This window comes from Aegilops tauschii, chromosome 4 (assembly GCF_002575655.3).
Source record: "Aegilops tauschii subsp. strangulata cultivar AL8/78 chromosome 4, Aet v6.0, whole genome shotgun sequence".
Taxonomy (NCBI): domain Eukaryota; kingdom Viridiplantae; phylum Streptophyta; class Magnoliopsida; order Poales; family Poaceae; genus Aegilops; species Aegilops tauschii.
In genome coordinates this window covers 270,127,730-270,199,818 of record NC_053038.3, presented here as the reverse complement: position 1 = coordinate 270,199,818, position 72,089 = coordinate 270,127,730, and positions in this window count along the sequence as shown.

Sequence of the window (72,089 nt, the reverse complement as noted above, 5' to 3'; positions counted from 1 at the left end):
GTTCTACTTTCCTCGCCGGAGACCGCACCTTCTCGTCACGGGTCTTAACCCCGCCCCCGTACATGGAGATCGCAGATGGAGGACGTCGGTCGCCACCGTAGAATAGGTTTAGGGTCGGGTTTCTTTTATTTTTCTGTCCTATAAAAGTTCGAAATGTAATGAAAATCTGGCGTGTTTGCATTAATCTCGGCTGGTGTATATGAACTTTCACAATAATATAGTATATTGTAGGAGTACTAGCAAGATGCCCGTGCGTTACACGGAAGATCAAGATCTTGTGGGAGAAAAGGATGAACGAGGGAAGGCCTTATCTGCAAATGCACATTCACGCATTTCACATTTTTCTACATCTACGGGAACCTACGAAAGGGTTAACGTAAATTGCCTCTCTCTCACCTCCCCTGATTTTCATAGTGGTAGGCCCCTCCCTCCCCCCAATCTACAATCAACAGCTCACACGTTTCACATTATGTTAATTACGTAACTGGGCCTACGTAGGTGTAGCATTACTCGTCCTAAAAAACCCAACTACGCCAACCTCCCAACATATCGCGCCGAAAAAGACCCGGCCGCGCTGTTTTAGTCGGGATTACCGGATTACTAGTAGTAGTATCGATGGATCACGCGAAGCAACAAGTTTTTTTAGGGGGCGAAGCACCTAGTTTAGAAGGAAAAAAGGCGGTACACTCACAGCACCCCTGTTGCGGTCGCATTGCACCCCACACACGTTCGGTCCTGCACACGGCTCATGCAAACGGAACGCGCTTCGACTTGCCTCTTCGCTAACACGTGGGACTGCACTTGGAGAAACCGACCATGCGCCAAACTCCCCCGCCCAGCGCGCGAAAATCCTCCCCCCCACCCAAAAATTCCCCCCAAATCCTAGATTCAACCGCCCTTCGGCCAACTAGCCAATAATATTCCCCAAACCCCCCTCCCCCCGTCCCCCTCCACTCCATTCGCTCCGCCAAAGCTGCCCTCCCCGCCACGCCGATACGTCAGCGCCGCGGTTCATTGAGGGGACGCACGACGATCCACTCGCTCCCACCGTACGCTATCGGAGACTGCCGTCCTCTAGCCGCGCCGCCACCGCTGGCGACGTTCTTGTGGAGGCGCATGGCAGTCAGCGCCGCCACCGCTGGCGACGTTCGTGTGGAGACGCATAGAGGTCAGCTTCTCCCAGGGTACGCGCATTCTAGACTGAGGCCCCGTGCATGTCGGTGTAGCGCTGAATGTTAGCTGATAGACGCAATTAATCTCACTGTTTGCCGAAGTAGTTTACAATCAATATGCTCTGCTTAAGAAGCTTCCTTGCCCTGTTCTGCACTCAATCTGCTTAGCAGAGATGGCATGCCAAGGCCGATTAGTTGCTAAAATATCCTGCCATATATTTATTGTGACATAGATTGACATGGTCTAGTAGCCAATCTTTTAGGTGAAATAGCTCTACACCGTTTTATACTCGTTCTTTGTTGCTGCGATGGCCTTCGATAGTTCGATGGCTGTGTGCTCGGCCTCATTGACTGCTGAAACAGCCTGCCATAATTTAGCACTCAAATTTGTTTGCTGAATTAGCTTTACATATATTTCGTTACTTAGATCTGCTCGTCCAAATATCTTGCCATAGCTTTAGACATCGACCTAGGTATTTTCTTCTGGACTTGATAAAAAAGCATATATGTTTTTCCTGTAATATCTAGTAGAAGAACTAATTTGTATGTCTAACAGATGGACAGGACTTGGATAACTTCTGCTCGAAGATTCTCCGCTGCATATATCGAGGGGGTTGAAAACTTCATGAACTTTATCAGAGCTGAGTACGGTGGTCCGAAATCAGATGTGCTCTGCCCATGTAGCAGTTGTATGAATTCAGTTACAAGACCCCAGTCAACTATGCAAAATCATCTACACTTGTATGGGATGTCGGTCACATATACTAGGTGGCTTCATCATGGTGAAGCTGTGAACGTCAATGTTATTGACTACGTGGAAGCAGCAGATCACCATCTTGATCTGCCTGATGCTCAGGTGGAAGTGGAGGAGGAAGAAGTGGTGGCGGAGCCAGTGAGTTTGACCAACATTGAAACAATGCTACGAAATGCTCGTGCATTCCGTGAACTTTCACCTGCAGAAGAAAAACGGTGGGCCCGCATGTTGGAACAATGCAACGTGGCTGTCACCCTAGGAAATAAGCTGTCAGTATTCTCAGCTATGGTCACCTTTCTTCAGGTTAAGACATCTGAGCGGATGACCAACAAATCATTCGATGCGATGTTGGCTACTTTCCGCAAAGCTTTCCCAGATGCGTCTGAGCTGCCACACACCTACAGCAAAATGAAGAATTTCCTTCGTGCAGCTGGAATTGGATATGATATGATCCATGTTTGTAAGATAATTGTGTTCTGTTCCGGAAGGATTATGCCAACTTAAGTGAATGCCCGAAATGCAAATCATCAAGATGGAAAGATGGCGATGCTGTGAAGAGGATTCCTCGTAATGTTCTGAGACATTTTCCAATTACACCAAGATTGCAGAGGTTGTTTCATGATGCTGAAACAAGAGAGGATGTACTGTGGCATTCTAGGAACCAGGATTTCAGAGATCAGAATGTAATGAGCCATCCATATCATGGTAGTGAGTGGAAAAGCTTCAATCAGAAGCACGAAACGTGTGTTGCTGACCCGAGAAACATTAGACTTGGCTTAGCTTCAGATGGATTTAACCCATTTGGCCACCAGAGTGCCACATATAGCATGTGGCCAGTGCTTGTTATCCCTTACAACATGCCTCCAAATGTCTGCACCAAAGAATCAAACTACATGATGGCCTTGCTCATCCCAGGTCCAAAAAGTCCTGGAAAGGATTTTGATTTGTTCATGGAGCCTCTTGTGGAGGAACTTCAACAGCTATGGAGGGGTGTTCTCACTCGAGACCTATATAGCAGCCCACCAGCTGATTTCTTTCTGCGTGCTGTTATAATTTGGTGCATCCATGATTATCCGGCTTTGGGCACTATGTCAGGGCGAATCACACATGGTTACAATGCATGTGTTCGCTGTGACAGGAATCCGCTGTCATACGCAATACTTAGCATGATCTGTTACATTGGACACCGCCGTTTCCTTGCCAAGGACAAGCCGCATCCTAGAAAATACCGAAGACATGTGTTTAATGCAAAGCATGAAAACCATGATGCGCCAAAGAGGCTCACCGCCGATGAGTTGCAAGTGGAATTAGAGAAGGTCAGGCATATTACACCAGGAAACCATCCTGATAATGGTAGCGGGAAAAGGAAGTGTGGCAGGGCAGAAGAGAGATTATTATTTACCCGCAGGTCCACTTTGTGGGACTTGAAGTATTGGAAAGATTTGGATCTGCGGCATAATCTTGATGTGATGCACATCGAGAAAAATATATGTGACAGCATTATCGGCACACTTCTCAATATTGAAGGCAAGACGAAAGATACCTTAAAATCTAGGATTGATTTGACACACCTGGGTATCAGAAAGGATTTGCAGGTGCAAGATGAAGGTAAACCACGGGATATGGCACTACCTATGTATGTCTTGGACAAGGTAAAAAGAAAAGAATTCTGCAAGGTCCTGTCACGTGTGAGATTCCCACATGGATTTGCTTCCAACCCTGAAAGGAGAGTCAGTGCAAATGGAGAGAAGGTACAACGGTTCAAAACTCATGACTGCCATATCCTACTTCAAAGGGTTTTACCTGTTATCCTTGGAGGATTGGGCCGTGGGCCGCCCTGACTTATACAGAGCAGTTGCAGAGTTGGGACAATTCTTCAGGGAACTCTGCAGTAGAAATATCAGGATAGATGCTTTGGAGCGTCTTAGAGACAAGATACCAACTATCCTATGCGACCTTGAGAAGATATATCCTCCAGCCTTCTTTGATGTGATGGTGCATTTGGCTGTTCATCTACCTGATGAGGCACTACTTAGAGGTCCAATACAGTATGGCTGGATGTACCCTATTGAAAGGCGGCTAGGCACGTTCAAGGGCTATGTTAGGAACAGAGCTAGACCCGAGGGTTCCATTGCAGAGGCCTACATTGCTACAGAAGCGTTGACATTCTGCTCAAAATACATTGAAACAGCTGATCAGCTTAGCAAAGACGTGGATGAAGACAATCCCGGGCTCAATGTTTTCGATTATTCTGTTCGAGTTACAGGGAAGAGTCGACGAGAGGACAAACCTAAAGATTTGGAAAAAATTGTTTGGTATGTGTTGAATAACTGTCCTGAGATACTACCTTATATCAAGTAAGTGCTAAGTACTACAGCTTATACATCATAATCTACTAAACTTGCAGCACATTCTTATATATTTAGATGTTTGACGCGATCACTATGTTGTGCAGCATCTACAAAAAGGAGTTACTGCCGCGAAATCCAAGAAACATTGACAAACTGGTTATGGCAGGATTTGCGAAATGGTTCAAGAGCCATTTAAGCTTTTGAATTGCACTGTCAGTTTTTTTAATATATTCAGTACATAAGATGATCAGCTTGTCTACTTTCTAACCATAGGTTAAGAAGATGCGGGAGGATGGGCAGGCAATTGATGATGCCCTTTACTCACTAGCAATGGGTCCTGATACTCGGGTAAGACATTATGAATCTTGCGTTGTTGGAGATGTGCGCTACAACACCCTTGCACGAGACGAAGGCAGGAAGACACAAAACAGTGCCATCATGATCACGGATACGTATGACAAAGAGATAACTGAAATGTATGCTAACATAACAGACATTGTTCAGTTGCAGTATATCTCCAGTTTCGAGGATCATCGGTGTGCAGTTCTGTTGTGCTGTCGTTGGTATAACCTGTTTTCCAGGATCGCAAAACCCAGAGCTGATGATTATTTCAAATCCATCAATGTCAAGGCGGCGTACCAGACCAACGAGCCTTTTATTTTGGCAAATCAAGCAACACAGATATTTTTCTTGGAAGACACATTTGCACGTAGCGATGACTGGAGAGTAGTGCAAAGGTTTGAGCAGAGGAATTCGTTTAATGAAGTTGCACAACAAGATGATGCTTACACTGCTCCTGATGTAGAAGATAACACAGATGTTCCTAATATCTTTGAGAACCATCACGTCAATGACGCCGGCGAAAAGATTGCCTGTCGTGTTGTGGACATACAAGAGTTGATCAAGAAGAAGCCAACGTTCGAGGACGTTGAGGACGAAGAAGAACATGACACCATGGGGAATTACGATTCAGACTGATACACATGGCGAAGATGTTGACGCTGCTGCTGCGGATGATGATTACATTGCTTTTGTCGTATTTGCCTGTCAGAAGACGTTTTTTATCTACTATGTGAAATTGTTTTTGCTATGACAACTGAAACCTGATGAACATGTTGTTTAGTATTTTCCTGTGAGAACATCACTTGTTATGTATGCTGATTTGCGTTTGGTGATTGTATGAGGACTAAAACATGATGACATTGTTGTTTAGTTGTACTCATATTTAGCTGTGAAACTTGAATTTGATGACATAGTTTGCTGTTGGACTGCAATTTGCTCGACGTCTTCGAATGAGAACAAAGCTGACCCGACAGGTCCTCTACTAATTTATTTATTTATTACCAAAAGGGCCTCTGCTATTTATTTATGAGCAAAAGGGGATACCCCCTGATTTCCGTTAATAGAAATCATTAGATGTTCACAACACTACGCCCAGCCTGCTACACAGGTTTCATTCATTACTAGTTTTAGCAAAGTGCTCATGTCATAGCCACTGAATACATCACGAGTGCTACATACACTTCAAATAAAGAGACAGTCATCCTACAGAGCACATCGATTTTGCCCATTATCTTCACAAGCTCTTTCATCTCCTCATTGCTGTCAAGGTCGTTAAGCAGCTGTTGCTTGGCCATGATCAGAGGAACTGCATCTTTAACCTTATGCTCTGCATCTTCCTCTTCTGCCGTTCCTTAAGTTACTTGTCCAACACCCCAACCTGCTGCTATTGGGATTCCTCGGCTAACCAAATAATCAGCGTAGTTGCACCCCCCACATCAGCAACTTCCCAGAAATACAAATCACATGAATCTTCCCTTTTCTACACGAATCAAATTGGAAGATCATCAACCAAATTAATAAAAAATCAGCAACTGAAAGCACTAGAACAACACTTAAACATATTATTACCCCATGATTCGGGCATTTGTAGAAGACTCGGCCAAGGTTGAGGATTGTGGTTGAGACCCGACGAATGACTCTGCGTGATTTGCAGCAGTGGCACCACACCAACGGCAGCGGGTTGCGATGAGCAACCGGCTGCGGTGCGCATGCCCGTGGGGGTGTGATGAGACCCACAGGCGATGGTACGGGTGGCGACTTGGCACATATTTGGTTGTTGCCTGCTGAAGAGCAGGTGGACGAGCAGCCAGCGGACATGGTTGCTGCGGCCAGAGCTTCTGATGCTAGGAAGAGTAAGTAGAGAAGAGGAGAAGCGAACGTTGGATATGTCAGTTTCATTACTTGTAGAGTAGCATAGCACCATATATAGTCATAGTCTAGGTTTGGATTCGAACCAGCTACAGGAGCACGTCTCTCTTTTTTCTAAAACTCAGCAACGTCTCTTTACTGGTACACTAGCTTGTTCTGCACGCCTTCTCAAGTCTTTGATTCATCCACCTAACATCTGGCACCCACCAGAAGGGTCTCTGTTTTCGCGAAAAAAGTGCCCCCCGCTGACAGGTCGGACCCACCAGCTATATTCGCACGCAAGGAAGTGCCTCCTTATTATGCACAAAAAATGAATACTCCCCCCGCCAGCTGGAACCGAGCATCGTGGGGGGCTGACTTGTGGGCCTACCAAGTTGACGGGGACGGAGGGCTTTGTCAACTTAGTCAATATGAACGATTCTAGCTCTAGTTACCGTACGATGTTCATCCAATGCCAGTAGTGCTTCTTCAACCTCTGGTCTTCTTGCTCCAGCCGCCCAAACCAGCATCGGTCGTGCCGCGTGCTCCTGCCTCCTGTGGCCGGCTGTGATGCCGCGGAGGCCTCACCGTCCCTACTACTCCCACCGCTCACCAGGCCATCCCTCTACTCACCCACACCCCTGTTATATTGCGGCGACGGCGGCCTCACACCGCAGCCGAACCAGTTAACCCTCGTACTCCTCTCCGCCTAGGCATCCACTGCCGCGTCTTCCCCAGCTCTGCGTCATCCCCTTCTTAGGCCTCGCCGTCATCCACCGCCTTGGTGCTCTCGGCGCGGCGTGGTCAATGTGGTCAACGACCGACTTCTATCAGAAGAGTACTGTACGTGGAGAGGCTGACAGCTGGGTCCATGGCCGCAGCTGGGTCCACGGCCATAGCCCAGTCTTTTTGTGATTTTCCAAGTAAGTTGCTTTGTCAGGCCTGTTGGGCTGCAAATCTTTCAAGACGAGGAGAGCTTCATTCGACTGGCCGAGAAAATGGCCTATCAGTAATGAGAAATGGGTTGTACATTTTTAAAACACATCAAACCGGGAATTAGTTTCAAATTTCTTTTTTTCATTTAGAGATTTTAAATTGCATTAATTTTTATGCGTGGACAATTTGTTGGATTTTATATTGATATACATTTATTTTTAAAATCAGTTTGAATGTGACTCGAAATTTTGGGATTAAAAACAGTTCGGACCGCACCGAAATATGCAAAATTTCGTATAATTTTTTAACCATGGCCACAATATGGGCTGTAATGCTAACAAAAAGAATATGGGTTCCAAAAAAACCTTAAGAATTAGCAAATGGGATGTAAATTATTAGAAATAATGGCAGATGGGCTGTATGCTGTTTTCCACAGATTTGAGGCTTTCCTAAAAGAAGGTTGACGCACAAGCAGTGACTGTTGGATGTCCATCCAACGGCCGTCGTGCTTCTTCAATCTCTGCTCTTCCTGCTCCAGCCGCTCAAACAAGCGCCGGCGGGACTGCCTGCTCCCTCCTCCCCGCGGCCGGCTGTGCTGCCGCGCAGGCCTCACCGCCCCACCGTACTCCCATCGCTGGCCTAGCCATCCCTCTACTCACCCACACCTGCTGTTATTCTCCAGCGACGGCAGACGAACCAGTAAACCCTCGTACAGTCGTACTCCCCTCCGCATGGGAAACAACTCCCGAGTCTTCCCTGCCTCCATGTCGTTCCCTTCCAAGGCCTCGCCGTCGTCCACCGCCCTGGTGCTCTCGGCGCGGCGTGGTCAACGTGGTCAAGGAACGACTTCCATCGGAAGAGTACTGTACATGGAGAGGCTGACAGCTGGGTCCACAGCAGCCGCAAGGAAGTGCCTCCTTATTACGCGAAAAATAATTATTCCTCCACATAACAGCAGGGACCCACCGGACGGGCCACCGTATTTGGCGAAAAAAACGTTTCCCCTCTAACGGCTGGGACCCACCGGACGGGCCAACGTTTTTCGCGAAAAAAACGTTCCCCCCGCTGTCAGCTCGGACCCACCGGAGGTGCCTCCTTATTGCGCACAAAAAATGAATACTCCCCCTGCTAGTTGGGACCCACCTTGGTGGGAAGCCGACTTGTGGGCCTACTAAGTTGACGGGGACGGAGTGCTTCGTCAACTTAGTCAATATGAATGATTCTAGCTCCAGTGACCGTACGATGTCCATCCAACGGCCGTAGTGCTTCTTCAACCTCTAGTCTTGTTGCTGCAGCCGCCCAAAGCAGCGTCGATCGTGCCGCATGCTCCTACCTCCGGTGGCCGGCTGTGCTGCCGCGGAGGCCTCACCGCCCCCTACTATTCCCACCGCTGGCCAGGCCATCCCTCTACTCACACACACCCCCTATTATTCTGCAGCGACGGCAGCCTCATACCGCAGCGAACCAGTGAACCCTCGTACTCCTCTACGTGTGGGCATCCACTGCCGCGTCTTCCCCGGCTCTGCGTCGTCCCCTTCCTAGGCCTCGCCGTCGTCCACCGTCCGGGTGCTCTCGGCACGGCGTGGTCAACGTGGTCAAGGAACGGCTTCCATCGGACGTTGACTATACGTGGAGAGGCTAACAGTTGGGTCCACGGCCGCAGCTAGGAAGTGCCTCCTTATTACGCGCAAAATAATTATTCCTCCACCTGACAGCGGGGACCCATTGGACGGGCCACCGTATTTCACGAAAAAAACGCTGACTGCTGGGACCCACCAGCTACATCTTCACACGCACGGAAGTGCGTCCGGGCGAAAAAACGATTCGCCCCCCTGACTGCTGGGACCCACCAGCTAAATCTTCGCAGGCAAGGAAGTGCCTGACAGTCGGGACACACCTGGTCAAAGCGTATGTAGCATTGTCATTCTGGTCGCGAACGTGTACGTACATACTGGTCGATGTAGAGGCGCACACGTGTCATAGTAGAGGCGCGCACGTAGCATGTACACGTACGTACAGCGGCCAGTGTGCAAGAAAGAAAATACGGCCACGTACGTACATACGGGCAGGGTCTCGAACGCCTACTCGTGCATACGTATGGCCAGGGCTCGTGTACATGGCTGGGTCGAAACGGAGAAACATCGTCGTCGTCGTGTTCATCGGGAGGGCTTGGACGGAAAAGCCGATGGAAACGAGGCCTGGCGTACCGCAGAACGGAGGAAACGGCCTTGTGTTCGACCGGCCACGTTCGAAACGGGATCCTGTTCATCGGGAGGGGTCTGGCATACCGCAAAACGGAGGGAACGGACCTCCTGCGGTCGAAACAGGGGTCCTGTTGATCAGGATGGGTGTGGTGTACCGCAAAACGGAGGAAACGGACTTGTGTTGGAGCGCTACGGTCGAAACGGGGGTCCTGTTCATCGGGAGGGGTGTGGCGTACCGCAAAACGGGACTCCACAGGATACTGTTCATCTCCACCGTCGACCCCCTCCAACCTCCACGGCCTACTGTTCATCCACCATCGACATCCTCCAGCCTCCACCTGCGACTGTTCATCCACGGGCTCCTGTTCATCCAGCCTCCACCGCGCGCTACTCCACCAGCTACTGTTCAACCAGCCCTCTCCACGGGCTCATGTTCAACCACCCCTCCACGGGCTACTGTTCATCCAGCCCTCCACCGTCTACTGTTCATCCTGCCCTCCACGGGGTGGTCTTGTTCATCCTGCCCTCCACGGGGTCCTGTTCATCCAGCCCCAACCGGCTCGAACGATTGGGGTCCTGTTCATCCACCCCCACCGGGAACTGTTCATCCAAACCCCCCAGCAACGCTCACTGTTCATCGAGAGGCAACGCCACGGGGTCCTGTTCACCCACCCCCACCAGGAACTATTCATCCAAACCCCCAGCAACGCTCATTGTTCATCCAGAGGCAGCATCGATCGTCTTCAGTTAGCAGCAGTAGCGAAGGAATCGCTCGATCGGGTTTAGTTAACAGCCATCGATCGATCGCTCGGGTTCAGTAACGCGTAGCCTGCAGTGCAATCGCTCGGGTTCAGTTAGAGCCCAACGCCTCGCTCGGGTTCAGTTAGAGCCCAACGCCTCGCACACACGCGCGTACGTACGAGAGAAACGCGCATCGCTCGGCCCCCGACCACCTACCATAACCGGGACTCCCCGATATTTTCCGCGCCCTCGCTTCTACCACGGTTTTTTCTGTCATGGACGGCCCAAAGAATGTCATGCAGCTGCGTCTCCGGCCCGCCCAGGACGAAAAGCCCATTTTCTGTCATGATTTTTTGTCATAGAAGTCGGACCCCACCACATCTATGATGATACCGGGTTTTGTCACAATTATCGTCATAGAAGTGTCATAAGTATGACAGAAAAGATTTTCGTTCGGCCCAAAATGTCACAGATGTGTCTTTTTTGTAGTGAGGTAAATGATAAAAACAGAATTTTTTTGATATGGAATGCTACTTGGCATAATTTTCAATGTATTTCTCTTAATTGTGGTATGAATGTTCAAATCCGAAAAATTCAAGATAAATGTTTAATATTGACATAAAAATAATAATACTTCAAGCATACTAACTAAGAAATTATGTCTTCTCAAAATAATATGGCCAAAGAAAGTTATCCCTACAAAATCATAAGTATGACAAAAAAGTATTTAATCATGCACAACCCTGATGACAAGCCAAGCAATTGTTTCGTACTTTTGATGTTCTCAAACTTTTTCAATCTTCACGCAATACATGAGTGTGAGCCATGGACATAGCACTATATGTTGAATAGGATGGTTGTTGTGGAGAAGACAAAAAAGGAGAAGATAGTCTCACATCAACTAGGCGTATCAACGGGCTATGGAGATGCCCATCAATAGATATCAACGTGAGTGAGTAGGGATTGCCATGCAACGGATGCACTAGACCTACCAGTATATGAAAGCTCAACAAAAGAAACTAAGTGGGTGTGCATCCAACTCGCTTGCTCATGAAGACCTAGGGCATTTTGAGGAAGCCCATCATTGGAATATACAAGCCAAGTTCTTATAATGAAAATTTCCCACTAGTATATGAAAGTGACAACATAAGAGACTCTCTATCATGAAGATCATGGTGCTACTTTGAAGCACAAGTGTGGTAAAAGGATAGTAGCATTGTCCCTTCTCTCTTTTTCTCTCATTTTTTCTTTTTTTTCTTTGGCATTCTCCTTTTTATGGCCTTTTCTTTATTTAGTCCGGAGTATCATCCCGACTTATGGGGGAATCATAGTCTCCATTCTTTCCTCACTTGGGACAATGCTCTAATAATGATCATCATCACACTTTTATTTACTTACAACTCAAGAATTACAACTCAATACTTAGAACAACAATATGACTCTATGTGAATGCCTCCGGCAGAGTACCAGGATATGCAATGAATCAAGAGTGACATGTATGAAAGAATTATGAACGGTGGCTTTGCCACAAATACGATGTCAACTACATGATCATGCAAAGCAATATGACAATGATGGAGCATGTCATGGCAAACGGAACGGTGGTAAGTTGCATGGCAATATATCTCGGAATGGCTATGGAAATGCCATGATAGGTAGGTATGGTGGCTGTTTTGAGGAAGGTATATGGTGGGTGTATGATACCGGCGAAAAGTGCGCGGTATTAGAAAGGCTAGCAATGGTGGAAGGATGAGAGTGCGTATAATCCATGGACTCAACATTAGTCATAAAGAACTCATATACTTGTTGCAAAAATCTACAAGTTATCAAAGAAAAGTATTAGGCGCATGCTCCTAGGGGGATATATTGGTAGGAAAAGACCATCGCTCGTCCCCGACCGCCACTCATAAGGAAGACAATCAATAAATAAATCATGCCCCGACTTCATCACATAACGGTTCACCATACGTGCATGCTACGGGAATCACAAACTTTAACACAAGTATTTCTCAAATTCACAACTACTCAACTAGCATGACTCTAATATCACCATCTTCATATCTCAAAACAAATTATCAAGCATCAAACTTCTCATAGTATTCAGCACACTCATAAGAATTTTTTTTACTAATCTAGAATGCCTATCATAATTAAAGAAAATTACCACGCTGTTTTGTAGGACTCTCAAAATAATCTAAGTGAAGCATGAGAGAACAATAGTTTCTATAAAACACATCCACCACCCTGCTCTAAAAGATATAAGTGAAGCACTAGAGCAAAAACTATATAGCTCAAAAGATATAAGTGAAGCACATAGAGTATTCTAACAAATTCCGAATCAAGTGTGTCTCTCTCAAAAGGTGTGTACAGAAAGGATGATTGTGGTAAACTAAAAAGCAAAGACTCAAATCATACAAGACGCTCCAAGCAAAACACATATAATGTGGTGAATAAAAATATAGCTTCAAGTAAATTTACCGATGGATGAGGACGAAAGAGGGGATGCCTTCCGGGCCATCCCAAAGCTTTGGCTTTTTGGTGTCCTTAGATTATCTTGGGGTGCCATGGTCATCCCCAAGCTTAGGCTCTTTCCACTCCTTGTTCCATAATTCATCAAATCTTTTACCCAAAACGTGAAAACTTCACAACACAAAACTTAGCAGAAAATCTCGTGAGCTCCGTTAGCGAAAGAAAGCAAAACACCACTTCAAGGTACTGTAATGAACTCATTCTTTATTTATATTGGTGTTAAACCTACTGTATTACAACATCTCTATGGTTTATAAACTCTTTTATTAGACATAGATTCATCAAAATAAGCAAACAACACACGAAAAACAGAATCTGTCAAAAACAGAACAGTCTGTAGTAATCTGTAACTAACGCAAAGTTCTGGAACTTAGAAACATCCACCAAAACTGGAAGACCTAGAAAATTTGTTTATTGATCTACTGCAATTGGAATCAGTATTTTATCACGTTCTGGTGGTTTTTAACAATTGTTTTCGTGAACAGAAAGTTTCTGGAATTTTCAGCAAGATCAAATAACTATCATCCAAGAAGATCCTATAGGTTTAACTTGGCACAAACACTAATTAAAACATAAAAACAAATCTAACCAGAGGCTAGATCAAATATTTATTCCTAAACAGAAGCAAAAATCAAAAACTAAAATAAAATTGGGTTGCCTCCCAACAAGCGCTATCGTTTAACGCCCCTAGCTAGGCATTAATAATTTTGATGATGCTCACATGAAAGACAAGAATTCAAGTGCAAAGAGAGCATCATGAGACATGGGACAAACACATCTAAGTCTAACATACTTCCTATGCATAGGCATCTTGTAGGCAAACAAATTATCATAGCAAGCAAACACTAGCATATGCAAGGAAGTGGAAAGAAACAATAGCAATCTCAACATAACGAGAGGTAATTTAGTAACATGAAAATTTCTACAACCATATTTTCCTCTCTCATAATAATTACATGTAGGATCATAAGCAAATTCTACAATATAGCTATCACATAACATATTCTCAACACGATCCACATGCATGCGAAGTTGACACTCTTCCAAAATAGTGGGATTAACATTAACTAAAGTCATGACCTCTCCAAACCCACTTTTATCGAAAATTTCATAAGATTGAACATTCTCCAAATATGTGGGACCTAAAGTTGACACTCTTCCAAACCCACTTTCAATAATATTACAAACACTATTATCAATCTCATATTCATCATGGGGCTTAAATAAATTTTCAAGATCATAAGAAGAATCACCCCAATCATGATCATTGCAACAAGTAGAGGACATAGCAAAACTAGCATCCCCAAGCTTAGGGTTTTGCGTATTATTAGCTCGATTGACATCAAGAGAATTTATAGTAAAATCATTGCAATCATGCTTTTTATTCAAGGAGCTATCGTGAATCTCTTCATAAAGTACTTCATCACAATTTTCAGATTCACGAATTTCAAGCAAAACCTCATAAAGATAATCTAGTGCACTCAACTCACTAGCAATAGGTTCATCATAATTGGTAAAGAGATTAGCAAGTGGATGTGGATCCATAAACTCTTAGCAAGCGAAGATGCAAGAAAAAAGAAGGCACATGGTAACACAAGATTGGACAGAAGAAGGGCGAATAAAACGGCAAGGGTGAAGTGGGGGAGAGGAAAACGAGAGGCAAATGGCAAATAATGTAATGCGAGTGATAAGAGTTTGTGATGGGTACTTGGTATGTCTTGACTTGTGCGTAGACTCCCCGGCAACAGCGCCATAAATCCTTCTTGCTACCTCTTGAGCACTGCGTTGGTTTTTCCCTTGAAGAGGAAAGGGTGATGTAGTAAAGTAGCGTAAGTATTTCCCTCAGTTTTTGAGAACCAAGGTATCAATCCAGTAGGAGACCACGCTCAAGTCCCTCGCACCTACACAAACAAATAAGAACCTCACAACCAACACGATAAAGGGGTTGTCAATCCCTTCACGGTCACTTACGAGAGTGAGATCTAATAGATATGATAAGATAATATTTTTGATATTTTTATGATAAAGACTAAAAGTAAAGAAAGGAAAATAAACGGAGCCAGAAATAGCTTGTTGACAGGAGATTAATATGATGGAAAATAAACCCGGGGGCCAGAGGTTTCACTAGTGGCTTCTCTCAAGATAGCATAAGTATTACGGTGGGTGAACAAATTACTGTCGAGCAATTGATAGAATTCAGCATAGTTATGAGAATATCTAGGTATGATCATGTATATAGGCATCACGTCCGTGACAAGTAGACCGACTCCTGCCTGCATCTACTACTATTACTCCACACATCGACCGCTATCCAGCATGCATCTAGAGTATTAAGTTCATAAGAACGGAGTAACGCTTTAAGCAAGATGACATGATGTAGAGGGGTAAACTCATGCAATATGATATAAACCCCATCTTGTTATCCTCGATGGCAACAATACAATACGTGCCTTGCTGCCCCTACAGTCACTGGGAAAGGGACACCGCAAGATTGAACCCAAAGCTAAGCACTTCTCCCATTGCAAGAAAGATCAATCTAGTAGGCCAAACCAAACTGATAATTCGAAGAGACTTGCAAAGATAACCAATCATACATATAAGAATTCAGAGAAGATTCAAATATTGTTCATAGATAAACTTGACCATAAACCCACAATTCATCGGTCCCGACAAACACATCGCAAAATAAGATTACATCCAATAGATCTTCACGAGAATCATGGAGAACTTTGTATTGAGATCCAAAGAGAGAGAAGAAGCCATCTAGCTAATAACTATGGACCCGAAGGTCTGAGGTAAACTACTCACACATCATCAGAGAGGCTATGGTGTTGATGTAGAAAGCCCTCCGTGATCAATGCCCCCTCCGGCAGGACGCCGGAAAAAGCCCCAAGATGGGATCTCATGGGTACAGAAGGTTGAGGCGGTGGAATTAGGTTTTCGTGGATGCTCCTGATGGTTTGGGGTACGTAGGTATATATAGGAGGAAGAAGTACGTCGGTGGAGCAACATGGGCCCCACGAGGGTGGAGGGCGCGCCTGGGTGGAGGGCGCGCCCCCTGCCTCGTGCTCTCATCGTTGATTGCTTGACGTGGACTCCAAGTCCTCTTGATCACGTTTGTTCCGAAAATCACGTTCCCGAAGGTTTCATTCCGTTTGGACTCCATTTGATATTCTTTTTCTGCGAAACACTGAATAGGCAAAAAACAGCAATTTGGGCTGGGCCTCCGGTTAATAGGTTAGTCCCAAAAATTATATAAAAGTGTATAATAAAGCCCATTAAACATCCAAAACAGGATATAATAAAGCATGGAACAATCAAAAATTATAGATACGTTGGAGACGTATCAAGCGGCACCCTCGACACTGACTTACGACACCATGCCATTCTTCCACTAACGTGTGGGCCCGTTGGGTACTTAGCCTGCATGTCAGTCAACCAACGCAGGCAGCGCTCGACAGAGGTGCCGGCTTCGCATGAATGCGGGTAGCTGGTGCAGGGCGGGAATCATGTGCGGGAGGGGGAGGGGTTTTTGGTGGGCTAGGGCGGTGAGAAGTGGGCATTCCATAAAACCAATGATTGTTCATTGAGTGTGACGTCATCTAATTCATGTCGGTTGATAGGCCTACTATATAATGTAAGAGAATTTTAAAATTTTCGTATATATACGTTGATAGCCCGTTCGACACGTTGTGATTCATAAAGACCGCTGCAAACATGAATGCTCTTCTTATCACAGATAAGATTGATTAATACTCGTAATAATCCATCTCCTTAACAAAGGGTGCATGCACGTATAGGTTGAGCGTGTGTCTTGCCTCATGTGTTGTGTGAATGCAGGCGTGCGAGTGTTGCGTATGTGCATGTTTACAAGTGAGTACTGCATGCATATGTACGTTTCAGTGTTGTATGCATGTGTGCGTGTGTTTGTTCGGGCATGTGTACGTGCCAGTGTTGCATGCGTGCGTGTGTTCGTGCGAGGGTTGCATGCATGCATGTGTACGTGTCAGTATTGCATGCATGCATGCTGGCATTGCAGGCGTGTTTGTGCGCATGTGTGATGTGTTTGTATTCACCACAGTAGCTCGTGTGTGCATGCGTGCAATTAAAACGGCCGGCTCAACATATAATCAGAAGGCGACCTTGTCCGCTATGGTTAGGGCGCGCGGGCTGCCAAACTGAGGTCTCACGACATTGAATCCCCACCGGCCACTAATTTATTACCATTTCTGTCTTTCATATACGCCCTGACAGGTGGGCCCTGAGGTAATGTGCGCTGATGAACATGGACCGTTTGACTAGTCAATTTATCGTGTCATCAACAAATTACGGAGCTGTATGGTGAGCCGGTGACCGTATGATCAGCACAAAATGTATTTTATTAATATAGTACAGACACAAGCTACCATTTCTTTCTTTTATATACACACTGACAGGTGGGCCCCACGGTAACATGCGCTGATGGTGCAACACTAGTTGCGCCACGTGGAACATTTGACTGGTCAATTGATCGTGTCATCAACAAATTATGGAGTTGTACGGAGAGCCAGTGACCGTCTAATCACGACATGTATTTTTTAACATAGTACTATCGGAATCGGGGCTCCGCGGACCCAAACAAGGTTCGAAATCTGGGGCATGCGGAAGATCTAAACCATCCCCACCCTCAAGCTCATCACCTCGCGGCCTTGCCACGTCAAGTTCGTGCGAGCGGGGAAGGAAGGACACGACAGTTTACCCAGGTTCGGGCCACCTCGCGGTGTAAAACCCTACTCCTGCTTTGTGGTAGATTGGCCTCACGAGGAGGTTGTGGATGAACTAGTACAGTGGATGAGTTGCCTTGCGAGGGCTCTGGGAGTGAAGGTGGAATGGATTCGATCCCTCTCTGCAGTGGAGGCTAGCCTATTCTTATAGTGGCCTTGGTCCTCTTCTACCATAGCTTAGGCAGGGAGGGATCCCACAACGGCCAATTTGAAAGGGGACAAGAAGTACATCTTATCCTAACGAAAGCTGGTCTTGGCCTGCAAAGCTTCTGGTCGTGACGCAGAGGTGGGCTCGGTGATGACAGCCGTCCTGCCGAGCTCGTGGTCTTGGTCTTGTTCTAGCGGACTGGAAACCTTTGGGGGACTCCTTGGGAACCCGCGTACGTTCTTACCGCCTTAGCACCAAAGAGGAAACGGTCCTCCTCTGCACCCACTTGCGCCCACCTGGCCTTGGTCGTCATGGCTTACATCATCGAGAACCTCGTGAGGCTGGGTACCTGCATAGAAGTCTCCGCTCCTCGGGAGGTAGGCTCCGGGTGCTGCCCCTCGGGACGTCTTGGCATCGTTCGCCCCGCGAGGGTCTTGTCTTGGGGGTCTTGTAGCTGGGCCGTACCGGGCCATCCATGAGGCCGCGTGCTAGGCTGGAGGCAGGCAAGTCCGGGTACCCCTGATCCTAGAATGCGGACGGTAGCCCCGGGCCCAAGGCTCGCTTGGGCTGGCTTCGAGGCAAAGCCAAGGAGCGAAGGCCGAAGCGACACGGGCCCAAACCAGCTGCAGGCCAAGCTCGACGCGTGGCACACGACGGGATGCAGACGCCTCCACTTCCACATGTCACCTCGGCAACTGCCCAGGATGACAAAAGACTGGCGCACGTCGCAGGGCCATCATTGCTCGAATGCGAAGGGACGCCAGTTGGCTTTCTCCGATCGCCTATAAGAAGGCATAGGGAGTGGAGCCCAAACCCATCTCTGTCTTCTTGCTCCTCCATTCCACACATTCGTCAAAGCAGCCATGGAGCCAGTGAGAAGGTTTTTCGGTGCTGAGAAGTGGAAAGCGCCACGGGAGGAGCCGAAGCTGCCCCGCTGAAGAGAGGGCGCAACCGTTCTCGCAAGGCCACCGCGACGCCTGCGGCGGCCCCTCTCCGGCGCGAGCGTGCTCTGCTGGGGGTCTGCGCCAGCTCCAGCAGTCGCGAGAAGGGTCCTTCCCATGCGAGCAGCCATGGAAGCCATGAAGGACGGGGCCGAGGAGGGAGGCACGTGGTTACCGTCCGACCACCTCACCCGCGGGCCCGCTCGGATGACACGGCCCGCGAGTTTTTGGTCTGGATGGATGGTCCGCCCGGCACCTCGATCCAGCTCCCTCTCCTTCTCCGAGGAGCTGTCGGTCGGAGGACCCATCGGGCTATGGCTGCAGCCCGATGGTTGCTGCAACCCGTCCTCGTGGGCGGAGGTTCAGGTTACCTCCCCGGGCCTGGTGTACCTAACCAGCGGGTGGCAAACGTTCGCGCATGCCCGCAGCTTGACATGGAGGCACACCCTCCACTTCAAGTACGATGGTGCAGCAATGCTCTTTGTCAAGATCTTTGGCAAGGACGGCGGGCGCCTAGGGTGCCGCCCAGAGGGCGACAGCAGCGGCGACCGCCGCTTCTCCTACAACGACGATCATCACGGCGGTGACATCCTTGGCGATGAGCTTGCCCTTGGCGATGGCCGTGAGACCACCAGAAGCAGCGGCGCCTCCTCGGGAGGCCGCTTCTTTTGTTTTGTGTGTTTTTTATTTCCTGCATCAAGAGTCGTGAAGAGTGCCGCGGGGGCGTGTAATGAATTGTGGCACTTGCGCCTTTATATTAGTGTTTCCTGCTCATATTCTAGCGTTATATTACCATTAATTGAAAGGTTCCTGCCTGGCATGATTAGAATAACTTAGCTTGGTGCGCTCGTGGCCCTTGGCGTGTTCCTGCGTCGTGGGGGCGCGCTCCTCTAATGCTCTCGATCCTATGTACACCCCTCGATTCGGCTCGATGCCACTAGAGCATCGAGGCAGTCGAAGGAGCTTGCCCGCGGGGGGGGGGGGGGGGGGCTCCCACCTCATGTTACCAGATGGCTCTGGATCCTCGAGGGACTCGGTGCTTGCGAGGCCCCTAGTGGACTGGCGAGGATTCGGGGCCTCTGGAGGTGCCTCCGCCAGGCACCGAGCCTCGTGGAGATGTAAAAACACTTGGTGAAGGGCTCCCTAACGATGTGCCTGACCGTGACTGTGTTTTTTCAGGCCACCCTTCCTTGACGCCCATCCTGCGCCTAGAGCCTTCGAGCAAGGGTCGATTGTCACTGGTATGCCAGGTCGCAATGCCTGACACCGTCAGGAGGCGAGCGCTCCTGAGGCCAAGGGCCGATGGCAATACGTGCCTATTGGCTCTCTCGAGAACGTCATGCAAGGATTCAAACACCAAAGTCTTGGCGAGGTGTGCGCACGGGCGGACCCGCGCTGTCATGGCCTAGGCCTCAATGCCGCTAGGGCTGGCTCGAGTGTACACACTATGCCCAGCCCCTGCTCGCGAGACCCGTGGGAGGGAGCAACTGGCAGCCGTCACTTCCTTTAAAGCGAGATTCAAGAAGGAAAACACCGCACGGAGAAAATCCTGACCCCTTTCGAATAAAGACGCAAAAACTTCAAACTTCATTCCAAGAAGTGGAAAATTTGGTTACAAGAGAGGACGAAAGAACAGCCGCGTTTGGCGCTTAAGCTATTCTTCCCACCAGCGCGGAGCATGGGGCCTCCACTTGGGCGTGAGCATAGTCGCTGTTTGACCGTGTCGTCCGCCAGCGCGGATCATGGGGCTTCCACTTGGGTGTGGGTGGGAGCTTCTGCGAGGCCGTGAAACGGCCACACCGGGAGACTCCGGAGCGTGTACAGCTCCACTCATTATTATGTGAGAGTGTCACAGGTAGAACTTGCAGAGATGCCAGATGTTCCAGGCATTCTAGATGGGGACCCCATCCTCCGTCTCCAGGTGCGCGAGGCCAGACCTGGAGACGCAGGCGACCCTGAACGGGCTCTCCCACATGGGCAAGAGCTTATGAAGGCCCTCGCTGGAGAGGACCCATCTCAGGACGTGGTCCCCAACTTCGAGGGTCCGGGGGCGGATATTGCGGCAGTGGTAGCGTCACAATGCTAGCTGGTACCTTGCAGCCCAGAGAGAGGCTCGGCGGCGGGCATCCTCTCCAAGCACAAGATCAGTCCCCCGCGAGGCATCCTAACGCGCCTCGTCAAACGCCAAAACCTGCGGGGAACGATGCTTGATCTCAAGTGGAAGGACCGCCTCGGCCCTGTAGACGAGGAAGAACGGGGTTTCGCCGGTGGGTTTAGTTTCGATGGTGTGTACTGCAGCTCATCGAGCCAACCCCTGCCGTAGGCCTCGAGCTTCTTCTTGAAGCTTCTGGTCTTGAGGGCCCTCAGGACCGCCACGTTGGCACGCTCAGCCTGGCCGTTGCAACTTGGGTGGGCTACCGAAGCATAGCATATCTGTGTTCCAAGGTTAGCACAATATGACCTGAAAATATTGCTTGTGAACTGCGAGCCGTTGTTGGTGATGATGCGGTTGGGGAAACCAAACCGGCTCACGAGGCCCTTGATGAACTTGACGGTCGATCTCGCGGGGATGGTGCACACAGTCTCCACCTCCGCCCACTTGATGAAATTGTCGATGGTGACGTAGAGTAGCGGTAGCCCCCAGGCGCCTCGGGGAACGAGCCTAGTATGTCCAACCCCCAGACCGCGAAAGGCCACGAGAGCGGGATGGTCTGGAGCCCCTACGCCGACTGATGGATCTGCTTGGCATGGAACTGGCAGGCCTTGTAGGATCGGACCAGCTCGGTGGCGTCATGGAGCGCCGTAGGCCAGTAGAACCCGCTGCGGAACACCTTTCCCACGAGGGTGCGCACCGACGAATGATGCCCGCAATCTCCCCCGTGGATATTTGTACACGTCGAATGATAACCCACAAGTATAGGGGATCGCAACAGTTTTCGAGGGTAGAGTATTCAACCCAAATTTATTGATTCGACACAAGGGGAGCCAAAGAATATTCTCAAGTATTAGCAGCTGAGTTGTCAATTCAACCACATCTAAAATACTTAATATCAGCAGAAAAGTATTTAGTAGCAAAGTAGTATGGAAGTAACGATAACGGTGGCAAAAGTAGCAGTAGCAGTTTTGTAGAAATTGTCACAGTGGCAACGGAAAAGTAACAAAGCAAAGATCAATATAAAACAAACTCGTAGGCAATGGATCAAAGATAGATAATTATGTCGGATGGCATTCATCATGCAACAGTTATAACCTAGGGTGACACAGAACTAGCTCCAATTCATCAATATAATGTAGGCATGTATTCCGAATATAGTCATACGTGCTTATGGAAAAGAACTTGCATGACATCTTTTGTCCTACCCTCCCATGGCAGCGGGGTCCTATTGGAAAGGGATATTAAGGCCTCCTCTTAATAGTGCACCGGACCAAAGCATTAGCACTTAGTGAATACATGAACTCCTCAAACTACGGTCATCACCAGGAAGTGTCCCGACTATTATCACTCCGGGGTTGCCGGATCATAACACATAGTAGGTGACTATAACTTGCAATATAGGATCAAGAACACAAATATATTCATGAAAACATAATAAGTCCAGATCTGAAATCATGGCACTCGGGCCCTAGTGACAAGCATTAAGCATAGCAAAGTCATAGCAACATCAATCTCAGAACATAGTGGATACTAGGGATCAAACCCTAACAAAACTAACTCGATTACACGACAAATCTCATCCAACCCATCACCGTCCAGCAGGCCTACGATGGAATTACTCACGGACGGCGGCGAGCATCATGAAATTGGTGATGGAGGATGGTTGATGATGACGATGGCGATGATTTCCCCTCTACGGAGCCCAAAACTTACTCCAGATCTGCCCTCCCGAGGAAGAACATGAGGTGGCGGCGGCTCCGTATCATAACACGCGATGAATCCTTCTCCTTGATTTTTTTCTCCCCGAACTTGAATATATGGAGTTGGAGTTGAGGCCAGTGGAGCTTCATGGGACCCACAAGACAGGGGGCACGCCCTCCACCCTTGTGGACAACCGGTGGGTCCCCTTCTGTTGATTATTTTGCCAATATTTTTTATTTATTCCAAAAATCTTCTCCATGAAGTTTCAGGTCATTTCGAGAACTTTTATTTCTGCTCAAAAATAAGAACAGGGCAATTCTGCTGAAAACAACGTCAGTCCGGGTTAGTTCCATTCAGATCATGCAAATTAGAGTCCAAAACAAGGGCAAAAGAGTTTGGAAAAGTAGATAGGATGGAGACGTATCAACTCCCCCAAGCTTAACCCATTGCTTGTCCTCAAGCAATTCAGTTGAAAAACTGAAATTGATAAAGAAAAACTTTTACGAACTATGTTCGATCTTGTTGTTGCAAATATGTAAAGCCACCATTCAGGTTTTCAACAAATATTATGAACTAACCATATTCAAATAACATTTAGGTGTCACATTTACTCATATCAATGGCATAATCTACTAGTGGGTAATAATAATAAATCTCGGATGACAACACTTTTTCAAAACAATCATGATATGATATAACAAAATGGTATCTCGCTAGCCCTTTCTGAGACCGCAAAACATAAATGCATAGCACCCCTGAAGATCAAGGACTGACTAGACATTGTAATTCATGGTAAAAGAGATCCAGTCAGAGTCATACTCAATATCAATTAATAACAATGCATACAAATGACACTCGTGCTCTCTAACTTGTGCTTTTTATAAGAGGATGATGACTCGGCAATATAAATAAATAGATAGGCCCTTCACAGAGGGAAGCAGGGATTTGCAGAGGTGCGTGAGCTCATGTTTTTTAATAAACAGAGATGAATAATATTTTGAGCGGTATGCTTTCATTGTCAACATAACAACCAAGAGATCTCGGTATCTTCCATTCTAGATATATTATAGGCGGTTCCCAAATAGAATGGTAAAGTTTATACTTCCCCACCACCAACAAGCACATTCCACGGCTGGTCCGAAAAAACGGGTACCATCCAACTAACAACAATCCCGGGGGAGTTTTGTCTGCAATTATATTTTGATTTGATTTGAGCATGGGACTGGGCATCCCGGTTACCATCCCTTCTCTCGTGAATGATGAGCGGATTCCACTCATCGTGAGAATAACCCACGTAGCATGGAAGATACTGTTAGCTCCCAATTGCCACATGAGAGATTCGGGCATACAAAACAAATTATCATTTGAAGGTTTAGAGTTTGGCACATGCAAATTTACTTGGAACGACAGGTAAATACCGCATATAGGTAGGTATGGTGGACTCATATGGAACAACTTTGGGTTTATGGAAGTGGATGCACAAGCAGTATTCCCACTTAGTACAAGTGAAGGCTAGAAAAAGACTGGGGAACGATCAACTAGAGAGCGACAATAGTCATAAACATGCATTAAGATTAACCAACATTGAGTGCAAGCATGAGTAGGATATAAATCACCATGAACATAAATTTCGTGGAGGCTATGTTGATTTTGTTTCAACTACATGCATGAACATGTGCCAAGTAAAGCAACTCGAAACATTCAAAGGAGGATACCATCCTATCATACCACATCACGACCATTTTAATTTGCATGTTGGCACGCAAGGTAAACCATTATAAACTCCTAGCTAATTAAGCATGGCATGAGTAACTATAATCTCTAATTGTCATTGCAAACATGTCTCATTCATAATGGGCTGAATCAGGAATGATGAACTAATCATATTTACAAAAACAAGATAGGTCGAGTTCATACCAGCTTTTCTCCCTCTCAATCATTTCATCATATATCGTCATTATTGCCTTTCACTTGCATGACTGAAGTGTGTGGATAATAATAATAGTGCACGTGCATTGGACTAAGCTGGAATCTGCAAACATTTATTCAAAGGAGAAGACAAGGTAATATGGGCTCTTTATTAGATCAACAATAATGCATATGAGAGCCACTCAACATCTTCATCGTGGTCTTCTCCTCTCGACCCCCAAAGAAAAGAATTTCAAAGAAACACAGTGAAATGTTTTTGGAGTTTTTGTTTTTTTGAAGAAGGTAAAACAAGAACGAGAAAAACTATTTACAGGGGAAAGCTCCCAACAAGCAAAATAAGAACGAGAAATATTTTTGAGTTTTGTTTTAATACTACAACTAAGTGGACATGGAAAGCAAACTAAACTACAACTAAATTTTTTGGTTTTTCTTAAGGTTTTTCAAACACACAAGAAGAAAGCGGGAAAAAAATAAACCGACAACTGGAATGAGTGTGTGAACATGAATGTAATGTCAGTGAGAAATACGTACTCCCCCAAGCTTAGGCTTTTGGCCTAAGTTGGTATAAGGCCACGACTGGCCCGGATGATATCCAAAATTGTAATCGGGGTTATACTGTGCTACAGTAGCTACCGCTTGGCGAGCAGATTCCTGGAGGCGAGCGGCCTCCATATCTCTCACATACTCGTTTTACTCCTCTCTGGTTATAAAATATCTCCCTTTTACCTGAGAGTTAAAGAAGGCAGGAGCAGGAAGGGTAACATGGACAGCACACCGTCTGTCAAAGATTAGTCGGTACTGGAGGGACTTTTTGTTCCTCTCAAGAAATTGATAGCGTACCATAGCATTATAATCTAGAAAAGCAGGTGGCAACTCAATGTCGTTTCCTCTTACGGGTACACCAAGATAATTAGCTAAACGAGTTGCATAAATCCCACCAAATAAATCTCCATCTTGAGCATTAAGATGTAACCTCCTCGCAATATTAGCCCCCAAGTTATAACGCTTATCACCTAACAACGCACACTTGAGGACACTAGGATCTGGAACGCAAAAGTGGCAATGCTCATGCTTACCATTAATGCATCTACCTATAAAGAGAGCAAAATAATGCATCACAGGAAAGTGAATGCTCCCTATGGTAGCTTGTTTGATATTTCTAGTTTCTCCCATAGTGATGCTAGCAAGGAAATCATTGTATTCAGATTTGTGAGGCCCATAATGAATGCCCCATTGTGGGATTTTGCATGCAGTATTAAAATCATCAAGGTCCATGGTATATGATTCATCATAAAGATCAAACAAAACAATATGGGTATTGCGCTTAGATGAAAATTCAGACCTCCGCACAAAGGAATGGGTGAGGTAATAGTATTGTCGGCACTTATCTGACACAAAGTCCTCAAGGCTGGCATTTTGTACATATGCATCAAAGTCATCCTTGAAACTTGCATGAACCATGAATTCATCCGACGGCCATTCACAAGGCCACACTTGAGCTTCCCTTGGTGGTTCAAGGTCCTGCTCACGTATCGCGAGACTCGGTGCTTGCTTCCTCGAGGAACCACCTTGGTACATTTTCCTAGACATTTTTTCCTCTAAAAAATTTCTGAATTTTTTAGTGACTCAAAATAAAAGTGAACCAAACTCAACAAAATTGATAGGAACTACTCCCACAAGTGCCTAGATTCTATATCATGCATCAAAACTACTTTGGACCATATAAATTTGACATGCAAGCTCAAGAACAAGGTCACCACAGCAACAAAAATTTGCAATAAATAAAGCACTAGACCAAAAACTAATTGGACCATTGGAGGAGCCACATATCGAAGAACAATCCCCCAAAGCAGATTTGCGAATGGAGCTTTGAGCAAGGAGATGAAAATGCAGCAAAATGAGCAAGAACACGGGTTCGAGCTACATGATGATTTTTTCTGGAGGAAGACGAAGTGGATGGGTGCTGGAATAAGTGGAGGGGACCCACTTGGGACCCACAAGGCAGGGGACGCGCCCAGGAGGGTAGGGCGCGCCCTCCACCCTTGTGGGCCACTGGTGCAACCTCCTGGCGCATGTTCAGTGCCAGAAATTCTCAAATATTCTATAAAAAATCATACTAAATTTTTAGTGCATTTGGAGAACTTTTATTTTTGGGACATTTTTTATTGCATGGATAATTCAGAAGATAGAAAATATTAATTTTTCTTTATTTATTCTAAATAACAAAAAGTAGAAAGTGGGTACAGAAGGTTGTGCCTTCTCAATTCATCCATCTCATGCTCATCAAAAGGAATCCATTAACAAGGTTGATCAAGTCTTTATTAAGAAACTTATTCCGAATGACATGAAACCGGAGAATTTTCGAATAACACTAGGTTACCTCAACGGGGATATGCACGTCCGCAACAATAAGAATATCATATTTATTTTCGACAGTAGGAAGAGGGAATTCAGAACCCCAATAGTAATAGTTGAAAATTTTCCAATAGAATTGATACTATGAACTTGAGGTTGTTTCTTCGGAAAGTGTAACGTATGCTCATTACCATTAACGTAAAAAGTGGCATTGCCTTTGTTGCAATCAATAACAGCCCCTGCAGTATTCAAAAAGGGTCTACCAAGGATAATCGACATACTGTCGTCCTCGGGAATATCAAGAATAACAAAGTCCGTTAAGATAGTAACTTTTGCAACCACAACAGGCACATCCTCGCAAATACCGATGGGTATAGCAGTTGACTTATCGGACATCTGCAAAGAGATTTCAGTAGGAGTCAACTTATTAAATTCAAGTCTACGATATAAAGAGAAAGGCATAACACTAACACCGACTCCAAGATCAAATAATGCAGTTTTAACATAGTTTCTTTTAATGGAGCATGGTATAGTTGGTACTCATGGATCTCCAAGTTTCTTTGGTATTCCACCTTTAAAAGTATAATTAGCAAGCATGGTGGAAATTTCATCTTCCGGTATCTTTCTTTTATTAGTAACAATATCTTCCATATACTTAACATAAGGAGACATTTTCAGCATATCAGCTAAACGCATACGCAACAAGATATGTCTAATCATTTCAGCAAAGCGATCAAAATCATCATCATCCTTTTTCTTGGATGGTTTAGGAGGAAAGGGCATGGGTTAATGAACCCATGGTTCTCTTTCTCTACCATGTTTTCTAGCAATGAAGTCTCTCTTATCATAACGTTGATTCTTTGATTGTGGGTTATCAAGATCAATAGCAGGTTCAGTCTCTACATCATTATCACTACTAGGTTGAGCATCAACATGAACATCATCATTAACATTATCACTAGGTTCATGTTCATCACCAAATTGTGTCTCAGCATCAGAAATAGAAATATCATCGGGATTCTCAGGTGTGTCTATAACAGGTTCACTAGAAGCATGCAAAGTCCTACCAGTTTTATTTTTCTTTTTATTACTAGGAATAGGTGCATCAGTAATAATTCTCTGAGAATCTTGCTCAACTCTCTTGGGATGTCCCTCAGGATACAAAGGTTCCTGGGTTATTTTACCACCTATAGTTATAACCCTAACAGCATTATCATTATTCTTATTATTCAATTCATTGAGCAAATCATCCCGTGCCTTAAGTACTTGTTCTACTTGAGTTGTAACGATGGAAGCATGTTTACTAATAAGCTTAAGGTCATTAATATTTCTACTCATATAATCACCCAAGTGGTCAAGCATGTAAGCATTACGTTTCAATTGTCTCCTAACATAAGCATTGAAATTTTCTTGTTTAACAATAACATTATCAAACTCATCCAAGCATTGAATAGCAGACTTATTATGAGGAATATCACCTTCATCAAATCTATAAAGAGATTTTACCTCTACTACCCGTGTCTGGTTATCAAGACCATGTATTTCTTCAATAGGCGGTAAATTATTAACATCTTCAGCTTTAATACCTTTTTCTTTCATAGATTTCTTTGCCTCTTGCATATCTTCAGGAGTGGGAAATAGGATACCTCTCTTCTTCGGAGTTGGCTTAGGAATTGGTTCAGGAAGTGTCCAATCATTATCGTTATTCAATATATTATTCAATAACACTTCGGCTTGCTCAATAGTTCTTTCCCTGAAAACATAACCAGCACAACTATCCAGGTGGTCTCTGGAAGCATCGGTTAGTCCATTATAGAAGATATCAAGTATTTCATTTTTCTTGAGAGGATGATCAGGAAAGGCTTTAAGTAATTGGAGAAGCCTCCCCCAAGCTTGTGGCAGACTCTCTTCTTCAATTTGCATGAAGTTAAATATTTCCTTTAAAGCAGCTTGTTTCTTCTGAGCAGGGAAATATTTTTCACAGAAGTAGTAAATCACATCCTGGGGACTACGCACACAACTAGGAGCAAGAGAATTAAACCATATCTTAGCATCACCCTTTAATGAGAAAGGAAACAACTTAAGAATATAGTAATAGTGAATTTTTTCCTCATGAGCAAATAGGGTGGCTATATCATTCAATTTAGTAAGATGTGCCACAACAGTTTCGGATTCATAACCATGGAAAGGATCAGATACAACCAAAGTAATTAACTCAAGATCGATAGAGAATTCATAATCCTTATCAGTAACAAAGATAGGTGAAGTAGCAAACTTAGGATCATATTGCATTCTAGCATTTAAAGATTTTTCTTTCAGCTTAGCTAACAGTTTCTTAAGATCATCTCTATCATTGCAAGTAAAAAAGTCTCTAACAATTTCTTCATCCATAATATAACCCTCGGGTACAACAGGAAATTCATATCTAGGGGGAGAATCATAATCTTCAGTTCCAATAATATCATCAGTTTCAGTAATTTCATTTTCTCTAACTCTAGCAAGTTGTTCATCAAGAAATTCACTTAGTGGCACAGTATTATCAAGCACATAAGTAGTATCATCATAAGCATCATGAATAGCAGAAGTGGCATCATCAATAATATACGACTTATTGGAATCAATAGAAGGCGTAGGTGTCACAAGCATACTCAAAACAGAAGGTGAATCCAGTGCAGAGCTAGATGGTAGTTCCTTATCTCCCCTCGTAGTTGAGGAAAAAATCTTGGTTCTTTGATCTTTCAGATTCCTCATAGTGATCAACAGATATAAATCCCAAGTGACTCAGAGAATAGAGCTATGCTCCCCAGCAACGGCGCCAGAAAAAGGTCTCGATAACCCACAAGTATACGGGATCGCAACCGTTTTCGAGGGTAGAGTATTTAACCCAAATTTATTGATTCGACACAAGGGGAGCCAAAGAATATTCTCAAGTATTAGCAGCTGAGTTGTCAATTCAACCACACCTGAAAGACTTAATATCTGCAGCAAAGTATTTAGTAGCAAAGCAGTATGGAAGTAATAGTAATGGTGGCAAAACTAACAGTAGCAGTTTTGTAGCAATTGTAATAGTGGCAACGCAGAAGTAAGGAAGCAAAGATCAATATGAAACGAACACGTAGGCAATGGATCAATGACGGATAATTATGTCGGATGGCATTCATCATGCAACAGTTATAACCTAGCGTGACACAGAACTAGCTCCAATTCATCAATATAATGTAGGCATGTATTCCGAATATAGTCATACGTGCTTATGGAAAAGAACTTGCATGACATCTTTTATCCTACGCTCCCGTGGCAGCGGGGTCCTATTGGAAACTAAGGGATATTAAGGCCTCCTTTCAATAGAGAACCGGACCAAAGCATTAGGACTTGGTGAATACATGAACTCCTCAAACTGCGGTCATCACCGGAAAGTGTCCCGACTATTGTCACTCCGGGGTTGCCGGATCATAACATGTAGTAGGTGACTATAACTTGCAAGATAGGATCAAGAACACAAATATATTCATAATAAGGTCAGATCTGAAATCACGGCACTCGGGCCCTAGTGACAAGCATCAAGCATAGCAAAGTGATAGCAATATCAATCTCAGAACATAATGGATACTAGGGATCAAACCATAACAAAACTAACTCGATTACATGATAAATCTCATCCAACCCATCATCGTCCAGCAAGCCTACGATGGAATTACTCACGCACGGCGGTGAGCATCAGGAAATTGGTGATGGAGGATGGTTGATGATGACGATGGCGATGATTTCTCCTCTCCAAAACGGACCCCAGATCTGCCCTCCTGAGGAAGAACAGGAGGTGGCGGAGGCTCCGTATCTTCAAACGCGATGAATCCTTCTCCTTGATTTTTTTCGCCCCGAACGTGAATATATGGAGCTGGAGTTGAGATCGGTGGAACTTCATGGGACCTGTTGGGGAACGTAGTAATTTCAAAAAAATTCCTACGCACACGCAAGATCATGGTGATGCATAGCAACGAGAGGGGAGAGTTTTGTCCACGTACCCTCGTAGACTGAAAGCGGAAGCGTTAACACAACGCGGTTGATGTAGTCATACATCTTCACGATCCGACCGATCAAGTACCGAACACACGGCACCTCCAAGTTCAGCACACGTTCAGCTCGATGACGTCCCTCGAACTCCGATCCAGCTGAGTGTTGAGGGAGAGTTTCGTCAGCACGACGGCGTGGTGACAATGATGATGTTCTACTGACGCAGGGCTACGCCTAAGCACCGCTACGATATTATCGAGGTGTAATATGGTGGAGGGGGGCACTGCACACGGCTAAGAGATCAATGATCAATTGTGTGTTTAGAGGTGCCCCCTGCCCCCGTATATAAAGGAGCAAGGGGGGTTCGGCCGGACAAAGGGGAGAGGCGCGCCAGGAGGAGTCCTACTCCTACCGGGAGTAGGACTCCCCCCCTTTTCCATGTTGGACTAGGAGAGAGAGGGGGAAGAGGTGGAGGGGAGGAAGGAAAGGGGGGCGCCGCCCTCTCTCTCCTTGTCCTATTCGGACTGGGGGGGAGGGGCGTGCGGCCCTGCCCTAGCCTCCTCTCCTCTCTTCCACCTAGGCCCACTAAGGCCCATTAAGTTACCGGGGGGTTCCGGTAACCTCCCGGTACTCTGGAAAAAACCCGATTTCACCCGGAACACTTCCGATATCCAAACATAGGCTTCCAATATATCAATCTTTATGTCTCGACCATTTCGAGACTCCTCGTTATGTCCGTGACACATCCGGGACTCCGAACAACCTTCGGTACATCAAAACATATAAACTCATAATATAACTGTCATCGTAACGTTAAGCGTGCGGACCCTACGGGTTCGAGAACTATGTAGACATGACCGAGACACCTCTCCGGTCAATAACCAATAGCAGAACCTGGATGCTCATATTGGCTCCGACATATTCTACGAAGATCTTTATCGGTCAGACCGCATAACAACATACGTTGTTCCCTTTGTCATCGGTATGTTACTTGCCCGAGATTCGATCGTCGGTATCTCGATACCTAGTTCAATCTCGTTACCGGCAAGTCTCTTTACTCGTTCCATAATACATCATCTCGCAACTAACTCATTAGTTACAATGCTTGCAAGGCTTATAGTGATGTGTATTACTGAGTGGGCCTAGAGATACCTCTCCGACAATCGGAGTGACAAATCCTAATCTCGAAATACGCCAACCCAACAAGTACCTTTGGAGACACCTGTAGAGCACCTTTATAATCACCCAGTTGCATTGTGACGTTTGGTAGCACACAAAGTGTTCCTCCGGTAAACGGGGGTTGCATAATCTCATAGTCATAGGAACATGTATAAGTCATGAAGAAAGCAGTAGCAACATACTAAACAATCGAGTGCTAAGCTAACGGAATCGGTCAAGTCAATCACATCATTCTTCTAATGATGTGATCCCGTTAATCAAATGACAACTGATGTCTATGGCTAGGAAACATAACCATCTTTGATCAACGAGCTAGTCAAGTAGAGGCATACTAGTGACACTCTGTTTGTCTATGTATTCACACAAGTATTATGTTTCCGGTTAATACAATTCTAGCATGAATAATAAACATTTATCATGATATAAGGAAATAAATAATAACTTTATTATTGCCTCTAGGGCATATTTCCTTCAGTCTCCCACTTGCACTAGAGTCAATAATCTAGATTACATAGTAATGATTCTTACACCCATGGAGTCTTGGTGCTGATCATGTTTTGCTCGTGGAAGAGGCTTAGTCAACGGGTCTGCAACATTCAGATCCGTATGTATCTTGCAAATTTCTATGTCTCCCACCTGGACTAAATCCCGGATGGAATTGAAGCGTCTTTTGATGTGCTTGGTTCTCTTGTGAAATCTGGATTCCTTTGCTAAGGCAATTGCACCAGTATTGTCACAAAAGATTTTCATTGGACCCGATGCAATAGGTATGACACCTAGATCGGATATGAACTCCTTCATCCAGACTCCTTCATTTTCTGCTTCCGAAGCAGCTATGTACTCCGTTTCACACGTAGATGCCGCCACGACACTTTTCTTAGAACTGCACCAACTGACAGCTCCACCGTTCAATGTAAACACATATCCGGTTTGTGATTTAGAATCGTCCGGATCAGTGTCAAAGCTTGCATCAACGTAACCATTTACGATGAGCCCTTTGTCACCTCCATAAATGAGTAACATATCCTTAGTCCTTTTCAGGTATTTCAGGATGTTCTTGACCGTTGTCCAGTGATCCACTCCTGGATTACTTTGGTACCTCCCTGCTAAACTTATAGCAAGGCACACATCAGGTCTGGTACACAGCATTGCATACATGATAGAGCCTATGGCTGAAGCATAGGGAACATCTTTCATCTTCTCTCTATCTTCTGCAGTGGTCGGGCATTGAGTCTTACTCAATTTCACACCTTGTAATACAGGCAAGAACCCTTTCTTTGCTTGATCCATTTTGAACTTCTTCAAAACTTTGTGAAGGTATGTGCTTTGTGAAAGTCCAATTAAGCGTCTTGATCTATCTCTATAGATCTTGATGCCCAATATATATGCAGCTTCACTGAGGTCTTTCATTGAAAAACTCTTATTCAAGTATCCCTTTATGCTATCCAGAAATTCTATATCATTTCCAATTAGTAATATGTCATCCACATATAATATCAGAAATGCTACTGAGCTCCCACTCACTTTCTTGTAAATACAGGCTTCTCCAAAAGTCTGTATAAAACGAAATGCTTTGATTACACTATCAAAGCGTTTATTCCAACTCCGAGAGGCTTGCACCAGTCCATAAATGGATCGCTGGAGCTTGCACACTTTGTTAGCTCCCTTTGGATCGACAAAACCTTACGGTTGCATCATATACAACTCTTCTTCCAGAAATCCATTCAGGAATGCAATTTTGACATCCATTTGCAAAATTTCATAATCATAAAATGCGGCAATTGCTAACATGATTCGGACAGACTTGAGCATCGCTACGGGTGAGAAGGTCTCATCGTAGTCAATCCCTTGAACTTGTCAAAAACCTTTCGCAACAAGTCGAGCTTTATAGACAATAACATTACCGTCAGCGTCAGTCTTCTTCTTGAAGATCCATTTATTTTCAATGGCTTGCCGATCATCGGGCAAGTCAACCAAAGTCCATACTTTGTTCTCATACATGGATCCCATCTCGGATTTCATGGCCTCAAGCCATTTTGCGGAATCTGGGCTCACCATCGCTTCTTCGTAGTTCGTAGGTTCGTCATGGTCTAGTAACATAACCTCCAGAACAGGATTACCGTACCACTCTGGTGCGGATCTTAATCTGGTTGACCTACGAGGTTCAGTAATAACTTGATCTGAAGTTTCATGATCATTATCATTAACTTCCTCACTAATTGTTGTAGGTGTCGCAGAAACTGGTTTCTGTGATGATCTACTTTCCAATAAGGGAGCAGGTACAGTTACCTCATCAAGTTCTACTTTCCTCCCACTCACTTCTTTCGAGAGAAACTCCTTCTCCAGAAAGGATCCATTCTTAGCAACGAATGTCTTACCTTCGGATCTGTGATAGAAGGTGTACCCAACAGTCTCCTTTGGGTATCCTATGAAGACACATTTCTCCGATTTAGGTTCGAGCTTATCAGGTTGAAGTTTCTTCACATAAGCATCGCAACCCCAAACTTTAAGAAACAACAACTTTGGTTTCTTGCCAAACCATAGTTCATAAGGCGTCGTCCAACGGATTTCGATGGTGCCCTATTTAGAGTGAATGCAGCCGTCTCTAAAGCATAACCCCAAAATGATAGCGGTAAATCAGTAAGAGACATCATAGATCGCACCATATCTAGTAAAGTACGATTACGACGTTCGGACACACCATTACGTTGTGGTGTTCCGGGTGGCGTGAGTTGCGAAACTATTCCGCATTGTTTCAAATGTAGGCCAAACTCGTAACTCAAATATTCTCCTCCACGATCTCATCGTAGAAACTTTATTTTCTTGTTACGATGATTTTCAACTTCGCTCTGAAATTATTTGAACTTTTCAAATGTTTCAGACTTATGTTTCATTAAGTAGATATACCCATATCTGCTCAAATCATCTGTGAAGGTGAGAAAATAACGATATCCGCCACGGGCCTCAATATTCATCGGACCACATACATCTGTGTGTATGATTTCCAACAAATTAGTTGCTCTCTCCATAGTTCCGGAGAACTGTGTTTTAGTCATCTTGCCCATGAGACGCGGTTCGCAATACCAAGTGATTCATAATCAAGTGATTCCAAAAGTCCATCATTATGGAGTTTCTTCATGCGCTTTACACCGATATGACCTAAACGGCAGTGCCACAAATAAGTTGCACTATCATTATCAACTCTGCATCTTTTGGCTTCGACATTATGAATATGTGTGTCACTACTACCGAAATTCATTAAAAATAGACCACTCTTCAAGGGTGCATGACCATAAAAGATATTACTCATATAAATAGAACAACCATTATTCTTTGATTTAAATGAATAACCGTCTCGCATCAAACAAGATCCAGATATAATGTTCATGCTCAACGCTGGCACCAAATAACAATTATTTAGGTCTAATACTAATCCTGAAGGTAGATGTAGAGGTAGCGTGCCGACGGCGATCACGTCGACTTTGGAACCGTTTCCCACGCGCATCGTCACCTCGTCCTTGGCCAGTGTTCGCTTAATCCGTAGTCCCTGTTTCGAGTTGCAAATATTAGCAACAGAACCAGTATCAAATACCCAGGTGCTACTGCGAGCTCTGGTAAGGTACACATCAATAACATGTATATCACATATACCTTTGTTCACCTTGCCATCCTTCTTATCCGCCAAATACTTGGGGCAGTTCCGCTTCTAGTGACCAGTCTGCTTGCAGTAGAAGCACTCAGTCTCAGGCTTAGGTCCAGATTTGGGTTTCTTCTCCTGAACAGCAACTTGCTTGCTGTTCTTCTTGAAGTTCCCCTTCTTCTTCCCTTTGCCCTTTTTCTTGAAACTAGTGGTCTTATTGACCATCAACACTTGATGCTCCTTTTTGATTTCTACCTCCGCTGCCTTTAGCATTGCGAAGAGCTCGGGAATTGTCTTATTCATCCCTTGCATGTTCTAGTTCATCACGAAGCTCTTGTAGTTTGGTGGCAGTGATTGAAGAATTCTGTCAATGACGCTATCATCCGGAAGATTAACTCCCAGTTGAATCAAGTGATTGTTATACCCAGACATTTTGAGTATATGCTCACTGACAGAACTATTCTCTTCCATCTTGCAGCTGTAGAATTTATTGGAGACTTCATATCTCTCAACCCGGGCATTTGCTTGAAATATCAACTTCAACTCCTGGAACATCTCATATGCTCCATGACGTTCAAAACATCGTTGAAGACCCGGTTCTAAGCCGTAAAGCATGGCACACTGAACTATCGAGTAGTCATCAGCTTTGCTCTGCCAGACGTTCATAACCTCTGGTGTTGCTCTTGTAGCAGGCCTGGCACCCAGCGGTGCTTCCAGGACGTAATTCTTCTGTGCAGCAATGAGGATAATCCTCAAGTTACGGACCCAGTCCGTGTAATTGCTACCATCATCTTTCAACTTTGCTTTCTCAAGGAACGCATTAAAATTCAACAGAACAACAGCACGGGCCATCTATCTACAATTAACATAGACAAGCAAGATACTATCAGGTACTAAGTTCATGATAAATTTAAGTTCTATTAATCATATTACTTAAGAACTCCCACTTAGATAGACATCCCTCTAATCATCTAAGTGATTACGTGATCCAAATCAACTAAACCATAACCGATCATCACGTGAAATGGAGTAGTTTTCAATGGTGAACATCACTATGTTGATCATATCTACTATATGATTCACGCTCGACCTTTCGGTCTCAATGTTCCGAGGCCATATCTGCATATGCTAGGCTCGTCAAGTTTAACCTGAGTATTCTGCGTGTGCAAAACTGGCTTGCACCCGTTGTAGATGGACGTAGAGCTTATCACACCCGATCATCACGTGGTGTCTGGGCACGGCGTACTTTGGCAACGGTGCATACTCAGGGAGAACACTTTTATGTTGAAATTTAGTGAGAGATCATCTTATAATGCTACCGTCAATCAAAGCAAGATAAGATGCATAAAAGATAAACATCACATGCAATCAATATAAGTGATATGTTATGGCATCATCATCTTGTGCTTGTGATCTCCATCTCCGAAGCACCGTCATGATCACCATCGTCACCGGCGCGACACCTTGATCTCCATCGTAGCATCGTTGTCGTCTCGCCAACTATTGCTTCTACGACTATCGCTACCACTTAGTGATAAAGTAAAACAATTACATGGCGATTGCATTGCATACAATAAAGCGACAACCATATGGCTCCTGCCAGTTGCCGATAACTCGGTTACAAAACATGATCATCTCATACAATAAAATTCAGCATCATGTCTTGACCATATCACATCACAACATGCCCTGCAAAAACAAGTTAGACGTCCTCTACTTTGTTGTTGCAAGTTTTACGTGGCTGCTACGGGTTTAGCAAGAACCGTTCTTACCTACGCATCAAAACCACAACGATAGTTTGTCAAGTTGGTGTTGTTTTAACCTTCGCAAGGACCGGGCGTAGCCACACTCGGTTCAACTAAAGTGAGAGAGACAGACACCCGCCAGTCACCTTTAAGCAACGAGTGCTCGCAACGGTGAAACCAGTCTCGCGTAAGCGTACGCGTAATGTCGGTCTGGGCCGCTTCATCTCACAATACCGCCGAACCAAAATATGACATGCTGGTAAGCAGTATGACTTATATCGCCCACAACTCACTTGTGTTCTACTCGTGCATATAACATCAACGCATAAAACCTGGCTTGGATGCCACTGTTGGGGAACGTAGTAATTTCAAAAAAAATCCTACGCACACGCAAGATCATGGTGATGCATAGCAACGAGAGGGGAGAGTGTTGTCCACGTACCCTCGTAGACCGAAAGCGGAAGCGTTAACACAACGCGGTTGATGTAGTCGTACGTCTTCACGATCCGACCGATCAAGTACCGAACGCACGGCACCTCCGAGTTCAGCACACGTTCAGCTCGATGACGTCCCTCGAACTCCGATCCAGCCGAGTGTTGAGGGAGAGTTTCGTCAGCACGACGGCGTGGTGACAATGATGATGTTCTACCGACGCAGGGCTTCGCCTAAGCACTGCTACGATATTATCGAGGTGTAATATGGTGGAGGGGGGCACCGCACACGGCTAAGAGATCAATGATCAATTGTGTGTTTAGAGGTGCCCCCCTGCCCCCGTATATAAAGGAGCAAGGGGGGTTAGGCCGGCCAAAGGGGAGAAGCGCGCCAGGAGGAGTCCTACTCCTACCGGGAGTAGGACTCCCCCCTTTTCCATGTTGGACTAGGAGAGAGAGGGGGAAGAGGTGGAGGGGAGGAAGGAAAGGGGGGGGGCGCCGCCCCCTCTCTCCTTGTCCTATTCGGACTGGGGGGGGAGGGGCGTGCGGCCCTGCCCTGGCCTCCTCTCCTCTCTTCCACCTAGGCCTACTAAGGCCCATTAAGTTACGGGGGGGTTCCGGTAACCTCCCGGTACTCCGGAAAAAACCCGATTTCACCCGGAACACTTCCGATATCCAAACATAGGCTTCCAATATATCAATCTTTATGTCTCGACCATTTCGAGACTTCTCGTTATGTCCGTGATCACATCCGGGACTCCGAACAACCTTCGGTACATCAAAACATATAAACTCATAATATAACTGTCATCGTAACGTTAAGTGTGCGGACCCTACGGGTTCGAGAATGACCGAGACACCTCTCCGGTCAATAACCAATAGCGGAACCTGGATGCTCATATTGGTTCCCACATATTCTACGAAGATCTTTATCAGTCAGAACGCATAACAACATACGTTGTTCCCTTTGTCATCGGTATGTTACTTGCCCGAGATTCGATCGTCGGTATCTCGATACCTAGTTCAATCTCGTTACCGGCAAGTCTCTTTACTCATTCCGTAATACATCATCTCGCAACTAACTCATTAGTTACAATGCTTGCAAGGCTTATAGTGATGTGTATTACTGAGTGGGCCCAGAGATACCTCTCCGACAATCGGAGTGACAAATCCTAATCTCGAAATACGCCAACCCAACAAGTACCTTTGGAGACACCTGTAGAGCACCTTTATAATCACCCAGTTACGTTGTGACGTTTGGTAGCACACAAAGTGTTCCTCCGGTAAACGGGAGTTGCATAATCTCATTGTCAGAGGAACATGTATAAGTCATGAAGAAAGCAATAGCAATATACTAAACGATCGAGTGCTAAGCTAACGAAATCGGTCAAGTCAATCATATCATTCTTCATTCTTCTAATGATGTGATCCCGTTAATCAAAGGACAACTCATGTCTATGGCTAGGAAACATAACCATCTTTGATCAACGAGCTAGTCAAGTAGAGGCATACTAGTGACACTCTGTTTGTCTATGTATTCACACAAGTATTATGTTTCCGGTTAATACAATTCTAGCATGAATAATAAACATTTATCATGATATAATGAAATAAATAATAACTTTATTATTGCCTCTAGGGCATATTTCCTTCAGGACCCACAAGACAGGCGGGCGCGCCCTAGGGGGGGCCCTCCACCCTTGTGGACAGCAAGTGGGTCCCCTTCTGTTGACTCCTTCGTCAATATTTTTTATTTATTTCAAAAATATTCTCCGTAAAGTTTCAGGTCATTCCGAGAACTTTTATTTCTGCACAAAAGTAACACCAGAGCAATTTTGCTGAAAACAGCGTCAGTCCGGGTTAGTTCGATTCAAATCATGCAATCTAGCAGGGTGACCCGCGCATTTGCGCGGCTAGATGCCAAGATGTATCACATATATTGTACTATTTGAATTAATTTATGTTTAAATATGTTTTCAATTTCAAGTTTTTTTTCCAAAATAGAGGTAAAACACACAGGTGTGTGTAGAAACATTAATATAGTTTTGTAGAAATATTTCATTAAAAGTGTGTCAGGTTCCTGCTTAGGGGAACCAATAAAAGAGCGGTAGCATTTGTCCATGTTGGTTTGCCATGTAAAAGCACGTATACTTTCATTCTAATCGTCCATTTATTCCTCATATATTCCTCCTCGACCATTTGTGTCTTCCCCGTTGTAGTTTTAAGATTTCTAACCTCATGATGCTTTAAGTGGTGTTTTTCACTACGTATCTACCCTTTTTGGGTAGTCCAGAAACAATTACTTTTCTTCATGAATTATAATGGAATACATTGGGCATTGTTCTCGTGTATATTTATAATTAATAAATGTTCATATAAACATTTGTAGGGTGTTTATATTTCATTCGTACTATGTATACCTTTTTCTCAGGGAATTAGCATTACATACTAATGCATGCATGTACTATTCTGATGCATCACACATGTATTGCTGCCTTCCTATGTATTTGAGTTATTGTGTATCAATGACAACATCTAGTGCAATTGTATTGTCATTTATCAATACCATATAGCATAGGGAAAGACTTCCTATCTATAGACTGATAGGAGGCCAACGTCAGACCAGTGGACTGCCCTTGATTTAGTGGGTTTGGACGGTCATAGATTGTGCCCATATGTTAAAAAATAATAATATCCCCTCGTCCAGAAACAAACAACCCACAAACCCTGCCCATAACATCTCACTGATCGATCAACTATCCCCGTATCCAATCGCCGCAACCGCAAGCACCGCCCGGAACACTTTCACCTCACTCGCACCGCCCAGATCCCCTTCTCCCATGACCTCGCACGCACCTGCCTCCTCTTCTCTTCTAGCAGCACGTCCACTTCCTTCCCTTCCACCGCGCTGGAGGGCCACCCCTCCGTACGTGGTGTGTGCTCATCTCCAACGGAGTGGCCGCTGGTGTTGTTGCCTAACCATGCAGCTCGAGGATCACCAGATGGCCGGAGGATAAGAAACCATGAGAATAAGTGCGCGTCCCTTTTGGCTGAGTTTTTTCGCTGTGTTCGTTGCGCTACTATTATGAGATTATACGGGTATATGCTTTCGAATTTTCATGCTTCGTACGTATCATATTTGTGCTTCTTCCTGGCATACAATTCCCTTCATACATAACATAGTTGTACTTCTTCACAGTGTATTGTTTGCTTTTTATATTTGATACATACGCTTCTATGCTGTGTTCAACTTGTTTCCTTTGCATGCTTCGTAATGTTTTGTAGGCGTTGTTTTTGAATTCAAGTCTAACAGCTCATTTCTTTATAATTTTTGCAGCGTCGACAACAAGAGAAGAACATGCCTACCGACAACGAGAATAACATGATGGTTGATACAGGGCGCACGGTGCCACAACCTGAGATCTGTTTGGAAGAAAAAATGCTACCTAGCACACCCTCGTTTGTCACAAGCAAAGATCGTCGGCTTCTCAATAGCGTCAACACTCACTGACGTTGACACCCGCGGCTTTGTGGGAGAAAATGAAGCTTGTCAAGACTAGGTCGGACGTGGTTGGATGGAGCATAGAGAACTATGGATTAAGAAGCAATAAGATTTGTATTTGGAAGCATTACTTTCAATCAATGGAAGCAAATTGTGAACATTTGTATTTTTTTCATACATGTCCTAATGTGTTTGAAACAGTACATATGATAATGGTCATTTTTTGGAGACCAGATTTTTATGTTTCAAAGGGATTACATGCATCAAATATATGCTGGAAACAAGATTTTTATGTTTAGAAGATTTTTTTTCCATTAAGAACGAATTTCTATTAAACTGTAGCATGTTGATTTCACCGTGGATGCAAATTAATCAGTAGGCAGAAGCACGTTTAATTCACCGTGAAATAAATCTATTGCTCCAAAGAAAACAAAGCATCACATTGGGAAAAATTCTACATGTCCACATGGCTGACAAAACTCACATTCGAAGAAATTTTAGTTTTTAAGCAAAAAATATTGTTTGGAAGCAACTTGAAATAATATTGGAATCAAGAATGCTAAATAAGGAAACAAACCTCCTAACGTCCAAGCCCACAGTGGATGGAATCTTTCATTTAATTAGTCATAATTTAAGGCAGTGGTTATGGAAATAAATAACAATTACTATCCATACTAACTAGCCGGTGGGACGCTCCTTTTACTAGGCCTCATCGTACGCTGCAGATTAACCCAATCCTACGGCATTTGACTAATTTGATAGATGCAAAGCATCAGTAGTTTGATGCCTAGCGATGCCCACTATAGCATATGATCCTTCTGTCCTTTATTATCATTTAATTTCTTTCTGATTCAACAACGTCGTATAGAGATTGGACCCATTGATAGATTGTCTGTATTTATCTGGTAGTTGATGGTGTGTACGCACCTGGCCATCATCGCATGTAACGTTTAACTTTATAATATTAGCCATTAAAATCAAGGATTAATAGTTTAGCTATTTTAGCCTATGTGGACGCATCAAGTGGCTTTGTTTTCTTTTTACTTCATTATATATAATATATGTTGTAAAAGAATGTAATATTTTCAGTCTATTCTTTTAGACAATTAGACACTTGACTAGAATTTGAATTTTCTAGAATGTAGTTATAATTTTAAGCTAAATGTATGGCACATGTATATGTAAGCGTTATGTTTGCAGTCCATTCAAATGATTTCTCACATGCTTACCTCTATTTCTCTCTCCCTCTACCTCTCCCTTTCCCTCTCCCTCTCTCTCTCTCTCTCTCTCTCTCTCACCCTACATCATTTTGACGTTTGTTCCGTTCCAGTGATATACCCTTAGTTCAAGGGATAGTTCGACACACAGTTTCTCTAACCTTAAATCACTGAAGAGATTAGTACCATTTTTTGACGTGATTAGCACCATCAATTTGTCCTCCATAGTTTTGAGGTGGACTGTCAGTATATGCCAATTACAGATTTTTTTTTAAAAAAAACCATGATGATTTTTGTAGAAAATTCGAAATCTATATGTCCTCACGCACCAAAATCAAAATTAGCACCCCGTCAGCCTCCAGTTGGCCGAAGAGGGGCTCTTCGGCCTACGGTTGACCGAAGTGGGCTCTTCAGCCTCCCGTTGGCCGAAGAGTGCCCCAACTGGGCCGAAAAGGACTCTTTGGTCTGCCGTAGGCCGAAGAGCACTCTTTGGTCAACCGTAGGCCGAAGAGTACTTGGGTCCCAACTTTTCGCGTTAATGGGAGGCCGAAGCTGCATGGCTGCGCTCTTCTGCCTAAGCTTGGCCTTGGGACCCAAAGAGTACTCTTTGGCCTACTGTTGACCAAAGAGTACTCTTCGGCCTACGGGAGACCAAAAAGTCCTCTTCGGCCCAGTTGGGAAACTCTTCGGCCAACGGGAGGCTGAAGAGCCCACTTCGGTCAACCGCAGGCCGAAGAGCCCCTCTTTGACCAACTGGAGGCCGGCGGGGTGCTAGTTTTGATTTTCATGCATGAGGACGTACAGACTCCGAATTTGCTATAAAAATCATCACAGTTTTGAAAAAAAATCCCAATTAAATATGTAAGGCAGGAAAAATAGGTAGGTATGAATTTTGACACAAAAAGAAAGGAAATAAGCTTCTGGCCAACCTGTTGCTGCTGACAGTACATATCAAATTAATATAATTAATTTTTTCTAGATGTATGGTGACATATGCCTACTGATTGGCTATCAACGTAATAGTGCATTAGAAATGTTGAGTATAATGTTTATTAGAAAAGACGAGATAGATTAGGATTTGTTCTGGCTTGTCTTGTACTTCAAGTAGATCATTGTACCCCTATATACATGCCCACAGGCTCAAGCAATACATCAAACTATTCCACCAATCTTCTCTCCCTTCTAACATGGTGACAGTTTCCGGGTTCTAAACCCTAGCCGCCGCCACTTCCGCACCCGCGCGTCGCCCCTAGGGCGGTCGGCCTCCATGACCGCCGCCGGGGGCCGCGCCGCCCGTATCTAGGGTTCGTCCGCTGATCTTGTTGATCGACCGCCCTAGAGAGTCTTTTTCCCGATCCTTAATCCAGATTTTTTTCTCTCAGGCCGGTCGTCTTGATCGGCGCTTCTTTTTTGGTTTTCCGATCTATTGTTAATCGGTTTGCGTCGCCCACCGCTGCCGTCGACCTCGAGCGCCTCTACTCCGACCCCGGCGCGACCAGCCGTCCTCTCCTCTAACCCGGCGGCCAAGCGCGCCGAGACGGCCCGTCAGGGCCAGCCGCCATCCGCGCGTCTGTCCGCCCGTCGCCCTGCGCCGGCCGTCACCGCCCTGCTCCGACCGGGACACCTGCATCGCCCCAACCCGGCGGCCTCGTGCCATGCAACGGCTAATCATAGTCGTCGCTCGCGCGCCGGCCTGCCCATCGATCCACATCACCCGCCTCCGCCGCATCTGCACGGCGGCTCGTCCGTCTACCTCGCCGGCCTCGTCCTCGGCTGCGTCGGGGCGGCTGCGTCAAGCTCGTCGGCTACCTCAACTCGGGCGTCGCGCTGCTCCGTTGGTCGCTCGGGCCTCGCTGCCCGGGTGCCGGTGTTGACAAGCTCGTCCGCACGATGTCTCACGCCGTTCGTCGTCGCCGACTTCATCTCGGACTCTGCCGCCACCATGCCTCCACCGAGCGGCGTCCCCGACCTCGCGCGCGATCGGCTTGATCACCCACCCGCCGCCGCGGTCCGCCTCATCTATGCCGCGCGACCAACCTGGCCCGTCGGTTACGCGCGCCTCTGCAGGTCCCGCGAAGATCGTCCCCGAGTTCAGCGCGCCTGTCCACCGATCGACCATCGGGCTGCCGCTGCGTCGCCCCGTCGGGCCGCAGCGCCGCCGCCCCGTGGTTCTCCTCACGGCTGCATCGACTCGTGCGCTGCCGCTGCGTCGCCCCTTCGGGACGTAGTGTCGCGATACGCGGTCGCCGCCGTCGCCCCGAGGCCGTCCCCGCGGTTGCACTGACTCGCGAACCGCCGTTGCGTCGCCCCTTCGGGCCGCAGCGTCGCGGCCCGCGGTCCCCGCCGCCGCCCCGAGGTCTTCCCGTCGTCGCCCCGACCCGCCTGCCGCCGACGCGTCGCCCCTTCGGGCCGTAGCACCACGGCCCGTGGTCCACTCCGCCGTCACCATGCGTCGACCTTCCGTGGTATGCGCTGCGCCGTCTCCCTTGGCGCGGGAACGCCACCGTCCACGCCGGTCTTCGTCATGCTGTTAGGGTTCTTCACCTACTTCGAGCACCGCCGCCGCACTCCTATACTAGCCGCCCCGCCGCCGTCAGGCTGCCGCCGCCGCTCTTCTTTGGCCGCCGCTGCTCTTCTTTGGCCGTCGCCGCCGCTCGTCCACCCACTTCGTCTTCGTCCAGCACCAGCTCGCCGCCAGCGTCGCCGTCATCTACCCTGACCGCTTCATCTACTCCGACAACCGCGGGCGACATTGGCCCCGCGCCGATTGGCGCCGCAACCGTCGTCGAGTCCTTCTCCGCTGGCCTCTCCGACCTCTTCCACATGGCGTACAGCTCATGCATGTCCCAGTCTACGCATTCCCGGTGCTGGCAACACCGCCACGTGCCTTCATCTATGACGTGTCCCCGGGCCTGGCAAGCCTGGTACGGCGCTTAGTCAACTTCGTCTTCGACCGTCTACACATGCCCGATGCTGGCAACACCGACGCGTGCCTTCGTCAACGATGTGTCCCCGGGTTTGGCAACCCCGGCGCGACGCGCGTCAACATCTTTTTCCGGGCGCACCACTACTTCAACACCACTGCGCCCATGCTAACTCGGCGCCCCCTTGCGCCCGCGGCTCCACGGCGACTTCCTCGACACCGGCCACCCCGACTCGACATCGACCACGGCATTCTTCGCACGGCTACCTCGACCACGGCTCCATCACCCACGCTCTCGGCTACATCGACAAACGGCACAAAGGGCTACCTCCTTGCTTGAGCAACCTCGTCGGTTGCCACTTCAGCCACGACTCTGCGATGCGTCGACCGTTACGACTGTGGGGGGTGTCCGTCGGTTACCTTCGGATTCTTCTCCAGTCTCACCGTCTGCGTCGCTACCGTTGTGACTGCGGGGGATGTTGAGTATAATGTTTATTAGGAAAGACGAGATAGACTAGGATTTGTTCTGGCTTGTCTTGTCCTCCAAGTAGATCATTGTACTCCTATATATATGCCCACGAGACTCAAGTAATACATCAAACTATTCCACCAATCCTCTCTCTCCCTTCTAACAAGAAGTGCGAGTCTGTCCGTGAAATTGTTGCCTTTTTTTACGAGTCGTGAAATTGTTGGCTTCGTGATCAGCCAATGCAAGGGACAAAAAAATCATGAGGCTTGCTATTCTCCCATATATACGTTTGCGTGAGCAATCCTCATTTTGCATCGGCGCGTGCATGTATGCACTTTCCCTTTTAGATTTATATAATCTGCCTTTTCTCTTTAGAGTCCGGGTGTATCTAGTAGTTTTTTTTTCTAGTACGTGATTTTGTTTATACATGTCTTAGAGTCCGGACGTGGCTAGTAGTACTTTTTTTTGGACGTGACTAGTAGTACTTTTTTTCTCATATGGATTAATGTGATGGCTTATTTGTCTCGTGTGTTAATAATATAACAGAAGTTTCATCTGCTCCAAAATATATTTTCTATCGATTAGATTATTTGCAGTTTACTGTTCATGATTTTTGCTATGATTTCATTTCTGATATGTCAGAAAATTAGCAAAATGGTGTATGGCATAAAAGAATTCTACATGTTCAATTCCTATACCTTTGCATATCTTAGTGGTCAAAGTTTAAAATAAATTAACAGCATGATTACTTATGTGCCTTATATTTTGACACAGACGGGGTGTTTATCTTACATATGTACACTTCATATGCTTTGATGTGGTCTTATTCATGATTCTTTGTCACGAAGAATACTTATTCTACATTGAATATTTTCCATGCCTTGTTTTTTCCACCGATATGTAGAATTTCAACCATTGTAATTAGAACATAAATCATCATCCATCGTTAAATAAATAGAACATACATCATGATTCATTAAAAAAATGACAGAATAAAAATATAAACTATTTGCACCTACAGATGCCCACATACTTCTAGGGAATGATTTATTACCATTAACACCTTCCTTATTTTTAGTATATTTTAACGAAAAGTGGTTTGCCAACCTTTTTCCCACACTATTTGTTGTGCATGAACGCATCTTTTTTTGGGACATCACGCATCTTTTCTTCTATATATTACGGAAACACTAACGCCCACACGTGTGGGCGTTAGCCAACTCACCCACACGCCACCATCGCCGTCCAGTCACTTCTGCACGAATCTTGGCACAAAATGGGTGATTTTGTGTGCCACGTAGGACAACTCGCGTGTGTGGCGTGTGAGAGAGTTCGCCCGCACACCGGTTTCCTCTTCTTGGTCAACGGTTGCCAATCGGGGGCGTGCGGTGGAACTGTCGGGGCGCCCGCACGCCACGCGCCGACTGCGGTTGCCGTCAACCACGTTTCGCACTTCGCCCCCCCTCCCCTCGCGGTTCCATTTACTCGCTCCACTTCATTACTCACCCAACTGTGGCACCCCGGCTCAGAGAAACCGGAACGCCCCGTATTCCAGGCCAGAGATCGAGGAGAAGTCTTCTGGAATACGGCACTGCTTAGCATAGAACAAATCAGCTTTCTATTATTACACGAATATGAATACAAGGTCTCCGATATTACAATGAATAACATCGGCATAGCGACACTACGCCTGCCATGGTTGCTCTATGCAAGCAGCAGAACAAGACGATGCGGCGGAAAAACTTCTAGCAGCGGAACAACAACGATGGTGGTGAACTCTACTCCGCAGGGACTCTGGCTGGAACGCTTATCCTAGCTCGCACGAACGGAAACCACGACAAGCAATCAAGCAATCACGGCATGACCTGCAAACTGGCATGACACGCCAGGTCAGTAAAATGAATGTACTTGCAAGCTCACAATAACTAGAAGCATTCAAGACAAACAACAGCATGGCAGTTACAGGTTAAGCAGGAATTAACATTATATTATCCGAACAACATAGCCTGAACAACATGATACAACTAGAACAATATGAGCATGGCATGGACATATAAACATGATGACACTATCATGCAACATGATGACATTATCATCCACCAACTTACTCTACTCGGGTTATCTCGTAACCATCACATGCAACACTTACCAACCTCGAACATCACACGATCATCTCAGGATCAAATCAAGCTTGCTATAAACAATACTGTAGTAATCATTAAATGACCACAAGAAGCTTGATCTTTACCCACGATTCTCGCACAACATCACGAATATCCAACAACTCGGTATCCTCGATACCACGGTGATCATTCACAGATCACAAACGGAACCACTCTGGGCTCAACGGGTTACCTCGTAACCAAACGATGATCATTCACGGATCACATAACCAACTTATCTCATCATCGAACCAGGGTTGTTATTAATCAAGTTATTATTAATTACTGTTGACTCATAGTGTGACCGACATGAACTGGGCTCTTATCCGCGGGCGCGGCTACCGATAGATTTAATATACGCTCTGCAGAGGTTAGTACACTGTACCCACACCACGGAACCCATGGCCTTGCACTCCCATTCGGGTGGACCAACGACGTTCCGACAAAACCGATCCACTGCCATGACACTCTCCCACCCACTCCGACCAACTCCCCTTTGGGCTAAGTCCTGGGTGGCCCCGTGCCTACCAAAGGCACCAACGGCCACCGTCGTGGCAAAACATAAACGGTCCCAAACGAGGACAACCTAGGTACAACAACAACAATGGGCAGACAAGGCTTATGTCCGCCTACCTGATCAGGGTAGCGCACGCCCATAACCTTCCCTCGTTGGAGGCACCGGCGAGAGGCATGACAATAGACCCAGTTAGGACCTTCCCATAAAGGCAAGTGTGGTTGCACTGGTCAGCTCGATATGGTGGCACCATGACTCAGCCAACAGTTGTTCAAGTTCGATTTAATCCGGTTAAACTTGAATGCAAATATGCTGAGCCATGGTGAAATAACATGATGCATTTACAATGCATGAGCATGATATCCACATAAGCATGAGGGTACAATATAACTATCAACCATATCAACAATGAATCATATCCAACTGAGCATTTCATAATGATGAGCATGAATATCCCAAGTACAAGACTCATCATAGTATAACATAACCATTAACATCAACAATGAATACCATGCGAGAACACATCAATAACATTACTGAGTAAACACTTAACCAACTAACAACAAGGAACAATACATATTAACGGTTCTCGGTAACCGACGTCAGTGATGCACCGAAGAACATGACCAACCCAACATGTACTCCTATCAAGCTTGACAATATGAAAGTAATACTAGCAGGTAGAACATGATAACAGAGTGCAAGAAAACATGACGGTAATCACCGATCCACAAGCATGACCGAAATAACGACAGCAATAGCAAAACAAACATACAGTTATTAAAAAATCAAGTTGAAAACCAATGCTACTGCATGGCTATCATGCAAATGGTGGTTGTGGCTTGCATGGGGATGAAGAATACTCTGGGAAGAAGTGCGGAATGATTGTGGAACAAATCGCCGGAAACGTTTCTCTCCTAAAGAGGCTGATTAGTGGTAAGGGCAAAATGGTCATTTTCAGAATGTGACAACATCATGAAAATGTTTCCAACGGAACAGGGTCGACGAAATGAAGATGTGGGCTTTGGATTCACCTCAAACGGAGTTGCGAGCAAAAATTTATAGCCCGACAAAGTTTAGGGACCAATATGTAAAAATAACTCTACAAACAGGCCCCTGAGCTGAAAAACAGAAAGCGTATTTGTCAGATTACGTCTTCACAATGTGAAAACGTACTTTAAGCTGAAGGAGAAATAGAATGCATTTTCTTCGAAGGAAAGCGTATTTGTCAGAATACACGTTCACTAAAAATGGTCAGCGGGGCCACTGGGTCAACACGAGAGACTTACAGGTGGGACCGACCACTTATCCACGTGGGTAGGTCGGGGTCAACGCCCGTGCGGCTGACCGGTGGGGACGGCGGCGACGCGGGGCCTGCCTGGCCAGCTGGACTGGTCGTCGTCCTCTTCCTCGCTCTCGCCCGCGAGGCAGAGGCAGAAGTGCGACGCCGGCGACTGCCCTGGCCAGCTTCGGCCACCTTTGGTGAGGCCCCGGCTACCAAACTGCGCGGGGCAGAGAGGCGCATCCATCCAGGGTCTTCGCGCATGCCGAGGAAGACCAGAGTGGTGGCTGCCTTGAGCGTGGCGGATGGTGGCGTCGGGCGCCGATGGGGACCGCGGCGAGACGCCAACAGAGGAGGAGGGAAACGGCGGGGAGGCTTCTAGGGGTGTGGGGAGGCTACACGTGGTGCTGGAACGGAGGGAGGAGGCGCGGCTCGCCGGAATCGAAGCGGACAGAGACGGCGGCGATGGTGGACACAAAGAGCTCCTCGAGCTCGTTTGAGAGGCTGGGGAGGGGTAGTGGACCGAGGCAAGGCTGGTGGAGTGCTCGGGAGGGGCTCGGGGCCTTATATAGGCGCGGGGGCGAGGTGCCGAGCCGGTTGCCGCCGATCAAGCTCGGCCAAAGCTCTGGTGACGCGCAACGAGCACGGGGTGGCGCAGGAAGGCGACGAGGGAGGTGCGGACGAGCTACAGAGGTGCACAGTGACGAGCAGAGCTCGGGGACAAGAGGAGGAAGAAGCCGCGGCGCGAACAGAGCCAGTCGGCTACAGCTCGCCCGTGGGCGCGCGGCGACGAGCGCTGACGGAGGGGCTTACAGAGGGGGAGATGGCTCCAGGAGGACGGCGACGACGCGGGCTAGCTGCTGGACACGCTCACGCGCGCGAAGACGACGAGAGGGGGAGGGGCCCTAGCAAGAAACCATCCTGGACGCGGCCTTGGCATGCCAGAGAGGTGGTGACCGCGTGAGCTGGCGAGGAGAAGGTGCCAAAGGTTGGCAAACGTTGTCTAGTGGTAAGTTCTTCCAGGGGAGGTTTCAACTGCGGCGGTAGATCGATGAAAACTGCTCTGGTTAAATGGTAAGCAACCTCTGAAGCTTACTGCAGTAAACTTGGTCGTGTACTGCTGATCAACAGGGAAGTGGTTGGGAGAAATGGAGTTATCTGCGAGGTTTAGGTTAAGAAGGACTTTCATCCTGGTAACTTTGAGAAGATTTGGACCAAGATTTAATATAGTTGCTTTGCAACTGCCAAATCTGGTCCAGAAATGAGATTTGGATGATGCACTCACAAGGTGATGCTACTTGAGCTCAAATTTGGCAAGGCTTAGTGATTTGGTCATACAATGATGCTGTAAAAATTTCATACCAATTGGATTCACCAAAATGGTACTTCCTTCATAGCTATCTTCACTGACCAGAATCTTGGAATAATTTTGGTGAACAAATTACTCAATGAAATGATCCCAAATTGGGTGGAGAGATGTTATATAGGTAGGAGCATGATCTGATAATTTATCAGGATTTTTGAAGCAATATAAAATGCGCTTGCTTCACAACCTGAAATTTTTGCCAGAAGCAAAGATTTGATCCTGTGCTGACATAGATGATTGGATGGGGCTGAAATTTGTAGGAGTGAGATAATATGAGCACAAGAAGAGGCATGCAAAATTTCAACTCATTTGGATTCTCCTAGCTAGTACTTCCTTCACAGTGGCTTCTGTTTGACAGAAACTTTGAAAAATCACTGAGGAAGATTGGCTAGGCAAATAAAGTTGAATTTTGGCATGTTGCAATTATTTGGACATAAAAGAATGCCCAACTAGTTTGGGAGCAAACAACATAAGATAAATGACACTTCCTTCACAAAGTGACACTCTGGACAGAAAGGAAGAATAATTATTGGGGAATTATTCTTGGGCTAGGACGGGAAAGTTTGGGCATATTTGAGCAACATATGACCCAAAGGAATTATGAGAATTATTTGGGAATTGTTGGATGGACAAAAATATAGGTTGCTTCACAACCTAGGGCAGACAGGGTTATTCCTTTAATAGAAAAAGGAATATTCCTGAGAAAAAGAAATTAGGGTTTGGTCAATCAGTGAAGTGACATGATCTTGGCAAGGTTTTGAGAATGATGAGCCGCTTGGGAGAGGAAAGGAAGATGATTTCCCAGGTGGCAAGGCCACAGAACCACTCCAAAAAAACAGAGCAAAAACCAATTAAAGTAAAAGAAAAAGAAAAGGGCCAAAAACCAGGCTGTTACAAACCTTCCCCCCTTAAAGAAATCTCGTCCTCGAGATTTGGTTGCTCAAGGAACAAGTATGACTTTAGGACACCGTTTCCAACTCGGCTATCCTTTTTCCTTTATTTATTGTTCCCCCATGAATTTCATATGATTTTCTTCCCTTGCTTTGGGGTGGTTAGCTTCACCTTTCCCAAAATTCTGACGGGTCTTTGCTCATATACCAATTCCTTTTTACTGGCGTTGATTCTCCATACCTGGGTGATATCCAATGGATCTGAGCATAAATTTTCTTTTGGTCATGAAAACCTTTTTACTCTTTTCATGGGGTTGCTTCAAACAAATGCAGGCCTTCTGGTTTCAATAAATGCTGAAAATTAATCATGGCCATCTTCTAACGGGATCTGACTGCTCATAAGTGGTACTGACTTATTTGATTTATTTCTTTGGCTCGATCATGGGATATCTAACAAAGATTTGACTGCCTTCTGTCGTGAGAAATATAACAGGGTATATACTTATAACTGTAGCATACCTCAATTATTAACATCTTGAGACTTTCCTGACCGGTATGCTGGTGGGAAGATACTTTTCATGACAGGTTGTCCGGGTACTAGGTTACACCAGTGGATATACCTGGTCTAGAGCTGATTGTTCAATTTTTGATTTACCCATGTTGTCGATATACCCAGATGTGGTAATAAGTTGTGCAATGCTTTATACTGTCGCTGAATTCAAACTGCTGAGGTTGCAAAAGAATCTTGGACTTGACATAACAGATTTGGATATTCTGCACTAACATTTTTTTCTTTAAGCGGGTCAGCGGGATATGAAGTCCTTGTAGAGCAGAGTAATCCACTGAGGGTATGCCTTTGTGGCTCCATATGTAATCTAGCCACTAACTGACTTGGGTATCCGGACCCTGATGGTCATGCCAAAAATCATCATACCTTTGCTGTCAGTCTCACCCTTTAACGGTCATGTTTTCCTTTGTCAGGATATCTTACTAAAATAGGTTGTCCACATATATCCTTGATTCTTCGTATGGCCATGGTTGTGGCTAGTGCAATATTTTTGTCATTATCTTGGGTTCCTCACTTATATGACATATTCTCGGAGCTTGTAGCTATACAGAGCTCATTGTTGAGGCCAACCATACAAGAGGGTGACAAGAGTTCATGAGATCTCCTTGTCGGTGCGGGAATATTGGCCTTGGTGGCCACTGTCAAGACTGTTGATTTTGTGATGTCTTATCTAGATCTTGTAGATCCTTGTATTAAATAAGATGTGTATCTCTGCTTATCTTCATTTGCATGATTCATGAGGCTGTGGGATCCGTACTTTCCTTAGGTATATCTGTTGGATCCTTGTCGTACCTCGTATGAGTGACTGATATTGGGGAGGCATGCTCACCATATTTGTAAGAATCATATGCAACTGAACACTTGATCCTTGAGGTAGACATATGTTTTGACTGATTTGTGCTTCTGACCAAAATTATTGCTGATCTGACTCTTGAGATGCACTGCCATATATTGCCAACTCGCCACATAATCTCTGAGGGCGGTGCAATAGTGTGGTAGTGACACGGACTAATTGGCTTACAAGAGAAGCCATCCAAGTAGCTTGCTGAGGAGGACTAGTTAACTTCTGCTCAAATCTTTTGTCTGGGTATCGTGCAGAAGAAGGCTTTATAGCTTATACACGAAGCTTGGTCTGATTATTGTTCTGGAGAAGCCTGAGTTCCGTACTTGAGAAGCTTCTCCTCGGATTTGCTTGTTGAGAAAAATTCATTTTTGTCTGTCAGAAGCTTTTACTGAGGTATCTTGCTGAGAAAGACCAGGTATCTATTGGACCGGAAATTTTTCACATATCATGCCGAGGAAGATCGAGGAGCCTTGCATCATAAATTTCTTGTGATAGCGTGTGGAGGAAGACTGAGTTTCTCATATTCAAAACTTCATACTGTGATATGCAGACTGAAATCTACACACACCCACACCCATAATATTCGATGGCTGGTTATTTGCGTGAGGAAATTTGTTTGACTGTCTTCCTTGAGCATATCACCTTCTGACTTTATTTCGGATGATAATATATCTCAACCATCATGCATTGTTGAGCCAAAATTTTGTATATGATCCATACCTTTGACTGAAAATATACTATTGCTCTTGTACCTGACTTGTCTTGCTGCTGCCTTGATCGTTACTTCTGTGAGGGTTTTGTACTGATGTAGACTTGAGTTATCCATACTGTTGTGAGGAGTGCACACTAATGCAAAATTGATTATCAGCCTCGAGAGTAGAGTTTTCCCATTTCACTGCAGTCGGCTGAGAATTCCATTCTGTTTAGCTGAGTTTCCAAATATTTAAACTCCTTGTTGCTTCTTTGAGTCCGGTGTTGGTTGATGAACAACTCTTTATAGGGGAAAAATAATGTAACACCGGGGCCCGAAAAGAAAGAAGCAAAAGAAAACTCAATAAAACTAAAACACACAACAACAACCAATGTCACATATTACTGCTAGTCACACAATCTGCATGCCTACTTAAGCACACAAATCTCGCGGGATCTCTGGTTCTACGATCTAGCATGCTGTGACGGTGTGCATGAGTACGAATATGTGTGGAAGAATTGGTGTAAACAGCACTACACCAAGTGCTAGCTTAGCCAGGCAGCAACCTGGACTAGCTCGGAGGCGAGGACGCACTCGATAAACCTGTATTGGGACACGAAAGTCGCAACCACATTATTATCAAGCGGATGGAAAAAGATCCGTACTAGTCGAAGGAATAGGTTAGCGGGGGAAAACTGAGGCTGCTGACATTGCCCTTTCTTGATAACTAAGATCATTAAGGGTTGCCAACACGACAAAATAAAAGAGCGATTCGGGATAGAAGCATGTCCATCACCGAAACGATAGGCGGGGCTGAAAGGAGGATATCGACGAGATACCCGAGCACCAGTTTTGCAAAAGGTGTCGAGATCACTTGGCATCACTCTGATGGGACAGAAATGACACCAAACACTAAAGCACGAGCAAGAAAAGAAAACGGGAGAAATGCAAAGGTTGAGCTGTAGTGGATCCGAACCGATGCGAGCTACACTCACCAGATAAACCGTTAGCAACAAATACTAAGGCTATATGCATGCTATGCAGCAACCAAATGCAACAACCAGGCCGGACTTTAAACTACCGATTTCTACCGCTCGCGCTGACTAGGGTGTCCTACAGCCAGACCTGCTCTGATACAAATCATTGTTTCACCCCAGCTCAGAGAAACCGGAACGCCCCGTATTCCAGGCCAGAGATCGAGGAGAAGTCTTCTGGAATACGGCACTGCTTAGCATAGAACAAATCAGCTTTCTATTACTACACAAATATGAATACAAGGTCTTCGATATTACAATGAATAACATCGGCACGGCGACACTACGCCTGCCACGGTTGCTCTATGCAAGTAGGAGAACAACACGATGCGGCAGAAAAACTTCAAGCAGCGGAACAACGATGATGGTGGTGAACTCCACTCCGCAGGGACTCTGTCTGGAACGCTTATCCTAGCTCGCACGAACGGAAACCACGACAAGCAATCAAGCAATCACGGCATGACCTGCAAACTGGCATGACACACCAGGTCAGTACATTGAATGTACTTGCAAGCTCACAATAACCAGAAGCATTCAAGACAAACAACAGCATGGCAATTACAGGTTAAGCAGGAATTAACATTATATTATCCGAACAACATAGCCTGAACAACATGATACAGCTAGAACAATATGAGCATGGCATGGACATATAAACATGATGACACTATCATGCAACATGATGACATTATCATGCACCAACTTACTCTGCTCGGGTTATCTCGTAACCATCACATGCAGCACTTACCAACCTCGGACATCACACGATCTTCTCAGGATCAAATCAAGCTTGGTATAAACAATACTATAGTAATCATTAAATGACCACAAGAAGCTTGATCTTTACCCACGATTCTCGCACAACATCACGAATATCCAACAACTCAGTATCCTCGATACCACGGTGATCATTCACGGATCACAAACGGAACCACTCTGGGCTCAACGGGTTACCTCGTAACCAAACGATGACCATTCACGGATCACATAACCAAATTATCTCATCATCGAACCATGGTTGTTATTAATCAAGTTATTATTAATTACCGTTGACTCACAGTGTGACCGACACGAACTGGGCCCTTATCCACGGGCGCGGCTATCGATAGATTTAATATACACTCTGTAGAGGTTAGTACACTATATCCACACCACGGAACCCATGGCCTCGCACTCCCATTCGGGTGGACCAACGGCGTTCCGACAAAACCGATCTACTGCGATGACACTCTCCCGGCCACTCCGACCAACTCCCCTTTGGGCTATGTCCTGGGTGGCCCCATGCCTACCAAAGGCACCAACGGCCACCGTCGTGGCTGTAACATCCCAAATTTTCAATTTGGAATGTTATACATTAGATCATCATTGCATATCATATTTTATTTCGTTTTGGTTTGATCCTAAAAATTCTACGCAACCCAAGGACCCACGGAGAGAGTTGGGGATTTCGTTATTTTCATATTTGGGTTTCCTCAAATTTTGAAAATAGGATGATTTGATTTTATTTATTTTATCTTCAATTATTTCATTTATAAAAATAAGAGAGAGGGAATAAAATGACTTTCCCAAAAATAAGAAATATTAAGGATTTAATAAAAAAATCAATTCTTATTTTATTTGGAGTTTTGCTATTTTATTTGAATTTAGGAAAATTGCACGTTTTTCAAAATTGCATTTTAGGGCCAAGAAAATGTTCATCTTGTTCTAAATATTTTAGTTAGACGGCGAAAAATTTATTTTGGCGTTTTTAGAATTTTATTTTCTAGAATTTTTCTCAGTTTCGGCGGAATTGTTTTTTTAACTCCCGCGCGCCCGGTTGGGCCGAAGCCCAGCCGAACCAGGCCGGCCGGCCCGCGCCACCACCTCCCGCCGCCGTCTCCGGATCGGAGACCGCCGCCGCCGCTCGAGTCGGGGAGGAGCACGCCTCCCGAGGCGCCCCTTCCCCAAGCCGCGCCACCCCCCTCCTTAAATAGCCGCCGCCCCTCGCCCCGCCACCGAACCCGCAGCCCCGCCGCCGGAACCCGCCCCGCCGTCGGAGCCGCACCACCGCCGAGCCGCCCCGCCGCCCAAGGACGCCGCCGCCACCGGGAAAGCCGCCGCCGCCGACTCCTGCAGCCTCGCCGCCCCACGCCGCCTCCCGTTGCCCCCGATTCGGTTTTTTAGAAAACCCTAGGTTTTTTTAGATCGGTTTTGTTTTGTTTTTTTTGGTTTTCTTATTTAGCGAGCGTTCGCTCGTTCGTTTGTTTTAACGAACGCGTTCATCGTTTAGTTACAGTTAACGAACGTCCGTTCGTTAAACTGTTTTTCTTTTTCTCGGATTTTCCGCGATTATTTCTGATCGCGATTTCCGATCTGTTTTTTGTTTTGGTTTAACTTTTCGCTCGTTTGTCGGAATCAGGCGATTCAAGCACCTAGAGTTTTGTCTCGAAACCCTCTTTCTGTTTAAACCAACTCAAACAAGTTTTTGCTACTGTAAAATTTGACTTAGGTCTAGATTAGTAAACGAAGCTTGTTTCTTTCGCCGTTTGACTTTCGTTGCTTCGTTTGATTTGATTATTTTTGCAAACCGGAGTTCTTAAGTTGAACTTTCTGGTTAGATCTCTTATTTGAGTTTTACCTGTGCATTAGATGAGTACTTATTGTATGCTTGTTTGTTTGCGATAGAGTACCCAGAGTGCGCCGCTTGCTACTTCGAATCCCTAGGTTTCACGGATCATCAGCAAGGCAAGTAACACTTTGATCATACCTTGCATTAGATCAATCATCAAACAATTGCATGATTAGGATCTGATTAAATTGTGGGTTGGGAAGTAGCTGATGAGGTAGAACCTATTGCCCTATTTATTACCAAACCCTTGGGAGTTACTTCTACGTTTGCTTATATTGCTATGATATGCTAGTAGACGTGGATTGGGCGAGTGTATCCATGACAGATGTGAGATTGTTAATTAATGGTTCAATTTAAGGTGGCTACTTAAACACACATCTGGGTGGATTGAGGCACCTGGGTGTTCCAGCGATTGCCTGTTTTTTTTGTGGACCGCCACCCAGGCTCAAAGGGATCATGAGATTATTCATGCTAGAAACTTCCGTGTGCAGCCACAAGCTATTATGGGCTCTAGCATAGTTCATTAAGTTGTGTGAACTCTTACAGTGGTATACTAGCAGATGTAGGGGTTGTAGGTGGTACTGTCTACCCGATCGTAAGGTGCAAACGCTTCTGAAACACTATGTCTCGGTCATCCGTTTCTCAAACATCATGTAGTGCGAGAATCCCAACGGAGGAGATCGAGTCTTGTGGGGAAAAGTGTGCAAACCTCTGCAGAGTGTATAAACTAATCATGGTTAGCCGTGTCCCTGGTTATGGACAACTTGAGTATCTAGTACTTGGATTATCATGTGAATCTCATCATGTTACTTTAATTAATTTTGTTGGGATTAATGTTGAAACTTAATTGGGATTGAGATGGTGTCACCCATTGTCAATGTTTAACAACCACCATGATAGTTAAATAAAATTTATTCCTTTGCAGTAGGGAATAATTGGCTTTTCACAAAACTGTAACCATAGAGCTTTCCACCAGCCAAATATGCATGTAGTATAGCATTATTCTGTTCATTACTCTCTATGTGTTACATTGCCAGCATATTCCATGTGCTGACCCGTTTTCAGGCTGCAACGTTTCATGTTGCAGACTTTTCAGACGACGAGTAAGGTGCCTTAGGTCGTGGTTCTATACTCAGTGATGCCGTTGGAGTTGATGGACTCGCCTATCTTCCAAGTCTTCCGCTGTTATCGTTTTTAGATGGCCTTAAGCCATATTTATTGTATCAAGTTCTCTTTTGAGACATTCGATGTAATAAGTGTGTGATTGCTACTCTGTTATAAATCCTTCGAGTACTGTGCGTGTCAGCATTACTGATCCAGGGATGACACTGATGCACAGAGACTTGACCGTGTGAGGTCTGGTCGCTACAAGATGGTATCAGAGCACACGTTGACTGTAGGACACGATCACTAACTTTAAACCCTAGATCACTATTCTCTTCTCATTTCTGACTCCTCTCCATTTTCCATTCTTTTAGGATGGCGGATGCCAGGAACAAGTTCATGCAACCAGATGAAGATACACCCTTTGAACGCCACTTGAAGGAAGTCACTAGATACCTGAACATCGGAATACCAAGCTGCACCGGAACCTACAACACCACACTACCAGAAGAGGAGCGTTGGATGATTCAAGTTCAAGTTCCAGGAAGGACGTTCATGCCCATCACCGAGCCCATAGAGTTTTCCTTTGATGCACCAACCTGGAGTCTAGGAAAGAGCATGGCAGCCCACATCACCATGGGACGCATTGGAGAAGTTTACCACAAGGAGCTTAAGGATACCATTTACCAGATTTGTGGGCGCTGAGATGAGCAATGGGAGATGATCAGTACCAAGAAGGATAGATCAATTGCAGCTTTCATCCAGGAGTTAAACCAACACATTCGTCGCCAGGAGAACCAAATATGCACAGGCATGATAGATCTGAAGAAGGCATTGACCAAGATCACGGAGCTGGAGGAAGAACTCAATGCTACACGTGAGGATTATATGGAGGAAATCGTCGCACTGGTGGAGAAGAATGACAACCTGATAAAGAAGATCGGAGTATTCATGGGAGACCCAGCACCAGGAGGAGAAGACGATGATTGCGCTTGCCCGGATAACTACATCATCATCGACGACACCGACTCGGACCCCAGTGAAGATGACTTTGTTGATGAAGCTGGAGCAGATATCATGGAGTCTTCGACCGATCAAAATTTCTAGTAGACCACCATAATCAGTAGTAGTATTTCCCCATGTATATAGTATAGTCCGAGCACTTTGTGACGATAGTTAGATCGATTGTATGCCTTGTTTGAATTGATTTGAGTGATATTGATTGTGTTTGTCTCATGTGCATATGGGTAATGTTTTCTCTCTAGACCTCATTCTATTCTAAATTCTCATATTTTCTAAACCCATCAGATGCCTCCGAGACGCGACACCGGATTTGTTTTCTCACCGGAGATCACTCAGTTGATTCAGCAGCAGAATGTCTTGATGCAAGCACTAGTACAGAACCATGGCAATAACAACAACAACAACAACAACAACCCACCACCACCACCACATGTTGATCATTTGACCCGTTTCTTGAGGCTAAATCCGCCGGTGTATTCCAGTAGCACCGAGCCGATTGTTGCAGATGATTGTCTCCGCAAAGTTGGAAGGGAGTTGACCACTGCAGGATGCACAGATGCGGAGAGAGTGCGTTTTGCCGCACATCAGCTTGATGGACCCGCAGCATCATGGTGGGAGAATTACACAGCCACTCACCCCATCGACACTGCCACATGGGACCAGTTTCAGCAAGCTTTCCGTACTGCCCATGTTTCAGCAGGAGCTATGGCCATGAAGAAGCGTGAGTTTCGCAACTTACGCAAAGGAGGACGCACCGTAGGCCAGTATGTGGAGGACTTTAGTAAGTTAGCACGTTATGCCCCAGATGACGTTGCTACAGATGCAGCCAAGCAGGAGAAGTTTTTGGAAGGGATGAATGATGAGCTGAGCATGTAGTTGATCGTAGCAACCTTCAACAACTACCAGGAGTTGGTAGATATAGCTCTCATGATTGAAGGGAAGCAGCAGCAGATTGAAAGCCGCAAGAGGAAGTATGGACAAGGGAAGTACAATTCTGGAGCTCATCAGAAGCCACGTTTTACCCCGAATTCGGGAGGACCTTTTCAACATACCCATGGAGCAGGAGGTTCGCACAACCATAGTGGGCCCAAGAATGGTAATGGGAATGGAGGAAGCAACGGACAGAACCGTACCAACCCATCGACCCTAGCTAAGAGAGATCTGAGCCAAGTCACTTGCTACAAGTGCCAGAAGACAGGACATTATGCTAATGAGTGTCCTGAAGCTAAGAATGGAAATGGCAATGGAAGCTCTGGGAAGAAGCCCAACCCTTTCAACAAAGGACATGTGAACCATGTTAGCGTGAAGGAGGTTGAAGCCCAGCCAGATGCAGTAATAGTATTGGAATCGCAAGGACTGGATGTGATATTAGGCATGGATTGGTTATCGAAGTATGAAGGGAACATTGAATGCGCTAGTAAGTCGATTTTGCTTACCACCCCAGAAGGAAGAAGGATCAAGTCTGTATCCCGGCATGTGCCGAATAGGACTCAGGTGAATTCTTTATCAGGAGTTGTACAGGAGGAAGTACCGGTGGTGAAGGATTTCCCTGACGTATTTCCAGAGGAGTTGCCAGGCATGCCACCGGATAGAGACATTGAGTTTTTGATTGCGCTTTTGCCAGGCACATGGCCAATATCTAAGAGACCGTACAGGATGCCCGCAAAGGATTTGGAGGAGATTAAGAAGCAGATTAAGGAGTTGTTGGATAAAGGCTATATTCACCCAAGTTCTTCACCTTGGGGATCACCAGTGCTTCTAGTGGAGAAGAAGGAAGGATCGTTAAGGATGGTTGTTGATTATCGAGGACTGAATGAAGTGACCATAAGAAAAAGTACCCACTGCCGATGATCAATGATCTGTTTGACCGCTTACAAGGAGCTAAGGTATTTTCCAAGATCGATCTGCGGTCAGGATACCATCAGTTGAAGATTCGAGAGCAGGATATACCTAAGACGACTTTTACCACTAGGTATGGGCTGTACGAGTATACTGTTATGTCATTTGGTCTGACTAACGCACCTGCCTATTTCATGAACCTGATGAACAAGGTTTTTATGGAGTTTTTGGATAAGTTCGTCGTGGTGTTCATTCATGATATTTTGGTCTACTCCAAGAATGAAGAGGAGCATAAGGAACATTTGCGTTTGGTACTTGAGAAGCTCAGAGAACATCAGTTATACGCCAAGTTCAGCAAATGTGAGTTTTGGTTGAAGGAAGTTGGATTCCTCGGACATGTTATATCCGGAGAGGGAATAGCAGTAGACCCCACCAAAGTCGACACTGTGACAAACTGGGAATCACCCACATCAGTTGGAGAGATCCGGAGTTTTCTTGGACTTGCAGGATACTACCGGAGATTCATTGAGAATTTCTCGAGATTGCTAAGCCCATGACGGAGCTATTGAAGACGGACACCAAGTTCAACTGGACTGAGGAATGTGAAGCTAGTTTCCAAGAGTTGAAGAAACGTTTGGTTACATCACCAGTGTTGATTCTGCCAGATCAGCGCAAGGATTATGAAGTATACTGCGACGCTTCTCGTCGAGGACTTGGAGCAGTGCTTATGCAGGAAGGAAGAGTTGTTTCATATGCTTCACGACAGCTTAAACCCCATGAGATGAATTACGCGACGCATGATTTGGAGTTAGCAGCCGTAGTACATGCGTTGAAGACATGGAGACATTTTCTCATCGGAAACCACTGTGAGGTGTACACGGATCACAAGAGTTTGAAATACATCTTCACGCAGAAGGAGTTGAATCTCAGGCAAAGGAGATGGTTGGAGCTCATTAAGGATTATGAAATGAGATTGCATTATCACCCCGGAAAGGCTAACATAGTAGCAGATGCATTGAGCCGCAAGAGCCATGTCAACACACTCATGACCGGAGAGTTACCAAAGGAATTAGCCGAGGATCTTCGCGAACTATGTTTGGAAATAGTTCCGAGAGGCTATGCTGCAGCATTGGAGATACAGTCTGCTCTGATGGATAAGATCAGACAAGCTCAGAAGACATACAAGGAGATTGCCGGAATAAAGGAAAGGATGAGCAAAGGAAAAGCCAAGGGATTATGTGAGGACGAGCACGATACCTTATGGTTTGAGGACCGCGTTTATGTGCGTAATGACCCGGAGATCAGGAAGTTGTTTCCGTAGGAGGCTCATGACTCGCCGTATTCGATTCACCCAGGAAATACCAAGTTGTATTTGGATTTGAAGGATACTTTCTGGTGGACCGCAATGAAGAAGGATATTGCGGAGTATGTAGCAGTTTGTGATGTATGTCAGAGAGTGAAGGCAGAGCATCAGAAGCCAGCAGGATTGCTACAGCCATTGCCGATACCCGAATGGAAGTGGGATAAACTAGGCATGGATTTTATCACGGGATTGCCCAGGACTCGTTCAGGCTATGACTCAATATGGGTTGTAGTCGATCGTTTGACAAAGGTAGCTCATTTCATCCCAATGAAGACCACTTACACCAGTGCTAAGTTGGCAAAGATATACATGACCAGAATCGTATGTCTGCATGGAGTTCCGAGGAGCATTGTATCAGATAGAGGAACCCAGTTTACCTCAAAGTTCTGGCATCAGTTACATGAAACGTTGGGTACCAGGATAGAATTCAGTACAGCCTTTCATCCACAGACAGATGGACAGACCGAGAGAGTCAATCAGATTCTGGAGGACATGCTAAGAGCTTGTGCGCTAGATTATGGATCTAGTTGGGACGATAACTTGCCATATGCAGAGTTCTCTTACAACAACAGTTATCAATCCAGTTTGAAGATGGCCCCTTTCGAAGCTTTGTACGGAAGGAGGTGTAGAACACCATTGTTATGGGACGAAGTTGGAGACCGCCAGTTGTTTGGACCAGATTTGATTAAGGAGTCTGAACAGAAGGTGAAGTTGATTCACGATAGGCTCAAAGTAGCCCAATCCAGACAGAAGAGCTATGCGGATTCAAAACGTAAGGAGACAGTTTACGAAATCGGAGACAGAGTTTATCTTCGTGTATCTCCACTTCGGGGAGTTAAGCGCTTTGGAGTTAAGGGAAAGTTAGTGCCACCTTTTGTAGGACCATACAAAGTTTTTGAGCGTATGGGAGAAGTTGCTTACAAGTTGGAATTACCCGAAGGATTGTCAGGAGTTCACGATGTGTTCCACGTTTCCCAGTTGAAGAAGTGCCACGCAAAGATGGCTGATATACCGCTGAGAGATATAGTGCCACTGGAGGCGATTCAGTTGGATAGTGATTTGACTTATGAGGAGAAACCAGTCAAGATTCTTGAGTATGCTAGCCGAGTCACCCGCAGCAAGGTTATCAAGTTTTGCAAAGTTCAGTGGAGCCACCATACAGAGGATGATGCCACTTGGGAGCGAGAGGAAGATCTACGGAAGGACCACCCTCACCTATTTTCTAGCCAACCCGAATCTCGAGGGCGAGATTCATCTTAAGGGGGGTAGGTTTGTAACATCCCAAATTTTCAATTTGGAATGTTATACATTAGATCATCATTGCATATCATATTTTATTTCATTTTGGTTTGATCCTAGAAATTCTACGCAACTCAAGGACCCACGGAGAGAGTTGGGGATTTCGTTATTTTCATATTTGGGTTTTCTCAAATTTTGAAAGTGGATCATTTGATTTTATTTATTTTATCTTCAATTATTTCATTTATAAAAATAAGAGAGACGGAATAAAATGACTTCCCAAAAAATAAGAAAGATTGAGGATTTAATAAAAAATCAAATCTTATTTTATTTGGAGTTTTGCTATTTTATTTGAATTTAGGAAAATTGTACGTTTTTCAAAATTGCATTTTAGGGCCAAGAAAATGTTCATCTTGTTCTAAATATTTTATTTAGACGGTGAAAAATTTATTTTGGCATTTTTAGAATTTTATTTTATTTTCTAGAATTTTTCTCAGTTTCGGCAGAATTGCATTTTAGATGGTAAAAAACTCCCACGCGCCCGGCTGGGCCGAAGCCCAGCCGAACCAGGATGGCCCACCCGCGCCACCACCTCCCGCCGCCGTCTCCGGATCAAAGATCGCTGTCGCCGCCCGAGTCCGGGAGGAGCACGCCTCCCGAGGCACCCCCTTCCCCAAGCCGCGCCGCCCCCCTCCTTAAATAGCCGCCGCCCCTCACCCCGCCACCGAACCCGCAGCCCCGCCGCCGGAACCCGCCCCGCTGCCGGAGTTGCACCACCACCGAGCCGCCCCGCCGCCCAAGGTCGTCGCCGCCGCCGGGAAAGCCGCCGCCGCCGACACCCGCAGCCCCGCCGCCCCACGCCGCCTCCCGTCGCCCCGCCGGAGCCGCCGGACTTCGTCGAAGCCGCGAGCCGAGATAGCCGCCCGTCGCCCGGTTTTCTGAAGAAAACCGATTCGGTTTTTTTAGAAAACCCTGGGTATTTTTAGATCGGTTTTTTTTTGTTTTTTTCGGTTTTCTTATTTAGCGAGCGTTCGCTCGTTCGTTCGTTTTAATGAACGCATTCATCGTTTAGTTACAGTTAATGAACGTCCGTTCGTTAAACTGTTCGTTAGCTTTTCTTTTTCTCGGATTTTCCGCAATTATTTCTGATCGCGATTTCCGATCTGTTTTTCGTTTTGGTTTAACTTTTCGCTCGTTTGTCGGAATCAGGCGATTCAAGCGCCTAGAGTTTCGTCTCGAAACCCTCTTTCTGTTTAAACCAACTCAAACTAGTTTTTGCTACTGTAAAATTTGACTTAGGTCCAGATTAGTAAACGAAGCTTGTTTCTTTCGCCGTTTGACTTTCGTTGCTTCGTTTGATTTCATTCTTTTTGCAAACCGGAGTTCTTAAGTTGAACTTTCTGGAAGACTATGTCTCGGTCATCCGTTTCTCAAACATCATGTAGTGCGAGAATCCCAACGGCGGAGATCGAGTCTTGTGGGGAAAAGTGCGCAAACCTCTGCAGAGTGTATAAACTAATCATGGTTAGCCGTGTCCCCGGTTATGGACAACTTGAGTATCTAGTACTTGGATTATCATGTGAATCTCATCATGTTACTTTAATTAATTTTGTTGGGATTAATGTTGAAACTTAATTGGGATTGAGATGGTGTCACCCATTCTCAATGTTTAACAACCATCATGGTAGTTAAATAAAATTTATTCCTTTGCAGTAGGGAAAAATTGGCTTTTCGCAAAACTGTAACCATAGAGCTTTCCACCAGCCAAATATGCATGTAGTATAGCATTATTCTGTTCATTACTCTCTATGTGTTACATTGCCAGCATATTCCATGTGCTGACCCGTTTTCAGGCTGCAACGTTTCATGTTGCAGACTTTTTAGACGACGAGTAAGGTGCCTTAGGTCGTGGTTCTATACTCAGTGATGCCGTTGGAGTTGATGGACTCGCCTATCTTCCAAGTCTCCCGTTGTTATCGTTTTTAGATAGCCTTAAGCCATATTTATTGTATTAAGTTCTCTTTTGAGACATTCAATGTAATAAGTGTGTGATTGCTACTCTGTTATAAATCCTTCGAGTACTGTGCGTGTCAGCATTACTGATCCAGGGATGACACTGATGCACAGAGACTTGACCGTCTGAAGTCTGGTCGCTACAGTGGCAAAACATAAGCGGTCCCAAACGGGGACAATCCGGGTACAACAACAACAACGGGCACACAAGGCTTATGTCCGCCTACCTGATCAGGGTAGCGCGCGCCCATAACCTTCCCTCGTTGGAGGCACCGGCGAGAGGCATGACAATAGACCCAGTTAGGACCTTCCCATAAAGGCAAGCGTGGTTGCACTGGTCAGCTGGATATGGTGGCACCATGACTCAGCCAACAATTGTTCAAGTTTGATTTAATGTGGTTAAACTTGGATGCAAATATGCTGAGCCATGATGAAATAACATGATGCACTTACAATGCATGAGCATGATATCCACATAAGCATGAGGGTACAATATAACTATCAACCATATCAACAATGAATCATATCCAACTGAGCATGGCATAGTGATGAGCATGAATATCCCAAGTACAACACTCCTCATAGTATAACATAACCATTAACATCAACAGTGAATACCATGCGAGAACACATCAATAACATTACCGAGTAAACACTTAACCAACTAACAACAAGGAACAATACATATTAACGGTTCTCGGTAACCGACGTCAGTCATGCACCGAAGAACATGACCAACCCAACATGTACTCCTATCAAGCTTGACAATATGAAAGTAATACTAGCAGGTAGAACATGATAACAGAGTGCAAGAAAACATGACGGTAATCACCGATCCACAAGCATGACCGAAATAACGACAACAGTAGCAAAACAAATATACAGTTATTAAAGATTCAAGTTGAAAACCAATGCTACTGCATGGCTATCATGCAAATGGTGGTTGTGGCTTGCCTGGGGATGAAGAATACTCTGGGAAGAAGTGCTGAACGATTGTGGAACAAATCGCCGGAAACGTTTCTCTCCCGAAGGGGCTGATTAGTGGTAAGGGCAAAATGGTCATTTTCAGAATGTGACAACATCATGGAAATGTTACCAACAGAACGGGCTCGATGAAATGAAGATGTAGGCTTGGGATTCACCTCAAACTGAGTTGCGAGCAAAAAGTTATAGCCCGACGAAGATCAGGGACCAATCTATAAAAATAACTCTACAAACAGGCCCCTGAGCTGAAAAACAGAAAGCGTACTTCTCAGATTACGTCTTCAGAATGTGAAAACGTACTTTAAGCCGAAGGAGAAATAGAATGTGTTTTCTTCGAGGGAAAGCGTATTTGTCAGAATACATGTTCACTAAAAACGGTCAGGCGGGCCACTGGGTCAACACGAGAGACTTACAGGTGGGACCGGCCACTTATCCACGTGGGCAGGGCGGGGTCAACGCCCATGCAGCTGACCGGTGGGGACGGGGGCGACACGGAGCCCGCCTCGCCAGCTGGGCTGGTCGACGTCCTCTTCCTCGCTCTCGCCCGCGAGGCAGAGGCAGAGGCGCGACGCCGGCAACTGCCCTGGCCCGGCTCCGGCCACCTCTGGCGAGGCCCCGGCTACCAAACTGCGCGGGACAGAGAGGCGCATCCATCCGGGGTCTTCGCGCACGCCGGGGAAGACCAGAGTGGTGGCTGCCTTGAGCATGGCGGATGGTGGCGTAAGGCGACGATGGGGACCGCGGCCAGAGGCCAACAGAGGAGGAGGGAAACGGCGGGGAGGCTTCTAGGGGTGTGGGGAGGCTACAGGTGGTGCTGGAACGGAGGGAGGAGGCGCGGCTCGCCGGAATCGAAGCGGACAGGGACGGCGGCCATGGCGGCAATGGTGGACACAGAGAGCTCCTCGAGATGTTTGAGAGGCTGGGGAGGGGTAGTGGACCGAGGCAAGGCCGGTGGAGTGCTCGGGAGGGGCTCGGGGCTTATATAGGCGCGGGGGCGAGGTGCCAAGCCGGTTGCCGCCGATCAAGCTCGACCAAAGCTCTGGCGACGCGCAGTGAGCACGGGGTGGCACGAGAAGGCGATGAGGGAGGTGCGGACGAGCTACAGAGGTGCACAGTGACGAGCAGAGCTTGGGTACAAGAGGAGGAAGAAGCCGCGGCGCGAACATAGCCGATCGGCTACAACTCGCCCATGGGCGCGCGGCGACGAGCACTGATGGAGGGGCATACGGAGGGGGATATGGCTCCACGAGGACGGCGACGACGCGGGCTAGCTGCTGGACAGGCTCATGCGAGCAAAGACGACGAGAGGGGGATGGGGCCGAGCAAGAAACCATCCTGGACGCGGCCATGGCATGCCAGATAGGTGGTGACCGCGTGAGCTGGCGAGGAGAAGGTGCCAAAGGTTGGCAAACATTGTCTAGTGGTAAGTTCTTCCAGGGGAGGTTTCAACTGCGGTGGTAGATCGATGAAAACTACTCTGGTTAAATGGTAAGCAACCTCTGAAGTTTACTGTAGTAAACTTGGTCGTGTACTGCTGATCAACAGGGAAGTGATTGGGAGAAATGGAGTTGTCTGCGAGGTTTAGGTTAAGAAGGACTTTCATCCTGGTAACTTTGAGAAGATTTGGACAAATATTTAATATAGTTGCCTTGCAACTGCCAAATCTGGTCCAGAAATGAGATTTGGATGATGCACTCACAAGGTGATGCCACTTGAGCTCAAATTTGGCAAGGCTTAGTGATTTGGTAATACAATGATGCTGTAAAAATTTCATACCAATTGGATTCACCAAAATGGTACTTCCTTCACGGCTATCTTCACTGACCAGAATCTTGGAATAATTTTGGTGAACAAATTACTCAAAGAAATGATCCCAAATTGGGTGGAGAGATGTTATATAGGTAGGAGCATGATCTGGTAATTTATCAGGATTTTTAAAGCAATATAAAATGCACTTGCTTCACAACCTGAAAATTTTGCCAGAAGCAAAGATTTGATCCTGTGCTCACATAGATGATTGGATGGGGCTGAAATTTTTAGGTGTGAGATAATATGAGCACAAGAAGAGGCATGAAAAATTTCAACTCATTTGGATTCTCCTAGCTAGTACATCCTTCACAGTGGCTTCTGTTTGACAGAAACTTTGAAAAATCACTGAGGAAGATTGGCTAGGCAAATAAAGTTAATTTTGGCATGTTGCAATTATTTGGACATAAAAGAATGCCCAACAAGTTTGGGAGCAAACAAGATAAGATAAATGACACTTCCTTCACAAAGTACCACTCTGGACAGAAAGGAAGAATAATTATTGGGGAATTATTCTTGGGCTAGGACAAGAAAGTTTGGGCATATTTGAGCAACATATGACCCAAATAAATTATGAGGATTATTTGGGAATTTTTGGATGGACATAAATATAGGTTGCTTCACAATGTAGGGCAGACAGGGTTATTCCTTTAATAGAAAAAGGAATATTCCCGAGAAAAAGAAATTAGGGTTTGTTCAAGCAGTGAAGTGACATCATCTTGGCAAGGTTTTGAGAATGATGAGCCACTTGGGAGAGGAAATGAAGATGATTTCCCGGGTGGCAAGGCCACATAACCACTCCAAAAAGAAAAACAGAGCAAAAACCAATTAAGTTAAAAGAAAAAGAAAAGGGCCAAAAAACATGCTGTTACACCAACCCACCATCCATAGCAGTTCAGTCGAATGCAGGAGAAGCCGAGAGGAGAAGGCGGCGGCGGAGGCGGAAGAGTCGACGGCATTCGCGGCCGTTGGTGGGGCTCGCCGGACCGGAGCGTCTTCGTCTGAGTGTGCCCGCAGATTGAAGGTAATGCTCCTTCCCACGCTCACATTCCTTGCCTCCATTCCCCCTCCCCTCTGTGGTCAATTTTCCGCTCGAGATTCATCGAGATTCCGGTAGATTCGCGGTGCTCCGGCGTTCCCGTCGGCGGCGGAGTCCCATGCTTGCCGTTTTGGGTGGCATTGTGGAGTTTCGTCGCCGCCGCGGTGGCAACCATGCCGGTGTCGCTCGGCCTGTCCACAGCCACATCCTAGTTTTGCCTTGCGATTGAGTCGGCGTTTTTCTAGTTGTTAGTTATGTATTGCCTTGAAATGCTATTGCCATCAATGCAGGAAGTTTCTCGTTGTTGAATTTCAGGGTATGATAGTTGCGAATGAACCCTAGATCTAGGTAGCTGTATTTCAAAGTGTAGTAGAAAGGCAGCCATGGCAGTTTCAGCAACGATCTGCTCTGGATGGCAACTAATTTCCTGATCAACCGTGTCAGTTGCCACAAATATGCTTTCCATGTGGCAACTAATGTTGTGAACACACTATGGCTGTTGCCATGCTGTAGGCAGGATAATGGGCAAATTAACTATACTATAGACTCAATTTGCGTGTTGCCATGCTGACTTGTGATATCTGAACATATTTAGCTGTATTACATGGCAACTCATTTTTAATATGAGGCCAGGGTGTGAATTGCCACATTACAGGTTGTTTAGTAGATGTTTTCAGCACTTTTTGAACTGTCTTGCATTTTAACATGGCAATTTCAACCTAGTACATTTGCCTGTGAACATATGGCAACTCATTTTTATATGAGGACAGGGTGTGAGTTGCCACATTATATGTTTGTCTAGTGGAAGATGTGTGCCTTTCTTTGTATTGTCTTATGCTAACATGGCAACTTGAACATTGTTTAAGTGCCTTATGATCTGTACATTTTTAAATGAAGCCAATGTGTTTAGTTGCCACATTTCTTGTTGGACAATCATAGGGGGTGTGGGTGTTCCTACGATCTTTGCCTCATCTTGCCACTTTCAATTGAGCCAATGTGGCAAGTACATTCTGTTAGCTGGCAACTGCTTCCTTCATAAGTTCATACACGTCCAGTTTGCCATGCTTCTGCATTTGCTTTTCCATTTTGATTTATTTTTTCTGCCTTTTTGTGTATGTTCATCACATGGCAATTACTATCCTCTTTCAGATGCTTAATCATTGGGGCAACCATTAGAGTTTTAATTTTCTGTTTCATCGACGATATCAAGTGAATACTTACTTTATGCAGTTCTTTGTGTATCTGTCGGCTGTGTTTTTATTTTACCCTGACATGTGTTTTGTTCTTACCTCATCACAATGGCCCGCGGTGACAATCAAGACGATGATGATGACTTCATGGAGTTACTGCAACAGAATCGCGCAACTGGACGGACAAAAGATGGCGATGAGGTAATTTTCCACCCCTATATGTTTTAATGTCACATTGAGTTTGCAATCGTCTGTTAGGAAGTAAATTTTCATGACACTGACACATGGCAACAAATGATCATTTGTCTGTTATGCAGAAGAAGAAAACATAAGAAGAAACGTTATCGCAATAGGGCTTCACAAGAATGCCTGACTATATTGACCGAGGGATTTACCGACGAGCAGAAGGGAGCTGCTGGTGAGATGGGGATGCAGGCTCTGATGGATGTTCGGTGCAAGAACCTAGTGAACCATGTATGCGACTGGCTCGGTGAGATTTACGATACCGCCTCCAGGGAATTGTGATTCCAGGACGTGGAAGACT